Source organism: Poromitra crassiceps (assembly GCF_964638095.1).
Source record: "Poromitra crassiceps genome assembly, chromosome: 13".
Taxonomy (NCBI): domain Eukaryota; kingdom Metazoa; phylum Chordata; class Actinopteri; order Beryciformes; family Melamphaidae; genus Poromitra; species Poromitra crassiceps.
In genome coordinates this window covers 18,385,587-18,451,638 of record NC_139644.1, presented here as the reverse complement: position 1 = coordinate 18,451,638, position 66,052 = coordinate 18,385,587, and the positions used below count along the sequence as shown (strand labels likewise).

The window sequence follows — 66,052 nt, the reverse complement described above, 5'->3', positions numbered from 1 at the left end:
AATTGACAACTCAACTGAATATAATATTGCCTTCTGGCACCCTTTAAAAGTGAGGCCATTTACAAAAAAGGGCTGCAGTTACTTTACTGTTCATCCGATATGCTTCAGTGTACCTTCAAATTAAAGTGGGCGGTCTGCACTTTAAGCTCCTAGTCGTGCTATTTCACATCCAAAGTAATGAGTATAGAGCCAAAATGTCAAAGTCCAAATACTCTCTAAGTTCCATGTATACTTTTTTGGTCCCCTGTAATTTTTGCAGCAACAATGCAATTCTAAAATACAGGATATTTTTTCCACAGTTAATTTTGTATTCTAAAAGTTGATCATATTTCAATCTGATTTAATTCTGCGGTGATTGATTTCCACAGCACCGAATGAGTTCTTAAACCTTTTTCCATTTGTTTTATTAGTATATTTGTATCTCCCCTGTTCTTCACTTTCCCTTGTATTTAGCCCTCTCTCTACCTCTGTCTTTCCATTTCTCTTGTATATAATCCCCACTGTTTTCAGACTTGTGAGTCTGTATGAACTCCTTTTATACCTCAACCTTAGAATTGTTCTAGAAAGAGTAAAACAAAAGGAAGAATATGACAAATTGTAGTGTTCTTATTAGAAAACTAATAAAAAATGATTTAGTGTGATTTTTTCCCCCCAGTATTTGTTTTCAGATTTTAGGAGTCTTTCATTTTATAATTTGTCACAAATGCTCTTGTGATAGTCAAATGTAATAAACAGAGAGATTGCACCATCTGATGATTAAGTATATGAATCTTTAATGAAACTCGATACAGACTGAGGAACACATCCTGAAACGACACTTGACCAACAATAACATGTTTTATTTATATATTTATTTATATATCTATATATATATATATACACATTTATATTTATACATGATATCTATATAAATGCATCTTTATATTCTTATGATCCAATTCACAAATGCAAACATGGTGGAGAGGTAGTTTGACACATGTTGGCTGATATCCTGCTGAAGTGACACAAACAGTGAAGAATCGTCCATGAAGGCAAACAAGTTGCGGCCGGCAACAAACATATGTTGTGTACAAATGTTTATCGTTGTATGTCCTCCTTTGATGGCAGTAAAAGACAGACTTTATTATTGGTCTGGAGCCATCATACCACTGGCATCTTCCAACTGTCTGTCTTATGACTTGTGTTCTGAGACAAACACGTGGCCTTGTCTTCTGCCTTCTCCACACAGCCAAGGTTTTCCTGTAGACATAAAAACATTAGAAAAACATGACTGGAGACAATGACAAGAAGATACAATTCAGTCACAATATGACTCTTAAACCCCCCCCCCCCCAAAAGAAAGAAAGAAAAGGAAAAACATTTGGAGTGTGAATGTGGCGATGCGTCATGCTGGGCGACCAAATCCAGGAGTTAACGAGATGAAAGAAGGGAATCAAGAGCAAGGAATGTCCTGGTTCCTGCTGGCGCCTGGTACCAGACAACATTAATGTCCTGGTTCCTGCTGGCACGTGGTACCAGAGAACATGATCTTTTACTGACAATCTGCTGCTGCCTTTGAGATGGAGTCAGCGAGAAACAAAACGAAGGGAACGAGGCACGCTGAAGGAAAACAAGCAGGATTTAGGACATTTTATCTTCCGCTGTTCATCTAGATTGTCGGCTACCCAACAAGGAAGCTCTGTTCCGCTATGCTGCCTGAGATGGCGTCAGGTTGACATTTCGGCAGGTTGTAACACGAGTTGCAGCAAACAGAACTCCGCCCTACACTGCACCCTTCCGACTGTAATTAACCCCCTGATGTAACTGCGATGGTAGTCTCAACACGCCAGACCCATGAGAGGTCTTACGCTGATACACGACGTTACTGCATGCTGCAGATCTCTCTCTGGGTCTGGGACACTTCTAGCTCCAAACTAATGTGGGAATCCTGGCCAGTGATTGGTTCCCCTGAAATCCTGGGGGCACCAATCAGTAACAACTTTAGTGATAAGGCGTGGCCACCCAACTTGACTCTGTTGACTTTTGAAAATGAACCACTCTCATTGGTGCTACGACCTGTCAGTCATTCAATTTTGACCCGCCCTCAAAACAGCAGCTGCTGCTGTGAAGTGGCACAGACTTCATTTATGTAGTATGCTGAGCACATGCAGCGATTCAGTGTAATATTTGAGTCTGGGGAGAGACTACTGCGATGGTACCTCTGGCTGCGGCGAGTCAAACAGGACGGGAGAGGTCTCCGTCAGCCCGCCCGCACGCCTCCTGCACAGGCAGCACAGGATCCACTTGAACGTCCTCCGCATCTCCGTGTCGCGCAGCGTGTAGATGATGGGGTTGACCAGGGAGTTGCACTCGGCGATCACCAGGCAGTACTTCTCGTAGTCGTTGGCTTTGCTGGCTTTGCCCAAAATGCCCAGCACCCCGTCCACCAGGAGGATCATGAGCCCAGGGGTCCAGCAGATCACAAAGGCCCCTGTGCGGTGGAGAGGAGAGTTCTTAATGAGAGCAGAGGAGGAACATCAACAAGTGGAACAATGATTAACATTCGTATCTTGGGTGCAGGTTATTTTTTTCCTCAATAATTTACATTTTGGGCTCTTGATTAGTACGAAAATACACAACTTCTGCCTTCATATGGACTCAAGTCGTAAAACACGGTAAACACGGCCCCATTTGAAGGCAGCAAAAGATGATCTTGACTGCTTAATGTCACAATGTGTCATTAGAGTTTGGTTTAGAACTTTCCTCCCTTAAAAGATGAGTCCACTGTGAGCAATCACTCAAAGGTGTGTTGAGGTTTTATGTGTGTACTGAGTGTTTTATGAGTGTAACACTGGGGAATTCATTACACAACCTCAGAAGCATCTCCATTTGGAAATAGCGTGTCGTACCCAGACGAGTTTGGACAAACAAACACGGCTGGAGTTGAAAAACTGGTTTTATGGGCAGGTAGGGGGGGGGGGGGGGCGGTCATGGAGAGTGAAGAAGATGACAGATACCAGGGCAGACACAAACCCACTCACAATTGTTCACTTAAAGGAGAATTTCATGTTTTTTTTAACCTGGACCCATCTCCTGGCAATAATTATGATTTGGCCACTCACCCAGCGATGTCCGCGGCGTTTCTGGCCGTCCTAGCGTTGTTTTGAGATCAATAGCGTCCAAGTCAGTTGTAAAATGGAGCTGATTTGGGGCCAAGTGTGAGCCTGTCTTTCCTGCATCTAAATAGCTATTTTTATTCCCGTTTTCGCCACATATCGTAATAATGTGATCCCTCAACATCCACCAGAGTGATATTTCGCCCCAGGCCATTTCCTGGACTCTCACGGGGATCAAATTACCTCAAACGTGATCTCGGTCACCAAGTCTCGTGAAGTCCCGCGATACTTTCCTGCCGACTGGCCAACTACAGGTAGGACGCTTTGCGTGGTGGTTTTAGCGTAACCTACTGTATGTGGGGTTTGGCATAACCTTCGTTATTTCGAATCCCACATAGGTTACGCCAAACCCCACATAGGTTACGCTAAAACCACCACCGCAAAGCGTGTAAAAAAAAAAGGTTAAAAAAAAACGAAATTCTCCTTTAAGTGCCTTATTTTAGGATCAAAAAGGTGACAGTCACCTAAGTGAAAAGTTTGCATCCCCATCTATCTGATAGACTCTGAACAGCCGGAGCACCTTCTGACTACAGCACCTCACAGAGAGGCTGCAGACACACTGAATACACCAAATATTAGGGACACTCTTTTCATGAAGCCTTATCCTTATTGATTTCCCTCATTAAATATACACCAATCACAAAGGAGGAGATGTCGGTAGAGAAGGATGGAGGATGGAGAGTAGTGTTAATTTCGTAGACGAAAACTATGACGGAAAATTTTAGTCGACTACCTTTTTTCCGCAAGACTAAGACGAGACTAAAATACTCAAACTTTTAGTCGACTAAAACTTGACTAAACAAAAAGAGGATGAGGTTGACTAAATATGATAAAAACTAACAAGGAAATTTGACACAGGACTAAGACTACGACTAAATTTAAAAATAGATGACAAAATTAACACTAATTATAGACTGTTTCCCCTCTCAATGCAGCAGTTCAGTTTCCTGTGCTGCAGCATCATAGATGTAGCTGACATTTAGCAGTCTTAAACATTTGCAGTAATTACAACAGAACCGCCCAGTCTTAGCTAAGGGTCTTATCTATATGTGTATGAGGCATTGTGTTCCCAAAAGGTACAGCTACTTGCTTGTCTGTTATATCCAGAGAAGTCTGAGTGCTTTCCACACAGCACAGTCAGCCTCCCTCCATTCTTCCCTCAGCTACGGGCTGAGCAGGGACTGTAAATATGGTCCACTTGTCATTGCTACCGTCGCACGCCGACACTGGCCCGGGTGGGCAGAGTCACCATTAGCTACTTTCCCTGGGAAAGAGTTGCCAACACTGCTTCGAATTACCATTACTAGTGCAAGCGCATCAGCAGATTCAACAGTTTTCATTGACTAAAACTAGACTAAAATGTGAATAGTTTTCGTTGACTAAAACTAGACTAAAATACTTGTGGTTTTATTTGACTAAGCTGAGACTAAAATGCTCAAACTTTTAGTCGACTAAAACTTGACTAAATAAAAACAGGATGAGGTTGACTAAATATGATAAAGACTAACAAGGACATTTAACACGGGACTAAGACTAAATAAAAAAAATAGACGACAAAATTAACACTACTTGGTACCCTACTAGAGACCAGTAGTGAGTGACTCTTTTATGACAACACGTAGCCTATCTACACAGAATATACAATATCTTCTTTTGCACAATCCACATCTCAGTTGTCTCAAAAATCCTTCTCCATCCTACCAAGTTAATGTTGTGGTAGATTTCAGAACAAAAACCACTCAAACTTGACCCTTTGTTGTTATACAATGCCTTCAAGCCCCCCCCCCCCCAGCCATTTGACTTCTCACCCAGCACCATGGAGATGGTTTTCATCAGGTTGACGATAGTCTGGTTGTGTCTCATCTCCGAGTCCTGGCAGGAGGCGCGGCGGCTGTGCCGCGTCACGTAGATGAAGATGCGAGCGTACACGACCACCATGATGAGGAAGGTCAGCAGGTTGAGGAGCGCCCAGAAGATCAGGAAATGACGGCTGTAGAGCGGGGCGACGGAGGAGCAGTTCTCCAGATCGCACACGCAGTTCCAGAACATGGGCACGAGGCCCATGGCGATGGCCACGGTCCAGATGCACACGATCAGCAGGACCACGCGCCGCTTGGTCATCGTGCTGTGCAGCTGCATGGTGATGATAGTCTGGTGGCGCTCCACGGCCACCGCCAGCAGGCTGGCCACGGAGGCCGTCAGGCTGATGTCGACCAACGCAGCGCGGATGAACCACTGCTTCGGGGTGAGCTTGGGAGTCTGGGGGCCCGTGTTCAGCATCAGGTTGGCGTAGGCGATGCCCGCGAACAGGTCCGCGGCGGCCATGTTGCCCAGGAGGTAGTAGATGGGGAAGTGGAAGCGGCGGTTCATGAAGATGGCTACCATCACCAGCAAGTTGGCCAGGACTATTATGAGGGACACCGGCATGCCCAGGCCGATCACCATGAAGTCCCGGGGCCCCCACACTTGGCTGGTCGTCTTGTTCACATGTTTGTAGAACGACGACACGTCGTCTCTGTAGTCGCAGGCGTTCCACACATTGTGGCTGGAGTTGCAGGCCTTGTGGACACAGCTTTCCATGGCTAGGGACACGAAATGGGAAGTGAGAGAGGGGTCAGACAGGTCTACAGATAGGCTACATTCAGTGTAGTAGTTGGTGCACAGCTGTGTGTGTGTGTGTGTGTGTGTGTGTGTGTGTGTGTGTGTGTGTGTGTGCGTGCGTGTGTGTGTGCACCGCAAATCAATACATTTCTTGACCTAGATCTATACTCCAATAAATGCTATTTTTTTAAATGGACAATCCCATTGGCCAAGGGCCAGCAAGTAGTAGTTACACTACCTCCGCTGGGTGTGGCATTTTATTTTTTGTGTATGGGGGGATCGAACCTGAGTCTCACAAGGCGCTCACATACCAAAGTCGTAGATACATGACTGTATGTAGACTATTTAAGACATCACTATGACAGTGATGAAAAATTAGGGAGGTAGCATTAAACTATAGGCAATCATATCCGGCAGACACCAATACAAACAGAATGTTGGATTTAATTTGAGTTTCCCCCAAACTCACTTATAGGCTCATTCTTGGGTAACTTACTGGTAAGACAAGATAAGCACAGGCTCATGAGATTGCTATCACATTTCTTCTTGTTGTAACGTGTTTCATCATCGCATGAAAGTTGTAGGGTAGCCAGCCTACTCACGGGATGCTTCATATTGTAGGCTTCAGAAATGGCACGGCTATTATCAAATAAAACACACAACTCAGCTTGTCGTTTAAACTTACCGCCGACTTAAGAGTGTCCTCCATCCAGCCTGACCCGAAATGAAACTCCACGTGTCGACATGTCATAAAGCAAACAAGCCTCGGAGTTGACTGTTACTGCTTCTTCACCATGCGCCACATTGTGAGCGCGTCCTTTGATCGACGCAAGTCAGATTTGACTCCGCTCAGCTGGCCTTGACTTGCTGTCATCTTCACCTGCACGCAGAAATGTCGTAAATATGAAGGACCGCCCCAAAAAGTGAAAGAGACTGTGCATTTCTGCTGCCAGAGAGTTGTCTATCACGATCAGCGCCTAGACAGTGAGGTTTTTAGACAGTGAGTTTGTGAGGTTTAGGGGCGGAGAGCAGAGAAGAATTGGCAAGAAGTGCCGCTGCAGGCGGCTGCAGCTCAAAAGTAGCTCTGTTCTGCTTCTAAACATCTAAGTCACCGGGTAAAAGCACTTAAATGTGAGACAGGTTGCATTTACGGCTTGTGTTGTTCGAAGACAATGGGAGCTTACGGGGAGCACTTGAAGGCAGCAGTAGATATAAAAGGCAAACACGAGACAGCACCCAGACTGATAGACTTGTCAGATTGGGCAGACTTCCCCTTTTCTTCAATTCACGTTTTCTGTCTCGTCTAACTGAAGCCGCGTCATTACAGACCTGTATTGCGTTATGACAATAATAAATACTACAATATCTTGTTTGGTCAGCTGCCACATATTGTTGTAGCCATTTGTGAAAAACAAAAGCATCACAATAAAAATCTAATTGTCAACCCACCACTAAAACGAGCTATAACTCAGGAAAGCTGATGGTTGCTGCTGATTTCCCCTCATGAGTCATGAGGAAATGACCTTTGGCTTGAGTGTAATTTTGAGGAAGTGGAATTGGAAACACTGTATATAGTCAGTAGGCCTACTTCTCTTTTAACATTAGACATGCCTATATTACATAATAGGATATAATAATTATATCTAATAATTATTTGGGATGCAAAGCTTCAGCATTCCCAGTTCTGCCCAATATGTCAAACTGCATAGGAACACTGATATGCAGGCTATATGCTCTGGACCTCCCCGCCTCCATGCAAAACAGTAGGCATCTACAACAGTGATGTAAGCTGTCTTGAATTGTCTCTCTCGCCCTATGCATACCCAGTTTACATGTGTGCCAAAAGGGATGACAGAATAATGTCTTGGACTATTTTCAATAATGAACACTACTTAACAGCTAACCCCAGTTCAGGTCATATCACAGTGCACGCCCCCTTTCTTTGAGGTTGTCTCCTTATCCATTCACAGTCTACCACGCTGCGTGGCAATAACCAATCAGCCCAAGCTATTCCTTTCCAGCTGATCCCAATCACCTAATCAGTATAGTGTATCAGAGTCCATGATGTTTTACTCTGTTTGATCATCGCTGAAGCAGTTGTTTTTGCCCCACCTCCTCCCCTGACCACCACCATTGATTTATTTTAGCACAATTTAAAAATAAAAACAGTGCAAGGAGGGAACGAAGCCCAAAGGGCTTGTACAGACACCATTGTCATGACTCCTGATCCTGAAGAATTCCCTATGGGGAATTTCCTATCCTATTCTTCACTGACGACGCCCTCTCATCATCTCAGGAGAGCGTCATCATATCATGGAGTCATACGCCAAAATTAATTTGTTGTATCATTAAAGCTTGTAAAACTTTCTATTAGTCTCTCATGATTGAAATGCTTTTATAAAGCTTCAGCCCAGTCAGCATCCAGGTGTGGACAGTAGAGAAGATCCACACAAACAGATGTTGGTAAAACAGCCATAAAAGCAGAACAGGAGACAAATAATATGGTAAATAGCCTACGGTTTATTTATAGCACTTTTTTAAAACACAGTTACAAAGTTTATTTTTTACAGCCAAAATAAAAGAAAGTCCAAATGCAACAGTAACTACTAAAGGAGAAAAGGCAAAATAATATAAATACAATTTTAAAAATTAGAATAAAAGCAACATGAAAGGGGTGGGAGCAGCTTAAAAAAACATGGCAAAACAATATAAAAACAACAAAAGAGTAAGCAAGGATCCTAAACATAGAAACAGGAGAACAAAATGGTGACATAAAACAGAACAGAGAAAAGTCTTTCTTAAACAAGTGGGTTTTGAGAAGCGACTTAAAAGATGCTGAGCTTGCATGCAAACCAAACATTTGCACACACTGGAGTGGTTACAGTGGTTTTACACACTGGTTACACATGGTTACATTGTGTCTGCCGGTACACAGGCCGTGAGAAATGTGAAGAGTGTGTTGTGTCTTTGTGTTGGAAAGAAACACTGAAGTCATTCAGTGAAACAGTCGTGTTTAGTTCAAGTTCCTGGTAAAAAAAAAAAGAAGGAAAAAGAAAAAAAGGTTATAGCCGGAGCACAAGAACCTTTTGTTTTCATGTTGTCTTTACCCCTTCAAACATAACTCTTCAAATGAAATCATTCCAGCAACTATTTGCACAAAGCACATTTTAAATCAAACCACAGGGTGCAATATTGTGGTAAAATACCATTACTAATGGATCAAATTCAGTGTTTTGTACATTGAATTACCATCCTCCTGAAGTTGAGGCGTTCCAGACCCTTTTTTGCACAAACCACATGCCAGTTGTCTGAAGGAATACACAGAATAGTGTCCCTAATATTCTGGGTAGTCAGTGTGTCTGTAGCATGGCTGTATTAAAAGCATGGTCTGCAACCACTCTGTGAGGTGCTGTAATATTAGGAAGTGGTCTGGCTGTTCATATCAGTCTAGCCGACTACCTCCCACTTCCTCATATTGGTAACACTTTACAATAACGTACACAAATAATGTAGTAGTTACTAGTAAACTAATCATTAACTAATAGTTAGTTCATGAGTAGCTAATGAATAATTCGTCATTAGTCAATCACTAGTTAATCATAGTTAATGAGTATGTAGTCATTAGTTAATGATTAGTATTTAAGTTCCTGAGTAGAGCAGGTAATCATTACTTAATGATTACTAAATGTCAGCTTGTGAATATAGTATTTAATCATTAGTTACTGATTAGTCGGTCAGTTCCATGAGTAGAGTAGTTAATGATTAATAAATGTCAGTTCGTGAATATATTAGTTAATCATTAGTTACTGATTAGTTGATCAATTCCTGAATAGATTGTTAATGATTAGTAGCCTAAATGTGAGTTTGTGAATATATAGAGTAGTTAATCATTAGTAATGATTAGTTAATGATTATTTTGTAGGTATATTAAAGCTGTTCACTCCAAAGAGTGACTAATTCATTATTACTTAACACCACTTGCCTTTATCAAGTGCTGCTCCAGAGTTGTTACTGCATGAGTACCGAATCATTACTTACTTATTACCTGACCATTAGTTATTCCTTTTGTGTACCCTAATGTAAAGTGATGCATCTGAGTAGTCAACAGTGTTGGGGAGTAGTGAACTACATGTAGTTGAACTATGTAGTTGAACTACATTTTGTAGTAGCTTGCTGATAGTTCAACTACATTCATATTTCTGTAGTGAGTCAAGTAGTTAAACTACTTTTTGGTCATTTTGGTGTAGTTTAACTACTCAGTCTACAAACTACAATTTTGGGCAATAAAATGAAAGGAACAGGCACGGCTCCAGGATTCTTTCTAAAAGGGGGGGATTGGGGGAGGCTAGACCAATCTGTGGGGGTGCTAAGAAAATAGTCGATTTTCATGACTTCAAAGTTACTTTATAATGAAGTCCCCCCCCCCCAAATAAAACCAGATATAGACCAGACCAGCACATCTGGGGTAATTTGCAAAACATGAAGGCCGCGCCCCTTTTTAGATACATCGACACGAGGTACTTGCCTTATATGAACGTTGTATCCAGTTTCCACCAGGGTACATGCATCGTCCACATTGACGGTGTCACCCCTACTCTATCGCAGACCAGTTTTTTGTTTTTTTTATTGTTAGTGAAACTATAACAACACAGCAACTCTTCGGCATATCTCTATAAAATTAAACCGTTAGTTTGTTTGAAGTGGTTTTGGCTTCTTGTACCGTCTTTTACTATGGTGGGTTTCCCCTAAAAAGGGGCGCGGCCTTGGCGCTGGATGCTTGAAGACGCGGCGCAGTTCTGGTCTATGGCACATTAGCCATCATTCAAAATAAATGTATTTTTTTTATTAATTTGTCCAAAGAATATAAAAAATATATAGCTATAATACTACAAGTGACCACAAGGCAATGGCAGAAACTTTCACATGCAAAGGTTTAGGCATGGGAAGTGATTGGTTAGGTTTAGGCATGATGAGTGATGATTGGTTGGGTTTAGGCATGATGAGTGATGATTGGTTAGGTTTAGGCATGAGGAGTGATGATTGGTAAGGTTAATATCAGGATAAGAAGAAGTCCACAATTGAAATAAGCCTTTTGATTGATTGGTTGATTGATTGAATTGATTTGATAATTGATAAAAAGATACGTATACAACTGCCCAGCAGGAATACATACAGTACATTTAAAAAATCATCGAGGTTGAGAACACAAGAGAACACAATAAAACATCATGGACCATGTTGGAAATAAGTGTTTATACTTTTACATGCTATCCTTTGGATCTGTTATTGTCTCTATACCCATGAATAAAGTCAATCAAAAGGTTTATTTTCATTGTGGACTTTTTCTTACCCTGATATTAACCTAACCAATCATCACTCCTCATGCCTAAACCCAGAGATGGGAAGTAACTAAGTACAAATACTTTGTTACTGTACTTGAGTATGATTTTCAGGTATCTGTACTTTACAGAGTATTTATTTTTCTGACAACTTTTTACTTTTACTCCCTACAATTTAACACAAATATCTGTACTTTCTACTCCTTACATTTTTCAAAATAGGCTAGTTACTTTAATTTTAATGCATGACAGATAAATATGATGTAACGTTGTTTGTTTGTCTCTCTCGTCTGGCTTTAACGCATTATGTGCACCTTTTTCATGGAAAAACCATGTCACAAACTGACAACTACCAATCACAGTTAATGCCTGAAGCTCTCTGAAACTTGGAATTGCTGAACTAGAAAGTTTACCACAAAGGGACTAAAACCCTCAGTCTTCTGATCCAAAATCATACACCTTGTCCATTAGGCCAGGTGATTTGACTGCTGGGCCAGGGTAACTTCTTATTTATTTACCACTAGAGAAAAGGTTTTTGTTAAGTGTCGAAAAGCCCATCATAAAACCGTTGTCATCATTTTCCATTCAATCATCTGCACATCAACTACACCCTTGAAACATCTCCCTCTGGGTCCTCAGACTTTGATGGGTGTGCCACTTGCCAAGGCTTGAAGTTAGCACATGGTCCTTATACCATTGGCAGTAGACATGGATCAGAGGAATCAGCAGCAAGATGAGAAACTGATAACTGATAACTGGAGCCAAACCCTTCAGAGTAAAAACAGCTGACAGAAGCTCACAGATGGAACAGAGCTTTTGTCGTTGTGCCCTCTGAACAATGGCGTGTTCACCACACACACACACACACACACACACACACACACACACACACACACACACACACACACACACACACACACACACACACACACACACACACACACACACACACACACACACACACACACACACACACACACACACACACACACACACACACACACCACTCCCTGACTTGATGAAACCTGTTTGGTGGCCTCACACAGATCAATCAGCATCCAGATCTACTGGATCCCAGCCGATTTAGTACCTGGAAAGATCTGGTCCAGGTGACATATCAAAGACTGCAGGATACCAGGTGGCTCACCTGGTAGCACATACGACGGAGGCTCGGGTCCGAATCTGACCTGAGGTCCTTTGCCACATGTCATCCCCTCTCTCTCTATCCTCACCTCTCCTGTCTGCCTACTGTCCTATCTAAATAAAGGCAGAAATGCCCCCCAAAAAATAACCTTTAAAAAAAAGAAGACTGCAGGATATTTACTGAAGATTTTCAGGCTCTTAAGTCCGGGAAATAACTTCCTAATTGTGAAGCGCAACTTTCTTTTTCAAATCACATACTCATATTCCTCTCTTATCTCCTTCTTGTCAGACCTACTTCAACAGTCACAGATCAAGGTTTAAAGCTACAATATGAAAGCATTGTAAGAGGTAGTTGGCTGTAGCTCATTCAGATCAACATGTGGATGTTGTGTGATGTTCAAAGGTAGTTTGTTCAATCCTTGCCTCAGGCACCACCCGTGATGCTCTTTTTTTAATCATCAGCAGTAGTTTGAACACTGATAGAAATAAGCTGATGTAGGAGTCTAGTCAGTCTCTGACTCTAGCTCAGTCAGATAAACAGCTCCTCACTCATTCAATTCCAACCTATCTCACTCTTTATGCTCTGTGTTGTTGTCAGTGTGAACACAGTGTGTAGAATTCAGAAGGTGATTCTTAACAGTTCATAGCTCGCCAGGATGAGTCACTGTGTCTGTGTCGCTAGCTGACAGGTGGATTATTGGTTCTATTCCCGATGGAGGAGACATATTACAGCAGAGATGGGAAAAGTACTCACTTTCTTTACTTAAGTAGTTCATTGTGTAAAAAAGATTCTGGTAAAAGTACTGATTCAACTAAATTATTCAAGTAAAAGTAAAAAAGTACAGGCTCTGAAATATACTCAAGTATAAAAGTAAAAAGTATTTTCTGTGCAAGGTGCCAAAGCCACAAACCTTTGGTACAACTGTTGCTCAAAGATTGTTTAAATAATCTGACTGTATCCATTTTTAAGTCAGCGGGCCAGACTTTATAGAATAACACTGTGTTTATCTCTATGGGATTTAGATTGCATAGAGATAAGCACTGTGCCTATCTCTATGGGATTTAGATTGCATAGAGATGAACGGATGGTTACCATGTAACCCAAGTTTCCTGAGGGGAGACTTCTCTCCCTCATCAATTCCATTACCTAATCCAGCGAAGCTGTTGTGGATTACCACTAAAAAACACTTAATTAGCACCACCTGGGTGTGATTGTTCAGATGTGGCTGGTTGAACTTTTCATTAGAGGGCAATAGAGGGCCCACAACACCTGAAGGTAATTTGTATAAATATCACCTACAGCCAACTGATTAATGAGATGGCAATCAATAGTATGACAGCAATTGATCATATTTACACAACCATAAACCCACAACACACTTGTAACATTCATGAGTTGAAAATGTTTTACCCACTCAAATTGCATTGGGAAGCTGCGTTGGGCAGGTCATGTGAGCAAGTAAAATCAATGAGGGTCTAATCAACAAGGGACAGGTGAATGTAATCAGACTGGAAGGTTTGCTGGTCTAGCCTATACACAAATCTACAACCAAATACCCCTATACACCCCCACCATGCTGTATTCCCATTTAATTCCAACAAAATGTTAATATGGCCTAAAATGATTTATACTTTTAACTTATAAAGTGGTTTGTTGTAGGTGTGTTGGTCTCAAAACCAGACCTGCTCTGTTGCCCCTGGTGGTTGAAATCTGAAGCGTTCCTGAATGGCTGGGGAGGAAAAGCCCTTCTGCCCATATTCTGTGCACTGACTGACAAGGGACAGGTGAATGTAATCAGACTGGAAGGTTTGCTGGTCTAGCCTATACACAAATCTACAACCAAATACCCCTATACACAAAATGCTACACACACACAAAATGCCTAAAATGATTTATACTTTTAACTTATAAAGTGGTTTGTAGGTGTGTTGCCTACTAGGAATTTGTTCCTTCTGGGTCTGGCAGAACCAGGTCTCCGGGTCTTGTTTAGCTTTGAGTCAATTTAGAAATAGTTAGGTAGTTAATAGTTCTTCTCTTTTCTCTGGCTGTCCATTCAAAACTGACTGAGACTCGACCCCACGACCTCAAAAGCCATTGAGGGCTCAATACTGCAAGCTAACCCTCCGTGCCACCAGGTCAGACCTCATAAGACTGGTTTTCTCAGTGGTTTTCACTCTTTCCTTGGGCTGTTGCCATTCAAAAGTGACTGAGGGGTGGGCTGACTGTCTGTAGGAGGCGCTCTGTGAGTCAGTGTGTTTCCAGCCATGTTAAAGAGATGGGAGACCGGTTTGCGGAACAACATTTATCCTCCATTGGAACCGACACTCAGCCCTTCATGCAGAGACAGAGAAACAGCTGCTCATCCCGCTGAGCTGTTCCTCAGTGTGGGTGTTAGCATCTGATTTCTCCAAGTTTTCATACTGTTGTGTCAATAAACTCAATTAACAGGCATATTTTAGCTGGCATTGCGCTTTTTTGTAGGCTATTATATTTTATTTCATATATCATACATGTACATTGTCAATTTAATGCTTTATTTTACAAAGTAGTTTGAACTACTTTTTCTGCGTGGCTTGTAGTTTCCTAAACTACATTTCTCCCAGGGTAGCTTTGCTGTAGTTTCAACTACTTCAATGGTGAAGTAGTTGGTAGCTTCCTAAGCTATGCTTTCAAAGTAGCTTCCCCAACGCTGGTTTAATGGGTACTGAGTCATTACTTAATTATTACCTGGTCATTAGTTACTCTTATACTGAGTAGTTAATGAATACTGAATCATTACTTATTTATTACCTGACCATTAGTTACTATTTTTGTGTACCCTATTGTAAAGTGGTGCATCATACTCAGTAGTCTATGAGTACTGAATCATCACTTAATTATTACCTGTCTATTAGTTAGTCTTTTTGTGTACCCTATTGTAAAGTGGTGCATCATACTCAGTAGTTTATGAGTACTGAATCATTACTTAATTATTACCTGTCCATTTGTTAGTGAAAGTGAAAGATCATCATTAACAAATAAACACTCACTCCAGGTGAGATTTGAATCCTCAGCCCCAAGATTGTTAAATTGTAAGTCTGGTTCTCTACCATCTGAGCTAACGAGGCTGTTAGTTGGTCGAGCCATACTATGCATCTGTAGAGCCACCTATCCACATACTACTTTCTATTCTTATCATTTTGAAGATATATTCCACCGAAATACTACTTTCTCTCCAAATACTACTTCATGTCCAAGTAGGTATGTTTCAGCCAAATACGACTTCTGTCTAAGTACTTGTGTTTTAAAGCACAGAATATACCTTCAAAACTACAAGTACTTGGACAGAAAGTAGTATTTGGGTGGAATATACCTTCAAAACTATAATACTTGGTCTCCGGCTATACAGATCCATAGTATGGCTCTACCGACTAAGCTGTGTTAACAGGCTGGTTAGCTCTGTTGGTAGAGAACCGGACTTACACCCTTTGGGGCTGAGGGTTAAAATCTCACCTGGAAAAGTCTTGAATTTATTACATGTTATATGATGTTTCACTTTATATTACAGTACACAAAAAGAGTAACTAATGATCAGGTAATGATTAAGTACTCATAAACTACTCAATATGATGCACCACTTTACAATAGGGTACGCAAAAGAGTAACTTTGTACAGGTAATAATTAAGTAATGATTCAGTACTCATAAACTACGGTACTGAGTATGATGCACCACTTTACAATAGGGTACACAAAAAGAGTAACTAATGGACAGGTAATAATTAAGTAATGAGTAACAAACAATTAACTATACTCACTGACTGACCATTGACTAACCATTAACTAATGAGTAATAGTCTGGAACTAAGAACTAATCCATGAACTAATGATTAACTACTATACTCACAATGTGACCTTAACTAATGATTAACTAATATATTCACGAACTGACATTTATTAATCATTAACAAACGATTAACTACTCTACTCATGGAACTGACCGACTAATCAGTAACTAATGATTAACTACTATATTCACGAGCTGACATTTAGTAATCATTAAGTAATGATTACCTACTCTACTCAGGAACTAAGATACTAATCATTAACTAATGACTACCTACTCATGAACTATGATTAACTAGTGATTGACTAATGATGAATTATTCATTAACTACTCATTAACTATTAGTTAATGAGTAGTTTACTAGTAACTACTACATTATTTGTGTACGTTATTGTAAAGAGTTACCTTCCCATAAATAAACCGGTTTTTCCAAATTCAACTGTGTTTGTCAAACCAAATCTAATTCTCAGACCTGCAAACTCATGGAGTGGATGAAAAAGGTGACAGATACCGGGGCAGACACAATACAACTGAGAAATCACTCACTTCAGTGCCCCATTTTGGGATCAAAAAGGTGACTGTAATGTAATCTAAAGGTGAATGCAATAGTATGAATATTTAATAATGGGAATCTGATTCAAATCTAATGTAATAAAATAAATCAGTAAGAGATAATGGCTTTTAGCTGGATTTACCTCATCACTTCATGAAAAGGAGCATCCTGAGTGTGTGTGTGTGTGTGAGTCACATTTAGTCTGATTGACCAAGTGTCACAAAATGTGGAGGAGCAGTAGTCAAAACCTAAGGTTTAGATGTGGGGATGAAAGGCGTGTAACGTAACACTGGTTTGAACAGAAACGTATTTTGAAGCATTCATACTTAATGTCACATAACTTAGCCTGAAGGGGGCAGTATGGTTCAATGTTAGATTTTAAATGCTTGCAGTAATCTCAAAATACAGTATATCAAATCCATGTTGTGTTATCCACAATTTTGAAGTTATTTTTCCTCATGGCCTTTTCTGTTTCGGACCTATCACCAAAAGTGGCACATAGCTGAGATACAGCGACAAATGTGGTAGCTTACATTGGAATTCATCAGTGGTAGGCTAGTATAAACCTGCACAATTAAATACATAAAAAAAAGTCAATTAACAGAGGTTTCAACATTGGTTATAACTCCATAATCTCCATGACTGTTCGCCCGATTATTATGACTTGATGTGATGTTTCCATCGAGGTGTGCTTTGAGATGTTGGAAATTCATGTCATTAATCTTCAAAAATGAATAGGGAGCCCAAATATTTGGAATTCTGACAGAATTATATGAAATGTGTTGTGTGGAGTTAGTCCAAAAAGTAATAGTCAAAAAGTTTTGTGATCAGTCCATTTGGGCATGGTCTACTGGTTCATAACTTAAGTGTCAATTGTCAAACTTGATCTACACAATCATTCACACACTTCACATCAAGTGTGTGTCAACCCCTCTTGAACTTTCTCATAAAGCTCTTGACCAATGACCATGCATTAGATGTTCAGCAGACTTCAAATCTGGAATATTTGCAATAATCAATCCTGTCCTTCAGAGAAGAGTCATGGCTGATGCCAGGAGTCCAAAAAACTGAAATGGAGGAATGAAGGATTGCATCTGCCTGCATTTTTTTTTACCTTTTCCTCAGGAACAGGCAAACGCTGAAGTCAGAATGGATGTTATATTGCTAATAAAAAGACACAGCATTTACTTTATTTTTTTTATTTTCTATAAAAGAGATGAGTTTATTCAATGATCATAACAGATTGAACCATAGACCTCGATAGACCACTCACATACCAAACGATAAATCGAGGAAAATGTCTGAACACAAACCCCAAAACAGAACAAATGTAACACAAAATAAAATACCTGAATAAAGCAAACTCTGGGCTGAGCTGCGGGTCAGCACATTCTCTGTAGAACTCATGGCACATTATGTCCAACAGTTACTGTGAAAAAGGGGGGGGGGAATAAAAGGCTTAAAGGAATGAAGATCATTTTTCTCTTTACCCTTTCGAAACCAGTCTAATAATAAAAATTATATATATTCTTATATGGTGGACTTCATAGCAATAAAAAGGTGACTTAAGCAGAGAAACAAGTTCTCCTGAAGCACTGTTTATCTACAACGGGGAACGTGCCTCCCTGCACCACAAACTTAAAAATAAAAATACAGTCACACAGCCATCCAAATACACACACACACACACAGACCTAGACTTGCACTCAAACGCTAATGTGGCAACGCTGAAACGTTCATCTACCTAAAAATTGACTGATTGAACAAAATGAGAAAGTAGTTGTCAGGTGTGTACACTCATCGTAGAAGTCCAGCTAAAACTAGATTTAAAACCTGAATATTGATAACGGGTAAAATATAAAACGCTGACTTTCCTTTGTTTTTTTCTCGTTTTCTTTTAACACAAACTCTTCCAAAAAGAAAGAAAGAAAAGAAGTAATCTCCCTCCCCATTCAAATATTACACCACCCAGTCCTTTCTATAACCCCCCCCCCCCCCCAAGTGTAATATAAGCCAACTAGAATCGCAATACAACAGGCACTGGAGAAAAAAACACCATAAGAGACAAGTCGAGAGGACGAGATTCAATTCAGATTTCGACCAATCTGCGCGGTTCGACCAAACGTCTCCGAGAACAGAATTGGAACTCACATCCACTATTATTGAACAAGAACAAAGATATAAATTAAAACTTTTCCCCCCCAACGTTTTCAGAGCTTTTGTAATCATTTATTGTGTTTGTGTGTACTTTCAACAGAGCGCCCTCGGTGCATCAGGAGACTCAATGTGAAGACTAAATCAAGAGCTCTTTTCTGATCCCTTCAACGAATGTGGAACACGTTGTTTTGACAAGTGATTCCTGTAATAGCTACAGTAAGGTGTTCAGAGAGGCCATTTACACCTGGCACTAACATGCGTTTTCTGTGATCAGATTGCAATCGGATAGTGCTTGACCACTTGACAGGTGTAAATGCCCCCAAGACACATTGAGGACGGCTTGCAATCTGATCGGCCAAACCACCGCCAGAGGTGGTCAGGAACGCATTGTGACCACATTGAACACAAGTGTAAATGCAATGCGTCCTCTCAATCCACATACAACAGTCACCACTGTTTTTCTGCCGCTCTCTCTATGGAGCTTGCCTGATCTCAGATCTCAATGTGAACACTGGAGACACATATTAATACCAGGTGTAAATGTAATCAGGTTAATGTGGTCAAGCACTATCCGATTGGAATCGGATCACAGAAAACGCATGTTAGTGCCAGGTGTAAATGGCCTCTCTGTGTCTTATTTGATACCATTTGAACACTCTTTGCATATTGCCATTGATCAAACCCTGTTAGGAGAGATCAGAGCACAGCGAAACTGTGTCCGACTGAGGGAACGACGACAAGGCGCTACTCCTCTTGCAGATCGGTTCAGTAGTGTGACTGTGGCGTCTGCTGTGAAAGAGGTCGACGATATAAGCATTTAAATACGTGTCCCGCCTCTGGGTGTAATACACATAATTGTGGTACATTTGTAGTAAAGTAAACTAAAGCTCAGAAACAGCTGGACTTTTTCCCTTCTCTGCTGGCATGATCCTGCTCTAGTTTTTCAAATGGAGAGGGGGGAAAAAGACAAGGCATTATTATGAAATCTTCACATGATTCCGTCTTTGATAAATACTTGCTGGAATTATGATAATGCATATATTAGGGGGTTTTCACTAGCTACCTACATGTTTTAGGGCAAGGAATTTAGCATAAAAGGTAATGGGGTTGTTTGGCATAGACATAGGTGGCGGAGTGTATTGGTGTGAAGGTTTAAAAACCTAAAGAGAGGAAGAAGAAGAAGGAGGAAAGATCCAAAATAAACAGTTATTGTAGTATAAGAAAATACTTCTTTACAGTAGATACTAGATGATGAAAAAAGGTCTGCGCTGCTCCTACCCCTGTAAGTGTTGTTATTGGTTTGTCCGTGTGTCCAGGCCACAGAACATAATTATTATGGTCTGTATAGGAAAGAGGTGTAAGGCAAACTGTACCTTCTCTGCTGAGAAATATACATGATTTACAGTATGGAAGTTGCCCCGCCCCTCACCCGCCCCCCTCCTCCCCATCTCCCCCATTGCATGTGTTCACTTACAACAAACAAAACAGAACATAAAAGGCCAGTCTTTCTTCGCCACCTCAGACATCTGACAGTTTCAGAACGCCTCGGCACAGTCTGTCAGTACATTATCAGAGCATTTTCATAGTTACTGGGATGTCTGTCCTCGTACAATTATTGTTTGCCTTCGCGCCCACGCACACTGTGAGCAAACAAGCGTGACAACAGCGAGTGTGCCAAGTCTTTGCTTTCGCTCTCTGTCTCGTTACAGTCGGGCAGGCGACGGCAGATCCCCAGGACGTGACATTAGAAACGATGGAGAGTCTCCCCCGTTTGTACTTTCCGTCCATAGGGGCAGGACGCGGTCCGTCCATAGGGGCAGGACGCGGCGACCGCCCGTCTGGCTCTTGGACTCAGTCTGCGGGCCTTTTGTCACGGCTACATACAGTCCTCTTGTCTCTCTGTGGTACATGGGTACCCATCTCTCTCCGGAGAAAGTTTACATTATTAGTTGTTTTTGTTTTTTTGTTTTTTGTTTGTTTGTTGTTTTTGTTTTTTTGCAGTTACGTTTCAGTCGCTCCTCTCCTCAAAACAGATTCTCTTCAAAGATAGCCATTAAGTCACTTTGGAAATTCATGTCAATCGTTGCTGCCATCTGGAAAGAGGAAAGAACAATCCAGTGTAAACAAATGTGAACACAATGGTGATTCGTTATTGTTAGTACTGTAACTGTTACATCACTGTCATCCCGTTCTGTATTTTCTGACCATTTCCACTGTATATACACTCTAATAAAGCAGAAACTCATCTCACCGCTTCTCGCCTCCGCCTCTCCTGCTCCCGGCGGCGCGCTAGTTCCCTCTGTTGGTCGAGTGGGTTCGGTGTGGCGGGCTGAGGCGGTGTGGGGGGCTGCTGGACAGCGGCGGGTGGGGGCTCCTGCTGCTGTGAAGGGGCTTGGATGTGCTGCTGCTGCTCCAGCCGCCTGCGGGGCTCCTCGTGCACCCTTCTGCTCGGCTCCATGACTTCCTCTTCATCCCGACCGCTGGAAAACATTCAGGCCATAATTTAGACCAGGTGAAGCCAAATGCTTTCCTTCAGGCTTCAGGAATCTCCTTGATGTGTTTGCAAATGTAGGTTACTGGTAGAAGTCTTTCACTGTATCTCCACTTCCTGATTCAGGCTGATACATGTAGATTTTCACATAAAAATCTGCATATGGCATCGTTCACAAGACAGTGATGGTAAGCTGACAAGATGGTATGGTGTCACAGTGTATGATGACATCATCAGTCCACTGCAAAACACAGTACAAAAATATCCACTGGTCTATTCATTATTTTGAGATAGCTGGATCATAGACTTAGAAATGCAACCTGCCGTTGTTGTCGGCAAGTGCTGCAAACCTCCAGTTTGGCCACCAGAGGGCATATTATCACCTGACAGTCTCATGTTTCCCATATTCATTCATTGTATTATTTGGGCAGCCTCTCAAGTCAATAAGCAACCACCTAAGTCAATTTTGGAGCTGCGATTCACTAAGTGTTCAAACAAATACACTGTCAAGTTTGTTACACAGCCATAATTCATTGCGCCTATTTAGTCAAGCAGTTAGGGCTCATTTGAGTTATGTTGGGTCTGTGATGAATAGAGACATAGCTGGAAACATGGCCTGTACAACATTCACCGACTATTACACTCACACTTGATTATTGTTAGTTTTGTGAAACAAGGTCCTCAACATAATAATCTACACACATAACAATACAAACACAATCTATCATGATTTGAATAAGTAAAGGTAAACTGTCAACCTGGGGGGAAACAGCGCAGCCCTCTCTATATGTTTTGCTGTCTTCTTGTCTCTCTTACCGTAGCTTCTCCTGCTCTCTGCGTAGCCGCTCTTTCTCCGCTTGCTCGGCCTGAGCCTTCAGGGCCTTCTCCCTCTCCTCCTTCTCCCTGGCAGCACGGCGGAACTGCTCAAAGCTGTCGCTCGACGACTTCACCGCAGACGACGGCGCCGATGTGGACTTCTGCGCCAGGCTGGCCCACGAGCCCATGTTCTTCAGTTTCACATCCTGAGATATACACACACACACACACACACACACACACAAGGGCGAGAGGAGCAGGCGTGTTAATCGCCAATCGAATCACAAAGCTCGTAATCCGAGCTTAATATAATAGGCAGAGTGCTGAAAATGTTATGAGATGTAGGAGATGATAAAAAAACAACAACTGACCCTTGCACCCACCTGTACCTTTTTGGGGGCAACAGGTGTCTTGGACTCCTGCTTGAACTTATCCTTGTCTAGCAGGGAGGAGGGCGGAGCACTGGCCTCAGAGGAGCGGATGACAGGCCGCGAGCTGTCCATGGACTTCACATCTGCTCAGCACACACACACAAAACACACAGTCTCAAGATCCTGCACAGGCTGGAGTTCGTATGTATTTCAACCATAGAATTAAGCAGGCCATGGTTTACAGTGAACAGCTAAGGCGTGTTCTTTCACTGCGTTACTTAAAGAGCATGGTGCCGGTTAAAAAAAAATCTGAATTTACATTTTGGGCTCATGATTACAGTGAAAACACTCCAAAAAGTCAAAGACCCCCCCCCCCCCACAGGGTATAGATATCGAGGAAAAGGTGGCATTTTATAAATGGACGTGTGACATAACAACAGGAGTGACATCACAAGAGGAGAATGTTCTGCTGGGGCTGACACAGGGTTGCAAAGTCATGGAAAGTGAAAAAAGGTGACAGATACCAGGGCAGACATAAAACCACTCGGAAATCCTCATATTTTGGGCTGAAAAATGTGACTGTCACCTAAAGGTGACTAGTTTTCATCCCTGTGATATCACAAGTGTTACTTCCATGAAATGGACCAGTGTCCCCTGCTGGTTACAGAAACTAGTCTAAATGCAGCTATGTGTGATTGGATTTTTTTTTATTACCCCAAATCCCATTGCTATATAACCCTTCCACATATTAATGCAATGTGGTCTCCAACCTGCACCATGCTCTTTAAACACCTCTTAAGTTTTCTAAAATCACTGTAAATCACAGCCTCACGGGGCTTATTACTTTTATAAAACCGTTGCTACGTATAGCCTACCCGGTAAGGTTTGGGCAACAAAAAAAAATGCAATATTGATAACAAATAATTTTTCTTCCGCCAAGCAATGTAGTCCTTCAAGCCCCCCTCCAGTCAGTTCAACGTTCTTTGAGTGCCTGCTGTTAGTCGCACGTCATCTGATTCTGTGCTAAACACCAAGGAGATATGCCCGGGAAAAACAGCACAAGTTACGCCACAAACAGTATTCCCTCTGTAGCTTAGCCGCATTATTGTTGAGATATCAACAACTGGCCAACGGATTTCAAAGCTGATGCCCCATAGGAAGAGCATGACTCAAAATGGTTAACACGCTAATGTTTTGGTCACTCAGTGGCGTTTTGAGGCTGACAAACGTCGTTACAGGCAGCGGGCTTAGCTAACGTAGCTAGCATGGCGCAGTAATACTGTGATGCGGTCACAGGTGTGTGTTTATAGAGTATTTTACAACGGCTTCAAACACGGCTCAGCCAATCATAATCAAGGACCAGAACTATCCATCTTATAAAGACAGAGGAAGAAGAAGACTCGTCTGTACTCACTTTGTTGGCCATGGCCTGGTTGAGAGGGTTTGTTGTCAGGATGTTTGTGATGGTCTGGTCTCATGGCGGGGTTGAAGGGCTCCCCTCTCATCACTGGTGATGGGGGAAGCTTCTCCTCCTTAGACACAACGTGGCTCATGGGGGCCCTCTGCTGCTTGGCAAGCACATGGCATCACAGTCACACAGGGATACAGAAACAAAACTAGACACAAATACTTTGTTTCCTACCTATGCTCAGTGGTTACTCACCTTTTTGGGCTGCATATTGTGAGGTGGAGACTGGTGAGCCACAGGTGGATACTGGGGTATTTGCGGGGAATGCATCATGAGAGGGGAGGGGTTGTCCCTCAGGTGACCTGTCAACCAAAGGAAGGTGGTTAAAACTCCATCCTAAATCATCGACACAGCATTCATTCTGCTAATCCAGGAATGCTATTTCTACCTCATCTTCTGGGTCTCACCTGTGTTATAAGGGTCAACCTTGATCTGCCGAGGGGAGGGCTGCTGCTGCTGCTGCTGCTGCTGCTGGATGATCTGCTGTGCTTTGCTGGCCGGCATGGACACCTTGTGTTGTGATCCCTGGGACTGACCAGCCTGTCCCGGGTAGCTCAGTTGCTGCTGCTGAGTGTGCTGCATGTGGCGGGCCTGGTGTTGGGGCATCTGTTGGGGCTGCGGCAGGTGCGACGGGACTGACTGAGCCTGGGACTGGACAGAGAGCTGGGGAGGAGGCAGGGAGGGGAGTTGCGATTGCACCTGGACAGACTGCAGCAGAGGGGCCTGGCTCGGCTGCTGACGAGCCTGTGCCTGGAGGGACTGCACGGGCTGCTGGGGCTGCCGGCCTTGCTGCTGCTGCAGCTGCTGCAGGTAGAGCTGCATGTGGCTTAGAGGCAGCGGAGGCCCCGGCTCCTCGTCGTCCTCCAGCAACATCTGCGGAGGCTGGGAGGACAGCAAGCCCTGAGGCGTGAGTGTCGGTGGGGAGAGGGGCCGCGGGTGCAGGGGCTGAGGAGGGTGGAGGATGTGAGAGGGGAGTTGGTGCTGAGGTGGGGGTGCTGACTGGGGCTGGAGCTGCTGCTGTGGCTGCAGGGTGGGCTGCTGCTGGGGAGGCGCTGGTTGCTGCTGGGGGGGTTTGGGAGGTAGAGGTGCTGCCTTGTGACTGGGCCGAGAAGGCTGCTGAGGCAAGGCATTGTGCAAGGCTACAGTTGGAACACAGAGGGAGAGAGAGAAAAAGCTGGATTAGATGTCACAGTGGTTCACAGTGGGTTTTTTGTGTGATTGTGAGCAAAAATGCCAGATTTTTGAATTGCAGAATTGTAGAGATAGAAATATAAAAAATGCAACAATACCTCCAGCCATACCTGGAGACGGAAGGACGGGATGCTGGTTGAGGAAGGGGTGGGGCTCGGGGGACACTGGGCCAGCAGCAGAGTGGGCATTAAGGTGGGGGCGTGCAGGTGAGGAGGAGTTGCCCGCGTGGTGGGGCAGATGCATGAGGGGCTGGCCGAAGTGGGGCAGGGAGTCGAAGCTATTCTCCAGCATCTGGGAAGACTCCAGTGCAGCTACAGGGGGAGCCATGAAGCCTGCAGGAGACGGCTGATGCTGCGGATGTGGCTTCATCTGAGCGCTGGGCTGGAGGGCCGGAGCTTGGGGATGGAGGCCAGCCTGAATGACAGGACCGCCCTGGATGTGAGGATGCGTCTTCTTTCCTTCCTTCACAGATGGGCCTTTCTTCTTCTGCTGCTTTGGGACCATTCCTGAAAAGATAAAAGATGTAAAAAAAAAAACATTATGCACTTCATTTTTGTATATTATTGTAATTAGGGGAATTTGAGCGGTACGAAGCTGCATGCCCCACCTGTCTCCTCAGCTTCGCTGTCTGAGCTGGAGCCACTGCTCTCTGAAGAGGAACCAGCCTTTTTGGAGGCAGGCAAGACCTCCATAGGCTTCTCAACTGCAAAGAGGAGAAAGAGTAATACATCTGATTGGACACACACACACACACACACACACACACACACACACACACACACACAGAGTGACCAGTTCGACTAGTTCCCTACAGCGACTCACCTGGAACCTTCTTCTTCTTCTTCTGGAGGCAGGAAGACACATATCTCTCCAGCTCACGCAGCGTCGAGGGTTTGAGCGTCTCAAAGTCAATCTCGATCTCATCGGGGTTGGAGTTCTTGAGCGAGGGCTCTCTGGACTGGATGATGTGCACCACGCGGCCCAGTTTGTCTCCAGGGAGCTTGTTGATGTCCAGGCTCAGCTGCCTCTTCTCTTCGTAGGACATGGGCTTGCACTTGTCCCCTGTGGCTGATGACCCGGCTGCCCCCACGTCGTCTTCCAGGTTGGGGACAGGCTGCAGGATGGAGGGGTGATGGTTTTTCAGACCCTCTTTTTTACTACAGAGACAAAACACAAACAGAATGGTCAGGGCTGTGGACAAAATACAATGTATTGTTTGTGTAGTAAAGAAACATCCGTAATGTAACTAAGCATCATTCAAGTTGATTTTTTAACAACTGCCTGATTTGGGGTGGAGAATGTTGGCACAAAGCTCATTGCCTCACCTGGACTTCTTCTTGGGAGCGAGTTCCTTGTTGCTATTGTTAGTGATCTTGGTCTTCTTAGAGAGCTGTGGAACCGGTGTAGCTTCCTGGATCTCATCCACTAGGCTAGGCATACCTCCTCTTTTCTTCTTATGCTTCTCTTTTTTCTTCTCTTTCTTCTCCTTCTCCTTTCTCTTTGGTTTGCTGGCTTGTGGCTGGGACAGGGCGGCCAGCTGCTCATGGACAGCCTTCAACTGTATCAAGAGAAGAGACCAGGAGTCAACAAAGCGAACCAAGGGCGAATTTTACTACTACTGAGGCAGGAGCGCTACACTGAAGCCTCTCTGGGCACTGACCTGCTCCTGGAGCTCTGCCAACCTCTGGGCTCTCTCCTCCTCGGAGTCGTCTGTGGAAGACTCCGACTCGGAGGAGGAGTCACTGGAGCTGTCGGAGGACGAGGCGATGCGGCCCAAAGGTGGCTGGGGCTTGACGGGGGCAGGGTGGTGGAGCGTAGGGGCTGGGGCAGACACCGGTGGCTTGCTCTCCACCAGTGGCTTGCTGTCAAGTTCATCTGGCATCTTGGCAAAACGCATCTCAAATACATCCTACAGAATGAGCAGAGACAAACTGAGCCAGATGCATGGTGGGAACATAGTGAAAAAGACTACCGGTACTGAAGCTCAAGTGATCGGTTTTGTGGTTTTGTTCAATTTGAGACTTCTTGGACTTGATTGACTACAAAATCCTTCAGGTAGACCGCTACGTTATGCATTAACAGCACTGTTTTTTTTTTTCATATGACAGTATAATCACCATATTTTTGCGGGATATTAATAGTCAGCCAAAACAAGACTGGATAAAACATGATCACTGACATGATACAGAACCTAAGATTTGCTGGTAGTTCTCAGATGTGATAAAGACAGACTGTGTTAAACATGCGCAAATATTATTGGGCTCCAGCTGGGTAGTCTTCTTACACCTTAAAGGGATAGTGCAGATTATTGAACATTAAGTCCTATGAACTCCATACCAGTTCTAGAGTGTATGGGGAGCTGACTTGCTGATCCATGAGTCCCGTGGGCGGAGCTCTAGCTTGATCTGAGTGGAGAAAAACTAGTCCCGATGGACATTCTAGGGTCACGGAGTTATCAAGTCTTACTCCTAAAGAAAGCATGCATGTGTTATGAGTGACATCTCATTTCAACAATAAAACCGCAGTCTTGCTGTTGATCAGACCGCACTATTTATTGGCACTACTTTCTGGCTCCGCACTGCATCCGCGGTGGTCACTATAATGCTTTCTTTAGGAGTAAAACTTGATAACTCCGTGTGACCCTAGAATGTCCGCCGGGACTAGTTTTCTCCACTCAGATCAAGCTACAGCTCCGCCCACGGGACTCATAGATCGGCAAGCCAGCTCCCCATACACTCTAGAACCGGTATGGAGTTCATAGGACTTTATGTCCAATAATCTGCACTATCCCTTTAACACTTTCTGGCCAAAAAGACAAACATGTTTGTTTAGTTGTGTATAAATTGGGTAAGGTCCGCTGGTAGAAGTATTTGTGTGCGAGTCTGGAAAGCAATGGTCCGCATTTGATTGCTGTATGTATTTCAATTCTGTGCAAAAAAAAATATTCGTGCATATTTTTCATACAACCTATTTTAACAAATGAACGGTGGCAGTTACCATACTTGTAATTTCCCTCAGTGGCTGTTTTAAACTTAGCCTGCATGGATATTTAGCACTCCAGTCACAGCGTCTAGTGGCGCTGTTATACACAACAGTTAATAAACAGCAACCATATGTGATAGCCCAATTAAATGACCATAAAACTCCAAACAGCTCATGCAGCATAATTCATGCCAAACGATAACACTGCGGGTTCAAAAGTGTACTCATTATCTCCTAGATTTTACGCACTTGTTCGACAGCCATACAGTCACTAAAGTAGTAGTAAAGTAATAGTAAGCCGTTGCAGCCTAAAATGCTCTAATATTATAATTACAGGTAGAACACGCTTCAACGACCCCATGATGTAGACATTTCGGTGTCACACATATACAGCAACTTTAGTCGATACATTTGTTGAAATATTAATTACAAAACTGATGCAATTGTGCTAATGCAGCAAACGTAGCTCTACACCACTTGGTTTCTGAAATAGTCACCAAAACGCTGCTTTTATTTTCATTTAGTGTAAAAAAAACACACAAAAAACCCAACACTAATGGAAATCCTGAGTGCAATGTAAAATGTAAAAAGAGAAAACATGACACCGGCATTCGTCAAATCGATTGTTTACATGTTAGTGTGTTTACCTGTAGCTTGTTTGCATGTTACATACAGTACAGTGTGTTTACCTGTAGCTTGTTTGCATGTTACAGTGTGTCATGTTACAGTGTGTTTACCTGTAGCTTGTTTACATGTTACAGTGTGTTTACCTGTAGCTTGTTTGCATGTTACATACAGTGTGTTTACCTGTAGCTTTGTTTACATGTTACAGTGTGTTTACCTGTAGCTTTGTTTACATGTTACAGTGTGTTTACCTGTAGCTTGTTTACATGTTACAGTGTGTTTACCTGTAGCTTGTTTACATGTTACAGTGTGTTTACCTGTAGCTTGTTTGCATGTTACAAACAGTGTGTTTATCTGTAGCTTGTTTGCATGTTACATACAGTACAGTGTGTTTACCTGTAGCTTGTTTGCATGTTACAGTGTGTCATGTTACAGTGTGTTTACCTGTAGCTTGTTTACATGTTACAGTGTGTTTACCTGTAGCTTGTTTGCATGTTACATACAGTGTGTTTACCTGTAGCTTTGTTTACATGTTACAGTGTGTTTACCTGTAGCTTGCGTGCCATCGCCACCACCTCATGGTCTGGTGGATTATACTTGTAGCAGTTGGAGAACATTAACCGTACGTCAGCAGCAAACTCCTGGGCGTCCCTGTATTGCCTGTTCTCCAGCTTGACCTACAAATGTATCAAGGACATTAACTAGCAGCCATGCCACAAATCCTTCCGCTTACAAATACCTTTGTGGTGCCCTTGGTTAAATCATGCTGTCTTCAACACACCTTGAGGGTGCTGAGGTCCATGGGGTGTTTGATGATGTCGTGGTAGTCGTGTAGTCCCAGCGTAGCCACGTCCACGGGTTTGTAGAAGGCCCAGGCGTAAGCAGCGTGCTTCTTGGAGAGCATGTCCCTAACGAGGCTAGCACAGTATCCCAGCTGATCCTGCGGCTTGGGGCTATGGCCTCCGCTTGGTCCACTCAGTCCCATCCCCATGCCCATGTGATGCTGGGAGTCTGGGGCCTCCTTCTTGATCAGTTTAGAGGGCCGGACATTCTCTCGCCTGGGCAACGTCTTCCCCGACTTGGACTCTGCTGGGGAAGACTCACTTAACTGGTCGTTTGCTGTGGGCGTTGTAGTGTCTGCTTTCCTTTTCTGGCTCTTTCTCTGCTGCACAGCGGCAAAGTAAAGAGAGCAGAGAGATGGGGAGAGTGGGAGGAAAATAATTAATTAGATTTGATTAGATTGAGATCCCAGAAATGTAACCATACTCTTAATACTGTCTGGTGTGTGCTGCTGAACCACATGCCCATCTGCCCAAGCATGTAAGATTCCCCGCCGTCAGTCACACTCACTTTGGTCATGGGTACCGGGTTCTGTGGCATGGGGGCAGTGCTCTGGATGGGCGCGGGGGGAAGAGGCGTGTGAGTGGGGGGAGGCACAGAGGTCATGATGGGGACTTGAGGAGTGCAGTCTGATGGGGCGAGGGAGTAGGGAGCTCCGAGCTGTGGCGCGTGGCTGGGTAATGTCGGGGGCACACGCGGGGGCAGGGCCTGCATCACAGGCTGGGGAGGTAGAGAAGGCGGGGGCACACGCGGGGGCAGGGCCTGCATCACAGGCTGGGGAGGTAGAGAAGGCGGGGGCTGCACTGGTCCTCTGATCTGTGGCGCTGCCGACAGGGTGGACAGACCACCACGTGTTTGCGGGGTTGTGGACCCAGGATTTATGATGGGTCCTGGTTTGGAGCTCAGACCTTGATAAGAGACAAAGACACATAGATCAAGAAGCCGTCTCATGGAGGACAGTAGCACAGTAGACAGTATCATTTAGAATCCCGTACCTCCTTCCCGTCGGCCCCGGCCACGCCCCTTGCCTGTCATGACAACAATCTCAGTCTCTTGCTCGGGCATTTCTGAGACCTTTTGGAGGAAAAGCTTCTCCAGTGACTCAGCCATTAAGACTATGTCATCTCCCGGCTGCAGGGGGAGACAAACACTCTTAGAAAAGCACAGGGACATCCGCATCTTTGCCATCTATGTCATGAAGAGCGTCATGGTCATAATAGCTCCAATATACTACTATTTTACCTTGTTGTATATGTAGCAGTTGGTAAACATCGTGTTGAAGTCTTGGATACATTCTTGGGCATTCCAGTAGTGACTGCTCTCAAGCCTCTTCCGGATTGATCCCATGTCCATAGGACATTTGATTATTGTGTGATAATCCTAAAATGGTTAAACACAAGTACTCGGTCAATGCAAGCAACTAGTAATGTCATGCAGCTGTGTGTGAACCTGTTCAATGTTACATGAGTGGTTTTCCATGAGTGTGGAGTGGCATTCTGCTCAAACAATGAAAATAGATAATTAACTCATATTTTGGCTCTTTGCAAGGCTAACCTTTGCTTGGATTTCAAGTAAAGGAGAATATTTAGAGTAACAGTCTGCATCAATGATCTTTTAACATTTATTTTTCCGGGAAGGGGGGGGGGGCTTTATTAGATAGTACAGTAGGCAGACAGGAAAGGTGGGGAGAGAGAGAGGGGATGACATCCGGCAAAGGACCCCGGGTCGGATTCGAACCCGGGTCGGCCGCGCGAAGGACTAAAGGGCGGGACATACTCCAGGCGTACTTCCAAGCGTGAGGGGCGCACGGCAAATATGACGTCATCGCGCTGGGGGCGAGGCCTCCGCAGCCACGTGTCGTCCGATTTTTCTAGCAGCGCGCAGCTCCCCTGGGAGCGCTGTGCTTTGCAGGGAGAGGCGGGAAGAGAAATTAAATGAAGAAGTAGGTACACTGAGGTTGAGCTGTGTTTTGACCACATTTTGACCCATGTGGTAAACTCTGATTTCTAACTGTTCGTTTTTAGTCATTTCAAGTAATGTGCTGTGTTGAGAGAGAGAGATCTAGGCCTATTTACATTCAATAAAAACAAGATTGGTGATTCTATTCACGATCGTTTGAGAGTGAAACCGCATGTCATTTACAGATTCTGTGCTAGATTAGTTTAAATATCAAGATAAAGCATATATCTCAACATTAGAAGAAGCATATATTAATCACCATAAGGCTACAGCTGGAATAGAAGGACGCTAAGAAATGCGGTGACATGTACATGTCATGTTTTGTGCACCACTTAAGACAAAGCCAGGACTCACAGGCAGGTTCAGCTTGCGTGCGTCCACTGGTGACTGGAAGGGCCAGGAGAAGTGGTGCTTCCAGAGGGCCTTCAGCACCACCTTGAGCAGGTACTGCAGCTGATTCGTCTGGCGCTTGGGTCGCTCGGCGTTGATGTACTCTGGGACTGCGAGGGCGGCGTTGCTGCCATGGGGCTGGGTGGGGGGCTGCCCCTGGCTGCTACTGCCGCCTGACATCTGCGCTGCGTCCAGGCCGTCCCCCATCCTGACAGGGGTGGGTTTGGGCTCGGGTCCCGGGGCGGGGGCAGGGGTGACTGTGTTGGCAGGACACCAGTTCAGTCTTGGCCCCGGCACAGACTCCACTGACAGAGCACCACTGATCCCATTGCACTCCTCACTGGACTCTCTGGGGAGGGAAGGGAGCACACCGTCATTAGCATGTCTATACACTGCAAGATCAGCCTTTATAGCCGCGACCATTTACCGCCATTAACCCAACTCATTAACAAGTGTGTTAACAAGTTGATCATTGTACCGTGCGTATCTTCATTAACCACTGCCTAGTTTACTTGACCTCTGGTTAGAAGCCTGGCAGCTGAGTTCTGTGCAGTCTGTAGTTGTTTTTGGATGAAGACAGGAGAAAAGGCTGTACTTGTGGTCATCAAGGCACAAGGAGATAAAAGCATGTGTAAGGCTGGCTTTACACGGTGAAACTTGTCTTTCACGTTTCACGCAGCTTTAGTTGGTTGAAACTTAGGTGAAACTAAGTTGCAATTGAGTTGTATGTGTAAAGACCTCTGCAACGCACTTGAAACCTGTCTGAAACTCAGCAACAGTTGCAAAACTCTCAACTTTGTGAAAAAAAGTTTCAGGCAACAGCCAATCAAAATGCTGATAATGCGTCAGATGATGATGTCAAACAGCTGAGCCATGTCAACAAGCAAACGTGAGCTAGGCAAACTATTGTTGATGCAGTATCGTTTCAGCCAATTTCAACTGATATATTTCAACTTGACAACTGCTTAGCACCAAAATGAATAAAATAATAAAACATACTATGGTCTCTTGGACGCTTCAGAAGGAGAAGATTATTCGCATAGACTTCATTATGAGGTTGATACATTTTTCATTTTGTCAAACAGTTGAGCCATGTCAACAAATGTGAGCTTCTGTAGACAACGTTTTTTTTAAATTGCAGTTAGCCGGCAACTAACGTTACGCTACCACGAGCTTAGTTAACATTAACATGAGGGTGGTTTGAACATTTTGCTAACATTTCTTGTGGGTTTTGGGAGAATTCACTCACCGGAGGCTCATTGGAGCTCCTTGAATAGTGTGAAATGATCCATTGGTCTCTCTTTTGAGTAGCCAGTCCTTCACCCACAGACGTTTAGCCTTTTATTAGCTGCTGTTTTTCCCTCCAGCAGACAGTATCAATAAGCATGAATGCACCAAGCTATGAAACAAAGTAGCCAACCAGCGCCAGAGGAAAACGCAATAAAACACGTCCGAATTTATATTAAACAGCCAGAAATAATGTAGCAAGAAAAACAAGAAACCAGCTGAGCCATGTCAACAAGTTGAATTGAGTTATCCTTTATTGATCCCCATGGGGCAATTCATCCTCTGCATTTGACCCATCCCCTACTAGGAACCTTCCTAGAACTAGGAGCAGTGGGCAGCTGCAGTGCAGCGCCCGGGGACCAACTCCAGCTCTTTTGCCACTGCCAGTGCCTTGGTCAGGGGCACTGACAGGAGTATTATTAACCCCTAACATACATGTCTTTGATGGTGGGAGGAAACCCGGAGCACCCAGATAAAACCCACACAAACACGGAGGGAACATGCAAACTCCACACAGAAAGGACCTGGGATGGACCGGGGTTCGAACCCGGGACCTTCTTGCTGTGAGGCAACAGCGCTAACCACTGAGCCACCGTGCCGTCTAACAACAAGCAAACGTGAGCTAGGCAAACTATTGTTGATGCAGTATCATTTCAGCCAATTGATATATGACATAAGACTGTTTCCTGCAAATGTTCTATGTTTATGTATCTGTCCCTCCCTATACAAATAAACATTCAATCAATCAATCAATATGACAGATCAAAAAAGTAGCAATCGCCAAGATGGCCGCAGCCAAAAGGCCAAACAAAGAGGCTTCAAAACGTGAGTCCACAAAGCAATGGGTGACATCACACACACTCCGTCCATCTCTTTGACTGTCTAGTATGGGTTTATCTCAGGCCAGTGGAATATTACTGACTAGAGAGCATTCAAAAGGAGGGATGAGTCAGAGCTGACTACATAATGAATAGGATAGTCTAATTTCCTCGACAAGAAGTATCACTGAAAGCAAGCTAACATAAATCAAATGTATGTGCTAATCTGGTGACACCATGCAGATGTTCAACAGCCTGTTGCCAAACTTACAAAGGTGGTTTAAATCCGTGTAATGGTGTCATCTCAATGTTTCCTGTTTACATTTTTCTCCAAGTTCAGCACACTCCACTCCACAAAGCTTACATCGTTTACATTTCATGTCCCTTCCCGTCCCTAATAAAAAGTATGGAAATCCGTTTTTGGCTCCCTGGCCTGAACCATAGGGCTGCAACTAACGATTATTTTAATTATCAATTAATCTGTCGATTATTTTCTCGATTAATCGATTAGTTGTTTGGTCTATGAAATGTCAGAAAATGGTGAAGAAATGTCGATCAGTGTTTCCCAAAGCCTAAAATGACATCCTCAAGTGTCTTGTTTTGTCCACAACCCAAAGATATATTCAGTTTACTGTTATAGAGGAGGAGAGAAACCAGGAAATATTCACATTTAAGAAGCTTGAATCAGAGAATTTTGACTTGTTTTCTTAAAAAAATACTCAAAACGATCGTCATCGATCAACGATTATCAAAATAGTTGTCGATTATGTTTCTGTCGATTGACTAATCAATTAATTGTTGCAGCTCTACTGAACCATAATCAATAATGCACATAATCAGGAGGTAGAGCGGGTCGTCCACTAATCAGAAGGTCGGTGGTTCGATCCCCGGCAGGACCTCCAGTCAGCAAGTCGCGGTGTCCTTGGGCAAGACACTGACTGAACCCCAAATTGCTCCCGATGGCTGTGCCTGCACCCTGGGTGGCAGCTTGCTGCCTTCGGTGTATGAATGTCTGTGTGAATGGGTGAATGTTGGGACATTGTAAAGCGCTTTGGATAAATAAAAGCGCTATATAAATGCAGTCCATTTGACCATAATATCATATTCAACGACTCAAGATAATAAACTTTAATTTGAACCAATTCTGTCAAATTTAATGCATGTAACATACAATATCACAATCCTACTTTAACCTACTCTTATCAAAATTCAAAAGCATACGAAACCAAGCTCTATATATAAACCTACGTTTTTAAGAGATGTCAATTGTTTTACCAGGATCCAAAAATGTACGTAGTGCTAGTGCGTAATAGTGAGTAAAGAACAAAGCATTATTACCCTCAGAAATGAGCCTATCAGTGACAAGTTCCTTAGATAATAATCACACAAACGTCGTACAAATAAAACGATTGGTTTGTCAATGCTGATACAAAAACAATATCAAGAGAAACTGGCCTGAATTGTCTGAAGTACCCCAGGTCAACACAAACACAAACTGTCCAGCATAAAAAGTTTGCCTCATAAGAAATGGCTTGAGTGGCTGTCGTGTGAGGCACAACATTATAGCCGTATCACCCAGCATACAAATGAGCAATTTCACATGCATTATTATGCCTCTATGAATTTCCTGCATGTAAAGAACAAAATATGCTGCCTTGAAGCCTTTGCATGCTTGTGCGTCAAAGCCCTCGCTGACAGAAGTATCATATAATGTAGATGGGGAGATAACAGGAGAGAGTGAAAGTTTGTATTACCAAGTAGCACTGCATTGTCTCCTTGGGCTAAACTTCTAGTTATTGAAATCCTAGTGAAAATGTTGCTGGGAGTGGAGACTCTCATCAAGCTGAGTATATGTGGGTCTAGCTGCTGCCGGCAAGGCTGCGAGCATGTTTTCCACTTAACTGTGGATTGATTGATCGATTGATTTAATTGAATTTATTTGACAAATTAAAAATACAATACACCAAAAAGCATACAGTATAAAATCATTAATCCGGATATCACATTCACAATAAAGTCGTAAGACTCATTTCCATTGCGAAGTCTCGGCTGGGAGGCAGACAGAGGAGGACGCTATCGATATCCCATTTTACGATAATACCCATTACAAAAATCAATATTGTATCATCACGAATGGAGAAAAGACTCTGGTCAAACTCCGGTTCAAAAGTGCAACTAGCAAAATAAATCCAGCAGCACTATGCTCTCATTTCACTAGTGGTGCCAGGAAGGAACTACATCAGGGTGTCAAACTCATTAAGTTCACAGCCACATGGGACCCAATTTGGTCTCAAGTGGGCCAGACAAAGAAAATCAATGCATATTAACCTATAAATAACAACACCTCCAGTTTCCAGTTTCTTCTAGTATAAAGAATGAGGTATACAACACATCTACATCTTAACAACACAGTTTCACATAAGGTTATCTCAGCTACCATAGGCCTATCATATCAAATCTACTGTCTGTAACTGTGCATTACAATTGACAGCAACTATGCAATTCTTCTCTATATTCAAGGGTAATGAGACCTTGTGGGAGTTCCAGGGGGTCCAGGGGGTCCGCACCGCAGCAGCATGTTGATGAATTAAACCTTAACTGTTATTTCATTGTCAAGAAGTTAAAACAATTGAAGAATGTAGAAGAATTGCAGTTTTGGTCATCGTCGCTTTAGCGGTTATCTTTCTACTAGGGGTGTGCAATGTCAATCAAATAGCCACCGTGATGGTTCCACAGTGAACCATCGTGATGGACGATGGCATCGTCATTGACGGGGGTGGGGGGAATAATTAATTATTTATTAAGTTGCTGCCGTGCTGTAATGCCATTTGGCTACGCCGCTGCAATGCGTTCACATTAACAGGACAGCTGAGCTCTACATGAGACCAGCGGGCTTGGATAGGCTACTAGTAGCTCTGTGCTAACAGCACAGAGCCAGGCGACTGAAGCAGTGGGGCTGTCACTACCAGCAATTTGAACGGCGCAAAATAACTAACGTTAACGTTACAGATCCTCACCAACAACGTGTGTGTGTTGAATTTAACTAGCTGGCAGAAAACTGACTGAATTACTGGCTGATATAACGTTAGAATTTCCAGGCCCAATTATTCCTTCAAATTCAGGGACCCAAGACAGCCTAGTCTGAGACACGGCTCAAGGTTTATTACTACAGATAATTTTTATCATGAGAACTAGCAGGTTTTACAGAAGCTCAGACAACAATAAAAAAGAGGATTGAATGTGTGAATACTTCTCTATGCTGTTACCCTATTTACAAAAGAAAAAAAGAAAGAACTCAATTTATAATACCGGTACTCTTGCACAAACTACCGTATGTAAATTCAAGCACTTTCAATGACCCATGTCTATTTATGTCTTTTCAAAAACTTTTTTAGGCCTTGACCACCCCCTCCTCAAATTCCCAAACTTTCAAGGATTTAAAGGAACCGTGGGAAGCCTGAATATATGAGTTCATTCACAAAAATCCCACCATGACAGAGCTGCACAGTACGAGTACCCTATGACCTCACTCAGAGGTGGGTTGGGTCTTGGTTTTGGCTGCGGTGTCTGTCTGCTTTATGTGGTTCTTTGTCTTCCCACTCAGTCTCAGGACCTGGGAGTGTTTAGGGATGTGGGCAGATTAGAGAGGAGGGAGGGGGGGGGGGGGGTACCGGCATCCTCTGGCTGCTATGAGAGACTGTGTTCCACTACGCAGTGCGCAGCGCAGCCTCATTCCTACGCATCGTCCTCTCCTCAGGCTACATATCAGGGACATGGAGTTGGAGGGGAAAAAAAGACACAGGCTGCTGAGACAGTCTCCAGCACCAAGGCCAGACGCTAATCTAGAAATACGTGACTAAAAATAGAATGTAGAACGAGAGAAGGCTCTGAGGGGAGGAAATTGATTGATCACAAGGTTGGGGGAGTCAAACCAACATTAGACAGAGAGACGGTGCGGTCGTCCAGTCTCGCGCGCTAAAATCCACCCTCGCAATCGGGCCTCAAACATAAACACACAGCGCACGCCGCACACACAGCACTGTATGGATCTGTGACTGACTCACATTGTTCATGTTCATCATGATGAGTCACTTTTCGGAGAAGAGGGAAGCAGTTAGCAGCACAGCACATGACGATCCTTGGCCTCCCCGAGGCAACGAAACGCAGTGGAGAATATGACTAACTGACCAATATGTCGAATGACAACACTGGCAAAGTATTTGCACCGGTCTAGCACTGCTGGTACCTGTCTGGCTGGAAGCCTTTCCAAGTAAGATGATAAACTATTTTGTGATCTGATTATGGATGCACCGATATGAAAATGTTGGCAGATACCGATAACTAGAGCTGCCATATATTTTTTTCCTTACCGCACAAATGAGTGAAGCCATCCAAACCTTGCAGTAACAACTGTAGGGGGGTCGTTTTTTATATAACTCGCCTGTTTGGAGTAAAATAGATGATAGAAAAGGGGGTGATTGACAGATCGCCTGTCCAGTGATCGCGCAGCTTGCCGATCATGGACCAATTATAGCAGGCGGAGCTGCGGCTCTGGGAAACTTTCATCTCACGTGAGGTGTGGGAGGACTCAACACATTCCCTCCCACTCTGCTGACCAAAAATCAAGATGGTGACACCCACCGTTTAAACTCCGCCAGGAAAACTAAATTTAATGGGATACCTACGTCCATATTATTTATGTCTATGATTGAAACACAGACAACAACAATAATAGCCACTTGGCACTTAATAGCCTACTTTGAGCCCATATCTCCTCGAAATTGCCTTGATGAAAAAACAAGTGGAGAGGTGTGTGCGCAGCTTGAATCTCCAGCTATACGCCACCTTACCTTCATCTCTCTCCCACAACTGGAATTAAGGCTTCTATATGGCTTCATTTGTGGTCACCTTCTCATATCATATGAGCACTTTTGACCTCAGCAAAATTGGCATCTATGTCAGGTCAATCAATCAATCAATCAAGCTTGGTGCTCAGACTGCATTCACTTCGTTCCAGAGTGACGTTTGTTTGACGCGCGGGTCAAACATGTCTTCTCTGCGGCTCGTTAGTGTACTGTACTGTTTTCTCTGTAGCACTGACACTTTGAGCCAGACACTGGAGAGCCCTTTGCACTTTGTTGTTGCCACTAATGGGCTATTGTGCACATAGCTTGGCACTTTGCGTTGCAATTCTACTTAATTATCTGCGTCTCTGCTCGTTTTTCATTATCGAAGAAATTCCCTCTTCTAGGCCTTCCTGAGATATCACGTTCACAACGTGGTGTAATAAGAAACTGCACACTCCCTCTTGCAATGTTTTGATTGTACTCCTCTCCAGACATCCGTGTTTATGTCATTGTTGTCAATGGCGGGCAAAAACCCAGCGTGGGCAAAGTTCAAGGAAGTACAGGCCAGGGTAATGTTGTTCGATGTAAGGTGCCACGTCTCCATGACGACACTGCTGAAGCAGCTCAGCATTTACTATTTGTACAAGCAAAGAAGATGGATCTTGACTAACTAGAATGACAACATTTGTGCTTCAAGGAAACCCTAACCCTATGTGACACGAGGACAAAGTGAGATAATCTGCCATCACTGGCCACATCATAGCTAAACATAACCGATCAGTACCGTAGAGAGCAGAAATTGATGCGATTGGTTTTGTCCATTACTGTATATGCTTGAGCCATGGTTAACTCTTGCACGCACCAAATGTGTGAATATTCGTTTAGACCACACACACACACACACTGAATAATGGACCATGAGAAAATGTGTTGGAAAATCTGTGTGGCGTTGTTAGAGGGATGAAAGCAAAGTGTCAAAACAAGAACAACAGCAGAAAAAACTGAAGGGTGAAAAAACTAAGATAGATATACATGTAATAATCTCATTCCATGCTAGGTTAACTATATATAACACTCAATCAATGCTTTAAGTAACTTTAGTGAGGAAAGTCTGAAATTCTTCAAGACAGCTAATGGCTCCACTAAGGATGGAAATCTGTCAATTTCCCCCAGAAAACAACAAACGCAAACAGCAGCTTTGCTCCACCAGGCAGGGTTTGGCCCAAACTGTGCTAACAGTGGTGTTGTGTGACTTTGTGTATTGTAGGGATTATTGGCAACATGGTTGTATGCAAATTAACCAATTGACCGACATGTGTAACCGGTCACAAACATTCTTTGCGGTTAACCGGTTAACAGTTAACATCCCTAGTACCTCTTGTGCTCGGCTGTCTGCTGACAAAAGAGCTGCAGGATGGCTAGTTGTCCCCCAAGGTATTTTATTCTGGCATACATTACAGATGACATGTTGTGTCTATTAAAATGGAGCGAAAATGGCTCACGTGTTTTGCGTCATCAATCGGTTAAAAGTAGGGGTGCACCGATCGATCTGCACGCAATCTGTATCGGCCGATTTGGACCTCAAATATGTGATCTGCTGTTTCCGATATTCCTTTAATTTTGCCGATCGCATAGCCGATCATGCTGCACGTGAGAAACATGAGGCAGCCCATTTTCATGTCTTCAATGTCTATCGTTTAACTTTCATATTTGTGCTCTAACGTTTATATCATTGTGTTGCAAAGCACACGCTTTGCTTTCATCAGTGTACTCACCTCCATGCACACACCGCACCAGACTGTCAACACACCTCTTGCGTCTTTGAATCACACAAATCAGCTGGTGATTACAGCAGACTCAGCAGATAAATTACCTCCAGTCCTCCCGCCTACCGAGGCATTTGCATGCTGTTAAATCCGTGTGTATTAAAGTCCCAGATTAACGTGGTAGTCGGGGTAGTGCACGCGCACACACAGACAATTTCCACGCAAGCATTGATGTTCCCGCGGGCACTTTGAAGGAAGCGAAAGTGTGCTGCTATGTGGATGTGCGCTCCATTCAGACGGATGCGCTAATTAATGCCACTACTCAGATGGAGTTTAGCTCGTGTGTAGCTTGTGATTCTGTTGTTTCTCCCGTCATGTAACCCTGTCACCATTATGTAGATCGCACTCATAGTGCTGCTAATTATAACACTGTAACTCGGCCTCGATGGGCGGGTCGTTTTGATGTTCGTTCGATGCGGATCCCAATGTATGACGGTTATTGTGCATAACCCCGGTTCTATGAGTGGGAGCTCTTTGGCTTTAGTCATGGTTCAAGACTGGTGTTTAAGAGTAACTGACTTACAGTTTACCTAATTATCATTTATATATTATTAGTTGTTAATTATCACTATAATTGGCCTATATAACAGCAAGCTTGGTTACTGACCTGTTTGTATATTTTATTGCCTCCTTTTTCCAGACCACACACAATCCTACTATTCCTGTCATAATGCTGTAAAAAGCCTATACTGCTGTACTGTACTGAAGAGAACTGACAACTAAACGGTTGAACTCCCATCTGTCTCATGTTGGCAGTTTCCTTTAGCCTACAAAATATAAAATAAATATATATATATATATATCGGTGATCGGTAATCGGTAATCGGTGATCGGTCGATGATCGGTTGGGCAGATATTTCTCATAGGTGATCGGCAATCGGTGATCGGTGGCAAAAAACGTGATCGGTGCACCCCTAGTTAAAAGCATAAATTTGAATTCTCCAATCTCATAATATGCCTAAATATGACATACGGTATTTATGATGAAAATTGGACGATTCAGATCATTGGCTGATCGATCTGTGCGCATCCCTATTTGTCACGGGGCGCACTCCGGTAGTCCCAACCCTACAGAGGGATAGCGTCTGAGGGAAAGTTCATTTTGCCACAAATACTTTTTGTGGCCAATTATTGCCACAAGTCAAAAGAACTTTGAAAATCCTCCAAGTCGTAATATGAACTTGTCTTGGAGTCTCTCATTGGCAGGGTTCAAAATGTGGGAGCTGGTCGTGGGATGTGAGCTGAGCTCCCATAAGAAGGGGTCTGATCTCCCATGAAAGCAGTAAAATCCTACATCTGCTAATAGAGTACCAACAACCATTACTTTAATCACAAACAATGCATTTTTCAATGTAAAGAGTTTTGTTCACGTTCTTATTCCCTGCAGACTCGTAAGTGGAGCATATGGCCGCAACCACACTACGTGTTTTTGCGGTTTCTGCAGCAAATCGTTGATGTCGGTTAACGAGATGTAATGACACTGACTGTAAGACCAGGAACCGGCTGCAAGCCAGGAGCTTTACCACATTGCTGCTCTCTCCCCCCCCCCCCCCCCCACCAACCCTCCCAGTCCCTCAGATCCACCTCAGCTGACCTTCTCTCCACCCACAAGACCAACCTCTGCAGCTTTGCGGACAGAGCCTTCTCTCGGGCAGCTCCCAGGCCCTGAAACCCAGGGTTTTTCCTGCATAGGGAATGGAAAACACTATTTTCTAACAAGCGTTGCACTCGCTTGATTTCTGTCATTTGTAATTGCAGCATTACACCCATGTGTTGACAATTTAACGTTAAATATTCTTTAATAAAGTTATTTGTTTAAGAAAGCAAAGCAGTACCTTTGCATATCCACAAATCCACAATACACAGAAAACATCTACTTTCATTCCAGCTAAAAATAAATAAATAAAATCACTATATGGGCACCTGTCGGTAATCAGAGAATTATCCCCCACTGCAATCTGTATTGGTCTAAAAAATCCCACATGGGTCAAGCTCTAGTAGCACCTCCGCCTCATTTTGAGGCAGGAAAAACCCTGTTCCCTCCCCCAAGAAATGACAAAGGCACAATCCCTTACAGCTTTCCAGTCCCAAGACCCCCCTCTCCTCCACCACCCTCTCCTAGTCCCCCACAAGCCTCCCCTCATCCAACCATGTGTCTCTGTCGTGTTTGTCCGCTGTCTGTCTCACTGACATCACTCCCTGTAATGTTTAGTGTATAGTGTTATCTTTGTCCTCTATCTGTGCACTAACATCGTCCCCCCCACCCCTTCGGTGTTTAGTATACTAGGCATCTCGTGCTCGATGCGCGGGCTAGCAGCGGTCCTAGGCTGTGCGGGCTTACTTTCTCCCTCGCCCGTCCTGCAGCTCACCCGCTGTGTGCCCACTTGCTCTAATGACATCACTGATGATGACCACTGCGCGTCATGGCCTCGCCTGCTCTATGGCATCACTGATGACATCATCACGGATTACTTTGAGTGCTGGCTTTTCTGTTTCTTGCATTATCACGGATGACATCACTGATGACAATTAGGGCAATCACCTAATTAAGAAATCCAGCTCCGTCAGGTCACCTGCACAGCCCAGGGGCGGAAGCCATAGTCTCCATCTGGTTCCTCCCCGATTCTACCTACTTATACTCCCGTCAGTTATATAACCTCAGACTTATGAGTCATCATCACTGATGACATCATCAGTCATCACTTATCTATAGCCTCAGCCATAGGGCAATCTGCCTTAGGGCAAATCGGGCAATTAATCTGCCCTAATTTAAAAATCTGGCTCCGTCAGGTCACCCGCACGAGTGCTCTTTACACTTCCTGAAAGCTTCAGCCCGATCGCATGTAAAAATACATAGCTGTGGCCAGCCAAAATTCTTGAAACAGTCCACATTGCCAAATTTATAGATATATACATAGACACTGTAAAGTGTCTGAGTTCTTGAAAAGCGCCATATAATTTTCATTTATTATTATTATTGCCTAAATGGACCTCCTATCGACAAAGCAGACACTCTCCCTTTCGCCAAATCTTGGATAAAAGACATGAGACTTCAGCATGATACAGTGCTGTTTGTCGTGTGTACACACCAGACGTCACATGATCAAAAGTTGGCTGCTGTGTGATAATGTGTTGAAGCACTAATGAGCAGTGACCTGTCTCTCTCATGGACCTGTTAGGCTATTGTTTATTTATTCATCTCTGGCCCGCGGGGAAGAGACATTATTTTAGAGACCCCCATAAAACTCAGATTAGCATATAAGTCTAACCCTGCTCAGTGCCCACTGGGGACCGTGATCTGCCAATTGTGATGGGGCTCTGGAACAACGCTCACTCTTGGCACAACTTGAGAGGAAGAGCAAACGCTTTATGCGATTGACTCAAAGCCATTTCCTAAAAGGTCAACGGGGACACAGAGGAAGCAGCAAGCAGCCGATCAGAGCCAAAGATGGCGTCTACCGAAGAGACACGCAGACAGGTACGGTGCAGCTGGCAGCGGGACAGAGGACACGACACAAGTTCCACGGGGACCAGTCAAGAGGCTGTTAGGCATAACATGAGTCTGCTCCAGCTGGCCTACACTGTCTGCTTCATGGAGCAGAATCTCATCACACACACATTACTGCCAGATGGTCCTTATCAGCTCATTACCATCAGCGACGGGAATACCCACAGAGACAGTCATTGATATTAAAGCAATGTAACCATGACAAGAGTAAACAAACCTCTGGGAACAAACACATCAGCAGATGCAGTCTGTTCTGTCTGCAATAACTGGGAGCATGAAGTACACCTTCTGAGCGTGCGTAATCTCATACATCCGCAGAAAGTAGACAATAATACAATGACACAGCAGGTTTCCCCCCCGTGTCAGAGTCAGGCTTTCCCAGCAGTCTGTTATTTACTCCTGTGGACGGTCCTGGTGGTGCCCAGTGCTCCACCATTATTCTCTCCCTCTCGCTCACATAAGCCGTGTCTCCATTCAGGTTTTGCGCAAATTCTAAGCGAAGTTGAAAAGTTGACAATCTTAAAATTCAAATCAGGTGCATTTCCATAAACAGCTGTTAAGCGAATAAGTAGTGTGTGTGTGTGTGTGGGCCCACTAGGCTCAGGCTGTGAGACAAGAACATAGATGGAGAGAGCGCTTTCCAATGGTTACTTGCCTTAGGAGAAATAATAATTACTAGAAATATTGCGTATCATAAAATATCATTTCTAGGTTGCATGCTCATTTCCAGCACGCGGCGCACAGTTGAACCATTGTGGAGCACGCTGCTCGGAACCCCCTCCCCCTTATTATAGTAGTGAGATTATGTCATGTAATCTGCTGGTGGCTGGATTTCTTCCTTTCTGGTGGTGACGAGTAAACATCACAGGAGAAACGCACACTCAGCGACGCTCACCACCACACATCTGGGAAATAAACGTCACACAAGACAGTTGTGGGAGTCGTCGTGCAAAAGACATCTCAGGGATGAAGAGCGTTTGGGTGCAACACTTTTGGAGCATAAGCTTTGATGTGCTGCAGGAGTATCGGCGGCTCATTTGGTCCGGTCGGTCGGGCGGCGCTGTGTTCCACCAGCAGAACGTATCGCAGCAGAGCGGGAAAGCTGCCAGCTGTCCACACAGGGTCCAGCTTGACAGTCATGTGAGTTAAATGTACGCTACGTCAGAACTTCCTCAAAAAAGCGGTTTGCATCTCCCTATTGCACATAACGGTAAAAAAAAAAAAAAGGCAAACACCATCTCAAGCTAGCGTAAAAACTTTGCAAAATTGCCCCCCCCCCCATTTCATCATTTCCACCGACTTTTTCTAATGTGATACTTCAAAATGCGCATCAAAATACGTTGATGGAAACACGACTATACACTCTTGTTTGTCTCATTGAGTTTGTGATGCGCTTGTTCAGTGACAGTCCCTTGTTTGTTTGTTTCCATTTCTTATCTCTTGTTTTTATGCGTTTCTCTCCTTTGTTCTCGGTAAAGTTTCTGACAAACCTGTCAGACGCACTTCATCGTGAAATACATTCGACTCAAGATTAAAGTAGCAGTCTTCCTGCAAAGTCTGATTTATGATCCGACCTCCGCGTCGCCCCACTGGAACAGTCGCTGGATTTACCACAGAGTGCTTTACTGGATGGATTTACTACTGGGTTCTCAAAACAAACACACACCCACACTGCCTATCATGACGAGGAAGACAGGATCAGCTATCTAAAGAGGAATCTGATTTTATGATGTGGCGTCACCGCATGCGTTAACCACTTCCTCAAGTGAACACGTCATTACAATGCTACATTCCTGATGACAACCTGGATCATCAGTTCCTGGTGTCACTCCTAGCCTAAAATGACTTTTCTAAGTCTGGGAACTTCCGCTTGAAAAAGTCCAGTTTCCACAGACACTCTTCAGAATAGTTAGACTTTACAGTAAGAAGAGTTAATCTTATCAGGCCTAGTCTCGGACTGATTCTTGATGTTCTGCATTGATGACTTCGTATTGACAGTTCCAATCAGTCGGTCCTCCATATATGATGAATGGGTCTACTACAGCAGTCTCAAAGTGCTGTTGTCAGCACAATGCCAACATGTGAGACTAATCTAGTCGGCGGTAGCCTCCAACTAGAGGTCAATCTAAGGGCCTGCTTCCTGCGCCTGCATGTCCTACATCCCTCTCGGCTCTGGAATAACAGTTGACCTTTGACCTGGACATAGATCACTGCAGACTGCCGTGGAATGTGTGCAGGGGAGGAAGTAGCTCTGGTTACTGAACGGGGGTGGAGATGTGCAGCTCACACCAGCTAATCTGGTTCTGCGTGTAGCCTCACAGTGACTGTCCTAGGTGAGAGGAGGCGGGACACAAATCATCATCGCAAAATGTCCGCATCCCTCCTGAAAGTAAACTATGAATCATTCATGTATTATAGGGGGAGGGGGGTGCAAAATGCAGGCCTGCAGATTCCACTCGAGGCCTTCGATAAGAAGAGTCGGACAGGGGCCGTTTTTCGTGTGTGCACGCCTAAAAGCAAATGAATAAATAATTAATGACACCACAGCGACAAGGCCAAGAACACCACTCCCTACTTGTTCATCCAAGCTCTCCTCGTTCATACGATCCCCTTCAAGCCTTCTCCAGGGAGGAGCACCTCTCCAACGCTATGCTGTCTGCCTGCCAATACACAGCCAGGATCTATTGATTCAGTCTGATACAAAGAAATGCTCCTTCACTGCTCTCTGTGCATTCATGTCTTGGAGTTTTCCATCTCAGCGTTTCCTGTGGAACGCTTGCTACATGTGGGTTCTGTGTGTGTCGGGATAATTTGGGCTTTGACATCCAGTTCCAGTTGGTGTAGCAGTTCAAGAATGGCTCTGTACACTGAATGGACAAGATATTAGGGACACCGACACTCTTCCCATGAGGAACGCTGATGAGGTGAATCCAGGCAAAAGCCATTATCCCGTAATGATTGTAATTTGTCCTTATTAAATAGATACCAATCACAAAGATGAGATGTAGTTCAAGAGAAGCAGACAAGTTAGGGATTTTGATGCTACCCATTGTTTCCGTTATCCGGTAATTGTCAGACTTTTAAAGTTAAAATTAATCAAAGTCTGACAAATTAAAATCTCCCGGTCACCAAATCCAGTGAAATTATCTCCCTCTAAACACAATTTGAATTGTAATAGGGTCAAATTAGATGTCCACACATCTTCTGTCCTTTTAATATGCGTGAATGTTATAAGCAGCCAGGCACTTATTGCACATTAGGCTATGTATTTTTAGCAACTCGTTATCAGACTCTGTCTCTGATGTCATGATAGTTTGTTGAATGCCACTTGTTGATTGAATGCTCCTCTTGTGTTTCATCATCTTCCACGTGTGAAGTGTGTCGTCACAGCTTTCACAAGAATTGCGTATTGCCACTTTACCCGGTGACGCTAAGGGGGGCGTTACCAAACACTTTCACTCTGGAACCTGGTTTCGCTTTTTTTTCAATTTTCAGGCCCCAATAACAACAAAAACAACAACAACAACGTTGTTGTCATGTGAAAAGGGAGGCCCAAACGCAACAAAACTAGGAACACAATATAGGCTAGTTATTACCAGAAATTAAGCTGAAATTAAAACATAATTGCCGACATGGGACACCTTTCAGCTAGCATCTTTGTTATGAAAGATCTGTATATCTGTCACTACTAGTCGACAACATTGCAAGAAATAGGCTATTAATACTAATCACAGATCATCTTTTATTAATCGTGTTTTAATCCTCATCAAATCCTTTGCTTTTGCATTGACCCAATCAATAAAGTTTCTCTTAATGTTGGAGTGTATTGGATAAGGAGTCCAAAGCCTTTTAATGGGCAAACAACACATTGATTTTTGTATTCCATTACCCTGCTATGGCTAATCTCATCAGATCATGGAGAGATCTGATAACACACAAACATCTTCCAGCAACCCATGTGCGGCTCCCAGATCCCTAAAAAGTAGGTTCCCAAGTTGAATATTCCACCTTTTTAACGATGGTGTCTGTCGTCATGTATATGTGTGTCTAGTAACACATCATTTGAGTACCTCTGGAACAGGGCATGAAGACAAATACACAGTGCTCTGGCAGTTCCCAAGGTTTCTATGGCAACGCTTGACACTTCTTGGCCAATGCGCACTATATTTTTAGCCTTGGACGTAGTTTTGGATGCTTGAAAATTGACCACCAACGGCCTGTATTTGTCTCCCGTGGTTATAGACAAACACAGGAGAAGTGATTCAAGGTTGTAATGCCACTGAAAATGACTTCTAAAAAGCTTTTGCGTGAAAATCCACTTGAGTTGTGAGACATCATGACATGGTGGTTTTAGACAAAGCCTACATATTAAGAAAATGCACCCAGAGATAGTCTTACTAAAAGTTGTCTATCGTTTAGAACAACCAGGAAAATACAGATGGATTTGATGACATCTGCCTTACAGAGATCTAAATGAGCAGTGATATCAGCTAGCAAGCTAAAGTTCCACTATTTCCAACTAATCAGTCCAGGGCACAAAGTTGAGGCGGATCTCCTGATAATGACTACAGCAGCTATGAGTCAGTGCATGAGAACATGCAGTGAGTCACATACACTAAGCATGACTCAGGCACATTTTAACAGGAACCAGCCTGAATGGAGCCAGATCTTTAGTTTCAGGTTGAACTTTCAGCCAGTGAGCAAGCCAAACCCTGCCAGGAATCAGGAGATGTTTCAAAACCCTGGCTGGCTCCTGCCACACACCACCCCCTTCTTCTTCTGTACTGCCCCCTTCCCCCCTTCCCACACACCCCTCTCTCACCAGGAGGTGACTTGCTTCTTCAGGCTCCTGGATGAATTCTGGACAACAATGCAATCCTCAACAAAACCCTGAATTATACTGCCAAATTAGAGTGTTGTAAAACTACAGATGAGGCTAACAATGTGCTCTTCTCAAGAACTATAACTTTGGGCTGTCTTCAATTTCAGCCTTCTCTTGAGCATTTCACTATGTCTCAAATGAAGTATATTTTTTGTTTGTATGATGGTAAGAGCGCCATTAAGCGTGAAAATATTGAGAGATTCTACCTCACTGCAAAAACATTACCTTTTCACAGAGACCGAATGTGCAATTTTTTCCAGGAGGGCATCCAGTTTCTGAAAATCCAGCAAATCGTTTGACTTGGCATGCATCTTGTAATCCATTTATGAGCTCCACTAAACAGAAACAGAAAGCAAAAAATATGAACAAAAGAATGAAACTGAAGTTTATTTTAAGCTTCTCTCTCATCCAAAACTCTCGTCCAAAACTGTGTTATTCTTCTAGGCTCCGGTATGTGTATGTATCTCCTTAAATCCCGAGGTCGGCAGCGAGTAATCCGTAGTGTAGTTAGTCCACGCTGAGTTTTTTTTTGGGGGGGGGGGGGGTGGCTGTTCCAGGAAAAAGGCCCAAGAAAGGAGCCTGGGAAGAGAGTGGATCCAGGAGGGCAGGAGAGGCTGTGGAGGCCTGAAGCCGGCGGGCTGTGTTAGCTGCGAGAGCCGGTCCTCTCTCTACCCCATCCCCCTCTCAGCAGCACAACGGCCCAGTTGCCACGGGCTCTTCGCTCCATTGTGTTGTGTCCTCTCCCGGGGCCTCCCCCCACTCAAATGGACACCAGCGGCAAGAGAGAGAGAGGGAGAGAGGGGAGCGGAGAGGCAGAGAGAGAGAGCTCCGGTGGGATCCAGGCAGGAGGAGCACTTTGTTTCTCTGGCTCTCTCTCTCTCTCACTCTGTAGCACAGACGGAGCAGCGTGCGGTTACTCAACAGTAAAAATGGCTCTGCTGCTTCCTCATTCAGCAGAGCCTCAGCCCACACACCCCTCCTCCTCCTCCTCCTACGCGCTCGCTCATTCCACCCCTCCCCTCTTTCCCCCTCAATAGCTTGAGGTCCCTTGCTCTCCTCTCTCTCTCTCTCTCTCGCTCACTCTCTCTTTCTCACACTGTTACACCTTTGGCACCCCACCCCCTTCCTCTCTCTCTCTCTCTCCCTCCCTCCCTCCATTTCACCCTGCCCCACCCCCACTCACTCTCTTCCCTCAGACAGATCTTGGATCTGCCTTCCCCCAATCAAGGCCTCCCTTATCTGCACTCCCCCCCATTCACATTCATATTGTGGCTGGACTATGCCAATACAAAAGCAGCCACTCCATTTTTCTTGTTAGGGAGAAACCATTTGTAATCATGAGCAGATCTATAATATACAGACTCTAAAGCAGTTCACTTGAGAGTGAACGGCACAGACAAGAGATACTGGTCAGTTACCAAAGGTAGCACGAATTCAAAGTGTGGTTCTCTTAAATGTGTCTTATTTGCAAACACGCCCTGTTCAGTGAGTATTGGCAAACACTTTTAAACTAAGATAAAAAAAAAAGGTGTGCGTTATGTGGCAAAGTTGCTCCCGTAAAGTAAAGTAACCCTCCCTCACCCTGTCACCTATCTACAAACCTCCCTCACCCTGTCACCTATCTACAAACGCATTAACTCCTGCTGTCATCATCATAGTGACTCATTCAAGTTACACAATCGGTGTGTGGCATGACGACATCACAGCAACAACTTGAATGGAGGGAGAAGCCTTGACATGGACAGCTGTCAGAATAAAGTCCACCACTGGCATCATCCTGAGTGCAGGACATCGTAACCACGGCAGGAAAGGATCCTAATGGTCGACAGCAGGGACAAGATGGAAGAGTGAAGTGGTCACAGAGAGGGGAAGAGAGAGAGAGAAAACAAGCTAAAGGAGAGAGAGACCACCCACCATGCCTTCCTGTAGCAGAGTAGCCAGAAGTCATCACACTCATGAAGGTACAGTGTCAGTGACACGGCACTGGCAGGAGGAGGCGTGGGATCCTTTTTAGAAGAAGGAAGGAAAGTAGAAGAACTGAGTCTTTTTCCTGGAGCATTTCCATTTTTGTCGGGACTGTAGCGAAACACTCTTGGTTCAAGAAGGATCACGTCAAGAGATTTGATTTGACGTAAACAACCAATTTCAGTCAACTGAAAACTAAGTTCTTTTTTTGGCAATCTCTGCAATCGATCACATTTATCAAAGTGCCAAAGTGCTGACTGAGTCTACCTTATTATGCTTGATACCTAAAAAAATGGGCAGGACACAGAGGAACTCTCAGAGTGGTGGAGTCAGTGACATAAGGCTTTTTCACACACAGATGGCGCAAAATTGCGGTTCAGAAGGCCCGCAAAGCCAGCAGCCTCGCCACAGAAATTGCTTTCACACAGAGCCAAGCAGCACGGCCACATTCCCGTCCTGCAGTGTGCTTTCAGGCGACAGCCACTGCTCCCGGATTGAAAGGCGAGCCGCTGGAGGCATTTCCACTCAGCTCCTCGCTCAAATTAATATTTTCATAGGTTAGTGTAGCCTAGCCTACTGTATGATGAATGAATTCATTCAACAACCAAACATCGCTGAGGTGCAGCTGCGGTTGTTAAGGATAAGCTGATAAAGCTGCGCTCGTTAAGGATCAGATAAAACACGAAAGTGTTGTCCACATGCATGGTAACAAGGCTTTCAATATTCATCTGATCGACTTTATGCATCACAGACACACCATCATGTAGCCTATTAGGTAAGCTACAAGGCTAATTCTTATCTTTTGGTTCCAGTTTTTTGTAAAGCAAATTATTCCCATCAAGTAGCCTAATTCAAACAGCTGCAGTCTGCATAACGTTCGTCGGGGGAATAGTAGCCTATAGACTACTATAACGTTAGTAGTTTTTGTAAGGGAATGCACAGAGCTGATTTCGAGAGGGAATATCCTCAGACCAACTCGCCACAGACAGCTATAGTCCTCTGAAGCTTATTATTATATCCGTTAATTTTACCTACTAATGTCAACATCGTTTGAGCATAAAGCCTAACCTACTACTCACTAGGCACGGAGCATTCCTCCTGGCGTCGCTGCAGTCATGATTGTATAGGCTACTTTTTTTTACTTTCACTCGTGCACTTTCTTGCTGCATGAGGTGATTTCCCCTGTAATTTTTTTATGAATGAGCTGACCATTCGCACCTCTTTAACGGCTCGCTGCGACGACGCTTTCAAGTGGAGGCGGGTTGCCTGCTAAACCGGCGCTGTGACAAGGTCTAGTCGCGGGACAAAAGGCGTACAACAATTAACCACCAACGCGCGTTCACAACTTTCACATCGGAGGCGCGGATCCTATTTTCCGTGCATTTTTCGGCTTTCAAGGCCGGTGTGAAAGAGCCTATACATAAGGACTGTAGCTGCCAGGCTGAGCTCACACCTCTAGATACAATCAGAGAGCAGATGTGGCATCCAGACTAGTTTACACAACAACGCTCCCGGCATAAAACATCAGAACTTTTGTTGCGTTTGGCCCTTCTGTTTACATGAGCTTTATTGGGCCTGAAAATGCAAAAAAGTGAAACCAGGTTAACTTCACTGGCCTCACAATTCGATGCATCTTGATACAGCTTCACAAGTATCACATTCTCAATTTCCTATATTATACTGCACATGGCTACTTTTTCATCAATTAATACAAGCAGACAGATAAATATCAATCCCCTTATTTATTTAGAAAGTGCTTTAAAATCTGAATCTCAACATAAATTTCAAACATAAATGATTCAACGATTCATCTGTCAACGATTCAATTCCACGTGCCCATCGCGATGCATCTTAAAAACGATAATTTAGACACCCCTAATGTACAAGTTTTGCTGTTGTCACTGTAGCTACTGTACTTGCACTGTCTTGTAATGGAGCCTAAGGATTAGCATAAGGATTTCACACGTGTGTACATGTGACAATAAATATCTTGAATCTTGCAGGTTGATATCCTGTTCAATCCCTTCTTTACCTCTCCCTTTGCAGCAACAAATACAACACTTAACAGTACTAATAATGTAAGCAGTGAAATAAGGGTCAGCAGCAGTATGCCTCAAAATTCTAAAAATTAGCAAAATAAATAAAGAAGTAAATCAAGGTGAAATCCCATATTCAGGAAGGGGAAATATCGCGATATTCAGGAAATATTGCGATATTCGATATGATCGAAAATCGGCGCAACCCTATAATGTTCACCTACTCGCCAAGACACCGCAGGAGCAAATCAAAGTGGGTAGGTAGGAGAAGCGATGGTTGCTGGAGGATGGGTGTTGCGGAGACAATTAGAATCAGAATCAGAATCAGCTTTATTTGCCCAAGTATGTAGACATACAAGGAATTTGTCTCCGGTATACGTTGCTCTCAATGTACTTACAAGGGGGGGGAAGGGTATAACAAACTAAAACAACAAACAAGAACATATGTAGGGTGACCGTTATAAATATGTATATAGGAGAAATATATTATTACTAGGCATCTTGCATGCCTCGCCCATAGCTCAGCTGCTGTGTGGCCTCGGCTGCCCTATTGGCACGCACAGGTGTGTGTTGCTCACTTATGGCTCATTTCCACCACATATAACAGCACAGTACAGCTCTACTCGACCTGGTCTTACTCGTCGCTACTTGATATAGACTCTGTTTCCATAGCAAGTTTACTTGCCTCCGCCCACACCTGGTCGTCATAGCGACCGCATATCTGCCCTCCGCCCATAGCCGAAGTAGCCTATAACGTATAACGTTAAAATGAAATCCATACACAGAACTTTTAAACTGGTTATGAAATACTGGTGCCTCTAAATGACCTACAGTGTACATGGGCAAATGTGACAATCGGCCAGGAGAATGGATATCACTTTGTTGTTACTCAAACTCACATGCATGCGCTGCGCGGGGGATGGCAGTATGCTACGGGGAGAAGGGAAGCCAGCCCACTACCCCGGCGGCCTCTCACCAGGCAAGACCGCGGCTTCGCTAAACCCCCGCCTCCGGCCTAGCGGAGCCGACGCAGCACACAACTACAAGGGCTTCCCGAGGAGCGACTTTTTCTCTCTCAAAACAATTGAAAACCACCGTCATGTTAAAGCTGAGCTAGGAGATCAATTTTATTTCACCAGAGCCGAAGGCAGCAACACAAAAGACTGATGGAAATAACAGAAGAGAAGGTAAGTAACTAAACTGGTATCCAGCATTGACAGTAGATACAGTAAATACGATTCTGCCTGACCAATCAGTCGTCTGCAGTGTTTTCACGTCACGGTATGGTAGAGGGTTCACAGCGCTGGAACCTCAACAAAGCAGGGACCAAAACTAGCACGACTCAACCCCGACTGGCCAGGTTTTTGATCGGTGGAATGAGACAAAAAAGCGAGACGAGCTGGGCGGGGCCGCGCTGATACCAGCGGTGGAAAGGGGCCATTAGTGCCCTTTACACACCCTGAAGGTTTCAGCCCGGTCGCACATAAAACGGCATAGCTGAGCCTGTGGCTGTGGCCGAACACAGAACTAGAAAAGTCCTCCACATACTCTATTTTATATATCGATATATAGATAGATATACATTACTAACTTCAGATAACATTTGATCAAATCTCATCTCTCACTCCTTGAGTTTTAGAGTCTCCACCACCACAGCATGTCAAATCTGCCAGACACATCACATCACATCGCTTGCCTAGGTAGTCAACATACACTGCCAGAGGCAAGCTGACTGTTGACCTCTCATCTCTCAATCAATCTGAAGTCTAACGCACACACACACGCACAGCTGAGAGAGCACACGCACATGCACACACACACACGTACACACACACACAGGGGCAATTCCATTTCCAAATGAGTCAGACCTCGTACCCCCAAGAGACGAGGGGAGTAACGCGCCACACACTCTGCAGCGTACCCTCTCGTCAGGTGACCGGCGAGAGAGGCTCTGCGCAATATCTGATTTCCCAGATGAAACGAGCAGCAGCCCCTCTGTACTGCAGACAGACTCAGACACTGTACTCCTCGCAGACCCCACTCCCCCGTCCACGTGCCATATGCAGCACTCCCAGAGACAATACAGCAGCTGCCAGAGTGACAAAGCTCCAACCTACAGCAATTCAGAGAGGGCCAAACTGATGGGCCTGTCTTTCGAAGGGCGGGCGTGGAAGGGGGTGTTCAGACATGAGGAGAGAGGGTGGCTAGTGAGAGGAGGGAGGGGGGGGGAGCAGAGGAGAGGGGTGCATTAGGATTGGGGGTTGGGTCAGATGGAGCGGCGGCGGTGAGCACGGAGATGAGACTCAGCGAGAAAGTCTGAAGGCACTTTCATTAATCATCTGAGCACCGGAGCAGGAGAAACCTACAGGGACCCTGAGCGGACAAAAGAGGGAATAGGCAATATGCCAACATTAGATTGGTGTGTGTGTGTGTGTGTGCTTCTGATATGTAGGTGTGTTGGGATAATAAACAAGGGGAGCAAAAATGGTGATGCAGGTGATACAAACGACAAACCCCTTCCTCTCCTTTGAACCAGGCCTTGCTCTTCAGAATTCCAAACATTATGTAACTCACTCATCAAACAGCACTTTACAGCCCAACCCTTCTCTCACTTAGTAATAACTAACCTGTAACATCATAAAAATAGGCATATATAATATACTAGAAATCGAGCCCTAGGCTCGCCCGCTGCGCGCCTGCATACGCAGCTCGGCTGCTGCGTGGCCTCGCCTGCTCTATTGGCATGCCCAACTTCGCATGGCTGATGACATCACTCACTGACGACATCACAATTGCTCGAGTGACTATCACTGATCACATGATGAGTGCTCGACTCAAGTGACATCACTCAGTGCACAATTGCCCAATTGCTTGCATCACATGAATACCCGGCGCATCTTGTGACGCAGTGATCCTCAGAATAAAACAAACAGAAGGAAGTTTGGTTTTGTTCCAGAGGCCATTCGACTGGTGAACAGCCACAGTACAAGAAATGGTCAGTTTATCTAGACTAAGTCTGCACCTTGACCTTTTGATTTGAATATATTCCTTGTGGTGTTGGATACATTGTAATCAGGGATCTTGCTTTATCAGTGCCATTTATTGTATTTATTGTCTTGTTTTTTGTATTGTTTTTGGATGTGTACAAAGTACAGCTTGTTTGCAGTATTCATGCCTTAAATTGCCCCTTGCGGGACTAATAAAGTTTTTTGAATTGAATTGAATTGAATAAAAATCTGTGTAGTGTCCAAAACTAATTTAATTGTAATCTCTTAAATGGCAGTGTTTCACCTTCAGCCTCTCAGCTGCTACAGACATGCATGATGCATCCCATTCCCATCATGGAGAGGAACCTTCAGCTGGACAGATAACAGAAGGTGCTCTAAATATCCCTCCCAACAAGAGAAGAGACGTCCAACTTGATCCACACAAACAAGATGCTTTGTTTTTCTGAGTTTTATTACACATGACCTGCTACTAACATAAAAGGTACAGCATGCACACAGGGACGGAATGCTTGCTTTGATTTGTAATATTCCGATTGGAAACTATTATTAACAAGATTATAGTAGGTCGTCTTATGACACTTCTGCCAAATCATTCAAAGGGGATAAATGAGGCTCTCGTGCACACAAAAATAGATTTTGTTTGCTCGTTCATTTGTTCCCAGACCACTCGCTCCCCCTCATTCAGAGGTCATTCACAACTAGGCCAAGGATGGTGTTACCATGGCAACTAAACCAGAGAGAACAGTAAAATATTGTCAAGGAGTGCAAGGAAAGGATGTTCTCTAGCATGGGACATGTATAATAACCAAAATGATAGGTTGGTCTAAGGGAGAGAAATCAATGAGGGGGGAACATATCCCTTTTCCACAAACACCCTTGGAATAAGCAAGCCTGTGTGCGCACGCACACACACACTTTCCCTTTAACTTTGTTGGTAATTTGCAGGCAGCCAGTAAAAAAACAACAATATTCAACTGATTATATATTATGAAGAATCTGGTCAACAAAAGATCAACATTGTGAGTATATCTGGTCTACTTCCCACCTGGAAGCTGCATGCCTTTTGAACCCATATATGTACACAGTATGCTATGTTAATTACATGTTGTGGTTGAAATGCAAACAAACAGCGGTTACACCAGAAAACACTGACAAGGCACTACACTGACAATCTCACAGTACTGACTGACAGTCTTCATCATTCACTTCCAAACATTTGCAGCTCTCGTTAACATCATAGCACACAGAGATTTAAATGAATCCATAGCAATAGCGTTTTGGTTGTGCCACCTTTAAGGTAAAGAAGCCAATCACAATAACTGCAGGTAGACTCATGTTATAGACCTGTACTGTAACGTTTATTGTAATTGTTCATGTCTCACGCTACCACTGTATTTGTCAACCAGACAAAGGCAAAAGATGGCACACAGCCACACAACAATAATACCTCCAGTGCAAAGAGTTCCTGAAAGCAGAAAAACAGGGCCAGTAAACTAACTTAGGTAACGGGCCTCTACAAGCGTAATCTGTTTGAGAATACCAATCGGCTCAACGCCACTGCTTTGTGTCTACATAATAAACCATGTTCGTCGCACATATCGTTACTACAAACCCACACATCTCTGTCTCACATACGGGCGATTACTAGATGTGGTGAATATACATTGATGTTAATCTGCAGCCTATTGACCGTTGGCAAGCGAGCATCGTCGGAAAAGACAAGATCCCACTCAGGCCATAGGGCTCCGATTATTGCCTGGGTTTCGTAATGGACGTCAGTGCCATATCACAACTGAAAGCAGGCACCAGTAAACGCAGTTTTGTTTCCAAGATAACGCTAACAAGCTTGAGTGAAGACGAATGTCAAAACGTTTAACGTTAGGTGTGCTTTACACAGAATGTTCCCAGCAGGACTGCATTCTCAGCAAATAGACAGAGCCTGACTGAGTGTGCGCCATCATCACCGTGACGGCGTCATCGTCTCCCAAAACACAAGACAGTCGACGGGCAAACTAGCATTAGATGCCTAACACAGTGCTCGTAACAACATCTGTTGGCCTATTTGTCAGGTAAATGTGGCCAGCGGTGGGTGAGACAGGCACAGGGTGTCAGTTACCTACAACGGTGGGGGTCGTTATTGTGTCTTTTGATAGACAACTGCCAACTAGCTTTAGCTAGCTAACGAGCTAGCTAGCTAGCATGAATAGGCCGCCGTTCAAGTGATCAGTCTCAGTTGGCGCAGGGCATTGTCGCGACGTCTTAAGCCTTTATACTGTTGTTAACGTGTTTGTCACTGTCTAGTCATACGCTTTGCTGAGATATGACTGACAAAATGATGTCTGAAACGACGGCGTTTACCTGGGTTTATCAGGTTGTCAGGGCGCGCGGGATCTTTCTCTCCGAGGATCCTGAACACCTCTCGTTGTCGATGACGTCACACGTAGGTCTTTACGTGAATGACGTAAAGAGCGTGTGACACGGGCAACTTTTGAGGCAGCTGACCTCTGAGATGGGAGTTTTCTCTGCAGCAAGGATGCGATGAATTCACTCGTGTCCAAGACAGTGGGGCTCTAAAGAGTAACTTTAAGTAACTCCTCAAAATAATGTATTTCCCAATACGTCAAAGAACAGCATTGATCCTACACAATAATAGGAAATACCACAATTACAATGAAAGGGCATAATATACCATGATCACAGGTTGTGGTCTCTGCAGGCATCTCCATGCTTACCAAAAACCCACTGAATGTGTTGTACCGTATTACGTTTTGACGGTCTCTACCAACTCCGTTATCTTTGAATATTGGACAAAATACACGGTTTGCACTGCAGCGCCCCTCAGTGGACAACATGTGACAAATCACCCTATGTCCAAAATTATATGAAAATTAATTTTACTCTAGTCATTCCTTTAACCGAAGAACTAAAGTAAAATAAGCTGCACACTTTACATGCTACTGTGTGTTAAGTTAGCCTACTATAAATACGTGTTGCAAAATCTAGGCCTGTAGCATATAAAGGTTACAAAATTCACCTGCCACACTGAGTAGCCTATGGCAGATAATATGGCAGAACTACACACGCTATGGAATGAATGAATTAATGCATGCATGCATGCATGATTAAAATATGCAATCTATGTAGGCCCTATAGTTCTTTTTCAAGATTCATATTAATAGCCTACGCCATATAGTGAATCATATTACAAACGAGGAATTTGACTTAGTGCAAGTATGCACACACTGTTACTGTAAGTCGATGAGTCGAATGATAGGTCATTTGGGGGTAAAATTTCAATATTGGGCAACCACGGTGCATGCGTTGTAGCCATAGTTGTAGCTCATCAATGATTGGACCTGTCAGAGCGTCACAACCCGGAAGAAGAGTGAAGGTTGAAGTTGCGAACATGGGTGTTAAAATAGAGGTGTTCAGAGTAAGTCTAACATAACATTGATAGGTTTCAAAGCTTTGTGATATCTGGATGTAGCTTTGGCAGTCGCCATTTCGCAGTCTTGTTAGTTGTAGGATCTAATCGGGAAACTATCCAAATATGTGTTCTGATGTAGCTAGCCGTTAGCATTAGCTTTGTGTGGTCATGATGTAACGTTAACAGGATTCCATCATTTTTCTCTTGAACAGATGATGCTGTACCTGTCTTTTCCTGTCACCATGTTCTGGATCTCAAATCAAGCGGAATACTTTGAGGAATACATTGTGAAGAGAAAGGTCGGTATATTGTCTGCAGTTCATCTAGTTCACGAAGTTGGGTTGACTCAATGGGCCTGTTGTAGCACCCATTATGTCGTTTCTTTCTGAAATAACGTGTGTGTGGGTGTCTCTCTCTCTTTCTCCCTCCCTCTCTGATGATCTTCTCCAGAGGGAGATCTTCCCCCCTGATGAGCAATCGCATGTAAGTGTGATGCAAACTTTAAAGTAAAGATGCATGAAGACAAAGTCTATACAGCAATCTGCAATAATAACCCCTGGTGTGACAAGCAATTAAGTGGCGATGTCAAATGTTGTCAGACATGAGGTGCCAGCACACTTGTAGTTAGATATTATAGTTAGAATTTGTGATTTTTCATTCATGCCTAATTTCACTTTATTGTAATGAACACAGCGGTTAATATCAAGGCACTTTGGTGTGATGCATCCGCCTGCTCCCAATTCTTACCTATTTAGCTTATTGCAACTGCTAGAAGTGTAAAATAAAATAAATGTCAACTATTGAACACTTCTAGGGGCATCTGGGTATTGTAGAGTTAAAAGCACTTGCCTGCCACTGCGGATACCCAGGTTCAATTCCTGGCAGGGGTACTTACGGCTTGGTCAGACCTACAGACACAATTGGCTGTGTTTGCGGGTGGGAAGCCGGTGGGGTATGAGTCCTGGTCGCTGCACTCGCACCTCCTCTGGTCGCCGGGGTGAGGCCAACTGGGGGAATAGTGTCATCCTGCCAGTGAAACTCCTCCCTATCGGGTGAAAAGAAGCAGCTGATGACTGCCCATGTACCGGAGGAAGCATGTGCTAGTATACGGCTCTCCCTAGATTGGCAGGGGGGGTGGGGCAACGACCAGGACAGCAGGGGGAATTGGCCAAGTACAATTGAGACGTTGTGTGCGTCGAAAGTCGTTGCACCTATTAAACCTTTTCTAGTGAATCGTGTGCTCCAGTATCCTCTTTGGGTTCAGTCGCTGAGAAGTGGACAGTTAAACTGTTTTTTGTAAAAAAAAACTTAAAAAAAACTACAACTATTGATTGAACACTTCCAAGACCCAAGTATTTCACATGTACTATGGTGACCATGTACTTTCAAGTTTGAAGGTTGTTTTAAAGTCTTAGGTAAATGAGAAGATAGGGACCGCACTCGAGGAATATCGTTTTAAAAGAAAAAGAAAAAAAAGAAAGAAAATTAAAACGATATTCCTCGAGTGCGGTCCCTATCTTCTCATTTACCTGTGACATTTCTACATTGGACTACGCACCTGTCTGAGCGCAGTGGTTACCTCCTCTACTTTCATTTGTTTTAAAGTCTTGAAATCAACCATTTTATGGAATTTATTTTTCACTTTCACTTAAGTAGTGCCCCAACAGCCACAAATAATATAATTATTTGTCTAATGCCTACATGTTTTCTTAAATTGATGTTTATTTATCCATAAAGAACAACTGCTATCTTATCTTATCTTACTGCTCATTTTGCTATCTTATACAATATGTTTAAACTTTATGAACCGTGTCAAAATTAAGTCCTGTAACAAAATCGTTTGGACCTACAGCTGTACACAATATGTTTTAGCTGCTCTGATCAGTTACTTATGATCGGGTAATGTTTATTTACAGAGGAAAGAGTTGGAGGACTTCAAAGAGCGAGTGCGAAATCGGAGGGAGCAGCGACTGTTGAAAGAGATGCTTGTGGAGTCCGACAACTGAGGACTTTGTGTTGATGGAGGGCAGAAGACACCAGGAAGAGCACCTGGCAAAGCATCAGTTTCCCCTGCAAGAGCAAAGTGGTTTGACTGAGGTTGGACTGGAGTTGGAGAATGACATCACGCACTGGAAATCACTGAGTAGATTATACACCCCAAGGGTGTCCTCAGTGTTTTCCAGGGATCAATGATGCCTGTTGAAAATTCACGTCTCTGAGCTGCCGTCACACAAGACTGCTGATGCCTAGATCACTCTGTTTTGCTTGTTTCTTGCAAAACATCTCACTGGATCAGATGAAATTGTAATAATTTATTTTGTATTGTGTATATTATGTGTTCTGTTCAGATTAGCGTGACAGTTTTGAATGCTGTGTCTTTTAATAAAAGGTGTTTGATTTGTTTAAAAGAACAAAGGATATCTAAAAGCTGAATAAGAGTTAGAAAGTATTAAACATTGTGAGCTGTTTAAAGTTTGAATGGAGGTATGAAGGATCAGTTTGAGTTCAAAGAGGGCATGGTTTGAGCAGTCCTCCCATAGCCGTGTCTAGTGCAGCCATTTCCAATCTGTGGGCCACAAAGGTATAGCAATTTGCAAAACATATTTGTGAGAGAGAAAATATATATATTTATATTAGTATGGCAATGCGTTCCTCCATTGTTGAATCATACAGCTACTTAATTTGTAATCAATTATTCACTAATTAGCTATTGCAGAAAGTCCCTCGCTTTTAGTTTCTGATTTCTGTGTGCTGCTGATGAACAGCTCCTTTTATCATTAAGATAAAAAGATCTGTGAGAACACACTATTTGGCCTCCATACTGTTTATGGTTGGATGTGGGCCGTGAACATTTTTGAGCTTTTCAAGTGGGCCATGAGTTGGAAAAGGTTGGGAACTGCTGATCTAGTCTAACCACAGGAAAGGGGAAGTTGACCTAGGTTCTGAAAAGGGGCAGGGCTTAGGAAAGGTGAATTGTCTACTGGAAGGTTACCAGAAGGGCAACATGTTTGTCAACTGTTCTCAAGGACAGGAACACTTAAAAAAAAAATTGAATGCTCAAATGCTAAAAGAACACAGGCTTTGAGACCAGATACATTATACAATTCGGCCTAACCTGTGTGAAACTGGGCCCGAGTACCATTGCACAAATGCAGTGGTTGCTAGACCCGTGTTAAGGTATGAGGATGATGTGACGTGCTTATGGGCTAACGACAGCTCATAAATGATCACCTTGGGTTTGAATATTGGAAATCACACCGTCACCCTCTGCAGATGTCTGGTCTACAGAGGATGATGCCGGGTCTGTGTCCTCCCAGATGTATGTTATCAGAGAAGGCTGTTGTCTCGCTGACAGCTCAGCCTGGCAGCTATCTTGCAGAATGCTGTTGATCTCTTAATGCAGTAATTTCCCATTGAAAATACTGTATTGTAAATGTAAAGCCTTTACAGCAATTATGTCATGTACTGTACATGTCATATCTAGATTTGTATTGTGACAACATCAGTGACATCATCAGTGATGTCATAAATCCCACATGTTGCACCCATGGCACATCATCTCCAGTCTCCACCCTAGAACTCAAGTGCACGTAGCTCGCGGGATTGCTAGTAAGAGAAAACAACAGAACAAAAGGTGCATCGGTGAGGAGAGAGAGAGACGTGTCTAAAGGCTTTTAAAACCAAGCAACTCAATTGGCCTAACGATGACCCCAGGCCCATTTTGTCAAACCAAGGCCCAATGGACTGAACAAAAGAGGGCAGAGACCACACATGTTTCAAACGGAATAACATAATATTTATTGAAATTAAACTAAACTAAATGAGAATAACAGTGTAAGTCTGTAACATCAGTAATGCAGTGCATGCAAGTGAAGTATGGTGTGCTTATCCCAGCATGCTTTGGAAGGCGATGACCACGCCCATGAGTGACGTACCCAAGCAATACAAAATGAATGGGGCGGCAGCGAGGCCAAGCAATCAGTCAGGATCCAGCAGGTAGACATACACATTCAATTAAGTAAAGCTGAAGTTAAGACATTCATTGTACAATCAGTATGGCAGGAAGGAGTATTGGGATGAGCAGGAAACTGGAAGACACCTGTATTTGTGTATTAAAAGCTGATGCCAAGATGACAGCTTGCCTTCCTGGGGTCCAAGACAACAATATAGAATACAAAAAGAAAATAGAATACAAAAAAACATGTATCACATAAGAATAAAAGAAATATGAAAGCAGAAGACAAATAAAACGAGTTCAAAGCAAATCTAGAACCACAAAATGTAACATGGTCTGCTAGCCCTCTAGCTGGCCAGTGGATCCAAATTTAAACTTTAAAATTTAGACCATTTTTGGGAATTTGCTAAACATAGCAAGCAGACAAGAGATATGATATAAATCAAGATGGTTTGTGTGAAAGTAGGTCACAGTAGGCCTTAGGAAAGTAGGCCTTAGGTAGCTTTGTTCTCCTGGAGACAGCTATGAAGTTATGGTCACTGACGCCTACTGGGACAGACACAGGTGTAGAGCACTATATCTGGAGTGTTATTGTACATGTGATCAATGCATTGGGATGAATTGAGCCCAGTATTATTGACAGAGGTTCTTGTTGGTTGGAATATGAGTTGAGATAATAATCCACAGGTATGTATAACATACAAAGGCAGGTTGGGGCTGGGAGGAAGGTGGGCTGGAAGCCAAGGGAAGAAAGTATCATCATCGATCTTCATACAGCTCTCAATTATGCTTTTCATCAAATAGGCAAGCACCCAAATGGAAAATGCACACACTGTAGCCAACCAGAAACTGTTCAATATAATACACTGAAATACATGACAGAGAGAAATGGTCTTTTTCAGTCACTCAGAAAGACTCAAGACTTTTCATTGTCAGGTCTATTAGGGAAACAGCAGGCAATATATACACACACACCTATATTATCAAGTTTCTAAAATAAATTGATTTAGAGATAGATATAACGATCTAAGAGTAGTTATTTCATAACCTCCTGTTCCACACACTCCAGTCCAGTTGGTGGCGGTAATGCAGGTATGTCAACCGCCACACAAAGGAGTAGCCAGAACAGGATCGCTAGCAGCAAAGAGCATGGAAGGAAAGAGAGGACATTCCGGCCATTTTTGGAAATAGAATGCGCCTCGCAGTGGTCAGCTGCGGTAGCGCTGGCCCCTATAATCAGCCTCTCTAAACAGTAACTCAACGGGAGTTGAACCTCGGGTCCTTTTCATTAGGTATTTATCTTGAAAAAACTAAACAAGGAAAACGAAAAATTTTGCTTAGTTTCCACAATATGGTTGTTGTTTTACATCCCTGCACTACACCACTTCAATCAAGATTTGCAGTACGCCGGAAAAGATGTGAATCCCCAAAGTTTAGAGTGTTCTCCCGTTGAGTTACTGTTTAGAGAGGCTGATTATAGGGGCCAGCGCTACCGCAGCTGACCACTGCGAGCCTGTGCGAGGTTCTTTTGGCGCTGTCACGCTTCCAAAAATAAAAAATGGCGGAGGCTGCTGGGCGCTGATGTTGCAATGGGGCAATATGGAGCTGTCATTTCTTTCCATAAAAGTTCTTTGTAGCAGTAGCGTCTAAGGAGGATGGGGGACTGCCCCCTAGTCCGATACCTCACGAGTCCGATACCTCACGAGTCCGACACCTCATGGTTTTGGGTTAGGGTCTGGGGGGGGTTAGGTTTAGGCGTGGGGGTGGGAGAGGTTAGGTTTTGGGTTAGGGTCTGGGGGAGTTTAGGTTTAGGCGTGGGGGTGGGAGAGGTTAGGTTTTGGGTTAGGGTCTGGGGGAAGTTAGCCTCTTTTTTCGGACTCGTGAGGTGTCGGACTCGTGAGGTATCGGACTCGTGCCATGGCACCTAAGGATGATGATGATCAATGTACGTTCTTTGGTAGCGTATACGATTATTTCCCGGTTATATTAATTTACAAACGGAAGACTCGTGTGTGCGGATATAGTATCACGAATCAACTGTCTGGACCCGGGGCTCCGTTTATCTCTGATGGGAAAAATAAGATCCTTCATGGGACTCGGGTGAACGGTTTAGCTGTGAAGCTAACGTTAGCTGTGAAGGAGAAAGTTAATGTCAGTAAATAGTTGATTCGGAAAAGCCGTCACTGTGTGAAAATGAAAATGTCTAAAGTCCAGAAGCTGAGAGCTGTGCTGAAGCAGCGCCTAACTGCGGCTGTTGAAGAGATATTTGGGCTGTTTGAAAGAACGATATCAGACTATGAGGAGGAAGCTACACGTTCAAGAGAGGAGATCGACCGACAGCGAAAACTGCTGGACGCTGTGCGGTTACACAGAGAAGCCTTGCCTCCAGACCTCCAGCAGCTGTTGGCCATTAAAGAAGAGGTTCACGCTGCGCAGCAGGAGTGGAGGCCTAGTCTGGACAAGGAGGAGACCGAGCCCCCACACATTAAAGAGGAACAGGAGGACCCAGAGCCCCCACACGTTAAAGAGGAACAGAAGGAACTCTGGACCAGTCAGGAGGGAGAGCAGCTTCAAGGCCAATGGCTGGA

At 43.9% G+C, this 66,052-nt stretch overlaps 3 protein-coding genes across 6 annotated transcripts; 1 reads left to right on the top strand and 2 right to left on the bottom strand.

Moving 5' to 3' along the window:
- Positions 1–766: 766 nt before the first annotated feature.
- Positions 767–6,614, bottom strand: lpar2a (lysophosphatidic acid receptor 2a). Its single transcript, XM_083649824.1, has 4 exons — positions 6,442–6,614; positions 4,964–5,737; positions 2,199–2,470; positions 767–1,239 (listed from the first exon to the last, which is right to left on the bottom strand). Exons 2-4 carry the CDS (start codon positions 5,733–5,735, stop codon positions 1,141–1,143), a joined length of 1,143 nt encoding a protein of 380 aa, XP_083505950.1. The 5' UTR covers positions 5,736–5,737; positions 6,442–6,614; the 3' UTR covers positions 767–1,140.
- A 13,614-nt stretch (positions 6,615–20,228) lies between these two features.
- On the bottom strand, positions 20,229–58,471 carry brd4 (bromodomain containing 4). 4 transcript variants are annotated; one of them, XM_083649810.1, is made up of 19 exons: positions 58,441–58,471; positions 31,870–32,254; positions 30,799–30,936; positions 30,552–30,687; positions 30,067–30,464; positions 29,498–29,881; positions 29,265–29,393; positions 26,771–27,019; positions 26,436–26,668; positions 25,933–26,267; positions 25,718–25,813; positions 25,209–25,616; positions 24,327–25,058; positions 24,115–24,221; positions 23,866–24,016; positions 22,452–22,594; positions 22,081–22,286; positions 21,025–21,253; positions 20,229–20,866 (listed from the first exon to the last, which is right to left on the bottom strand). In XM_083649810.1, the coding sequence occupies exons 2-19, from the start codon at positions 32,110–32,112 to the stop codon at positions 20,798–20,800; spliced, it is 4,386 nt and encodes a 1,461-aa protein (XP_083505936.1). In that variant the 5' UTR covers positions 32,113–32,254; positions 58,441–58,471; the 3' UTR covers positions 20,229–20,797. The 4 variants fall into 4 exon arrangements, with proteins under 4 accessions (XP_083505936.1, XP_083505933.1, XP_083505935.1 ...); XM_083649807.1 differs by lacking the exon at positions 58,441–58,471 and adding an exon at positions 49,299–49,932; XM_083649809.1 differs by lacking the exon at positions 58,441–58,471 and adding an exon at positions 49,299–49,932 and having other exon boundaries at positions 22,470–22,594.
- A 975-nt stretch (positions 58,472–59,446) lies between these two features.
- On the top strand, positions 59,447–61,911 carry pet100 (PET100 cytochrome c oxidase chaperone). Its single transcript, XM_083649228.1, has 4 exons — positions 59,447–59,515; positions 59,722–59,808; positions 59,960–59,992; positions 61,426–61,911. The coding sequence occupies exons 1-4, from the start codon at positions 59,489–59,491 to the stop codon at positions 61,513–61,515; spliced, it is 237 nt and encodes a 78-aa protein (XP_083505354.1). The 5' UTR covers positions 59,447–59,488; the 3' UTR covers positions 61,516–61,911.
- Positions 61,912–66,052: the final 4,141 nt, after the last annotated feature.

Bases quoted from the DNA above. Each gene is read 5' to 3' on its own strand.
- lpar2a (XM_083649824.1), bottom strand. From the start codon at position 5,735: ATGGAAAGCTGTGTCCACAAGGCCTGCAACTCCAGCCACAATGTGTGG. The intron at 2,471-4,963 runs GTGAGAAGTCAA...TCCACCGCACAG, and splicing joins AACCATCTCCATGGTGCTGG to GGGCCTTTGTGATCTGCTGG. The intron at 1,240-2,198 runs GTACCATCGCAG...TTATGTCTACAG, and splicing joins TTGACTCGCCGCAGCCAGAG to GAAAACCTTGGCTGTGTGGA.
- brd4 (XM_083649807.1), bottom strand. From the start codon at position 49,396: ATGGATTACAAGATGCATGCCAAGTCAAACGATTTGCTGGATTTTCAG. The intron at 30,688-30,798 runs GTAAAATAGTAG...CTCCCCCTGCAG, and splicing joins ACTGCTACATATACAACAAG to CCGGGAGATGACATAGTCTT. The intron at 26,268-26,435 runs GTGAGGCAATGA...TTGTCTCTGTAG, and splicing joins GCTCCCAAGAAGAAGTCCAG to TAAAAAAGAGGGTCTGAAAA.
- pet100 (XM_083649228.1), top strand. From the start codon at position 59,489: ATGGGTGTTAAAATAGAGGTGTTCAGA. The intron at 59,809-59,959 runs GTCGGTATATTG...GATCTTCTCCAG, and splicing joins AATACATTGTGAAGAGAAAG to AGGGAGATCTTCCCCCCTGA. The intron at 59,993-61,425 runs GTAAGTGTGATG...GTTTATTTACAG, and splicing joins CCCCTGATGAGCAATCGCAT to AGGAAAGAGTTGGAGGACTT.